The sequence below is a fragment of the Chiloscyllium plagiosum genome, unplaced genomic scaffold (assembly GCF_037043375.1).
Source record: "Chiloscyllium plagiosum isolate Xiang-an unplaced genomic scaffold, Cpla_swu_hap1 HiC_scaffold_30, whole genome shotgun sequence".
Classification (NCBI taxonomy): Eukaryota; Metazoa; Chordata; class Chondrichthyes; order Orectolobiformes; family Hemiscylliidae; genus Chiloscyllium; species Chiloscyllium plagiosum.
This window is the reverse complement of record NW_028270168.1, coordinates 1,876,412-1,948,500: the sequence shown is the minus strand read 5'-3', so window position 1 is coordinate 1,948,500 and position 72,089 is coordinate 1,876,412. Positions and strand designations below refer to the sequence as shown.

General features: G+C 45.2%; 1 long non-coding RNA gene across 3 annotated transcripts; it reads right to left on the bottom strand.

Annotated features, from left to right (window-relative positions):
• Positions 1 to 13,545: 13,545 nt before the first annotated feature.
• On the bottom strand, positions 13,546 to 56,374 carry LOC122563400 (uncharacterized). Of its 3 annotated transcripts, none has more exons than XR_006315577.2 (3): positions 56,249 to 56,374; positions 17,730 to 17,837; positions 13,546 to 13,876 (listed from the first exon to the last, which is right to left on the bottom strand). It is a non-coding gene; the product is annotated as an uncharacterized LOC122563400 (long non-coding RNA). The 3 variants fall into 3 exon arrangements; XR_015752194.1 differs by lacking the exon at positions 56,249 to 56,374 and adding an exon at positions 38,140 to 38,316; XR_015752195.1 differs by lacking the exons at positions 17,730 to 17,837; positions 56,249 to 56,374 and adding an exon at positions 38,140 to 38,316.
• Between the last annotated feature and the right edge of the window lie 15,715 nt (positions 56,375 to 72,089).

Here is a 72,089-nt window from a genome sequence, read left to right as displayed (position 1 = left end):
ATCACAAGCTTTGGGAGTGCTGCTCCTTGTCAGGTGTAGCCCACCTACTCCAACACCGGCATCTCCACATCATGCTCACCTGACAAGTTCAGGAACTCCACATGGAATATGCAAAACTGACTCTCTCTGAATTATCATTTTAATTGAGCCATACTGAATCTCAGTGAGGCATCAAGAAGCTCATTTCTCTTGTTTTATTCAGACTTGCAAGATAGATTTTCATTGTTGTGGTTCTGTTCACCGAGCTGTTTCCAGCACCCGAGCTACAAATCTTCACTCAAACTTTGAATAGGTTTTCATATTGAGGGATGAAAGGTTACCTCTGGAATTTTCAGTTTGCAAAAAACAATGAAGCTAGACTAGGAATAAACAAATGAGCCACATTTCAGTAGCTTTCCTGCACTGACAAAGGAAGAGAAAATGACATGGATTTATCCCAACGATGATACAGAAACCCCCTGTCTTTCTCTGTTTCTCTCTGTCTCTGTGTCTCTGTTTCTCTCTCTCTCTCACACACTCTCTCTCAATCTCAGCAAACAAAGTCTGGTAGAAATAAAGTTAAAAATCACACAACATCAGGTTGTAGTCCTACAGGTTTAATTGGAAGCACTAGCTTTCGGAGCACCGAACTTTCATCAGGTGGTTGATGAAGAAGCAGTGCTCTGAAAGCTAGTGCTTCCAATTAAACCTGTTGGACTGTAATCTGGTGTTGTGTGCTTTTTAACTTTGTACACCCCAGTCCAACACCAGCATCTCCAATTCATGGTAGGAATAAAGCAACTTGGACAAACCACTGTTTATTAAGAAATCTGGTATCTGCAAGTCTTACCATTCCTGAAGAAATCAGCTGCCAGCTAAGCAGCTGGAAGTCAGGTTTCACTTTGTGAACTCTAGTGACCTCTACCTTTCCATTTGTACTTGATAGTCCTGACCACCCCTTCCCCTCCCCTCCCGTCCCCCACCTCACCCCACCCTCCCCTACCCCACCACCCTGTCTCTGTCAGCTCATTGACTTTATTTTGGGTGTAGGCAAAAGTGAGGGATGCAGATGCTGGAAACCAAAGTCTAGATTAGAATGGTGCTGGAAAAGCACAGCAGGTCAGGCAGCATCGAGGAGCAGGATTTGTGTGTGTTCATTGTCATGTCTTTGTTTCTTCTGAAAATAACATTCCAGTCTCTTTCATACAAAAACAAATTTGGACTTGGTTTCTATTCTTTATTAGTCTGGTTAAAAAACTTTAAAGTGTGATCCTTACATGTTGAGAAAGGGATAGATTAAAAAGCTAAATGTTGTGACTGAATGAGACAGAGTTAAAAAGAAAAGCAGGAGGAGCTGTGTCCCCTCTTCGCCTGACTGTAAGACAATTTGAAATCATTTCCTTTTGTAAAGTAGGTTAAAAGGATAGAGCTGAGAAAAATACAAACACATTTTGGCCAAAACATGTTGTAGATATCAGAAGCTCGAACTCTGTAATTACTTGTTGTCACAGAGCCCTTTCTGTATAATCACCAGGCAATTATTGACTATGACTGCGTACAGGGTTGGATTTAATGTGATTCTCCTGAAGGAGAAAGGGCATACCTTCCTGACAGTACAACAATTCCACCAACAAATTCAATAAGTAATATTGTCATTTTGAAGTCTTTTTGGATTACGTCAAGTTGAAGGAATATCTTGAAACCTTAACTGACATGTTAAGCTGTGGGCCAACTGGGAAAGATCAGGTCACAATAAACACAAAGCAGTCAGGTCCCAATAAATTACTGCCCCCATAACAGTTGTAACTTAAAAATAAACGAGCATGAAGTTAGTAATTTTTGCAGATAGTCAGTGATGAGACAACCTCGGTACCTTTGCATGTAAAATGGCGCCGTAATGCATTGACTATACACTTTTCCTGGACTCATTAGAGCATGTGACAATAAAGCTAATTCAATTCAATTATCGCATCATTAATTATCTAATCATACAAGCTTCTTTCCACCAGTCAAAGTAAAGAAGACTTGATAATATTACCAACTGTTTAATGTTAAAAATCACACAACACCAGGTTATAGTCCAACAGGTTTAATTGGAAGCACTAGCTTTCGGAGCGACGCTCCTTCATCAGGTGATTCATCAGCGACGCTCCGAAAGCTAGTGCTTCCAATTAAACCTGTTGGACTATAACCTGGTGTTGTGTGATTTTTAACTTTGTACACCCCAGTCCAACACCGACATCTCCGAATCATAACTGTTTAATGATTGGGATTTACCAACAGCTAAAACAATTGATCTTTTACAATGACTGATTGAAAAAGAAAAGGAGTAAACAACTTATTTATAAATATCCACTTTTCACAAACACTAGACATCTCAGTTTCTGATCAATGAAGGACTTTAGAGTGGTTTCTTTTGAAGTGAATGCAGCAGCCAACACACAGAAAAAACTGCACAAGGAGCAGTGTGTTAATAACCAGCTACCTACCTGAATGATAGAGACCGATGGGGTAAACATTTGCCAGGACTTTGGGGTTAATTGCCCTCCTCATGCCTTGAGATGTTCTCAAGCCCATCAATGGGGGCCTATTAAGAGATCTCATCAGAAAAATGGTTCTTTCACCTATACTGAAGAGCAGCTTCCTGGTTGTGGGATTTGAACCCAGTGATTTCCACCAAAGAGAGCAGAGCATTAAAATCTGAGCCACAGTTGATACCTGCAACAGGAGAGTCAGCAACTGAAAGGATAGGGTCCAGTCAGTCAAAGAGTAGGAGTACTCAGCTCATCTGAGGTCATTTATTGAAGATTTTGAGAAGATTTGTAACTCAGGGTGAGGTTTTGGATGTAGGTTTGCTCGCTGAGCTGAAAGGTTCATTTCCAGACATATCGTTACCTTACTAGGTAACATCTTCAGTGGACCTCACGCAAAGCAATGCTGAACATTCCTGGTTTCTATGTTTGGGTTTCTTTGGGTTGGTGATGTTATTTCCTGTGTTAAGGTCACTGTTCCTTTTCTCAGGGGGTGGTAGATGGGGGTCTAACTTGATGTGTTTGTTGATAGAGTTATGGTTGGAATGTCATGCTTCTCGGAATTCTCATGCATGTCTTTGTTTGGCTTGTCCTAGGATGGATGTGTTGTCCCAGTCAAAGTGATGTCCTTCCTCCTCTGTATGTGAGGATACTATTGAGAGAGGGTCATGGTTTTTTGTGGCTAGTTGGTGTTCATGACCCTCTCTCACTAGTATCCTCACATACGAATGAGGAAAGACACCACTTCGACTGGGACAACATATCCATCCTAGGACAAGCCAAACAAAGACACGCATGAGAATTCCTAGAAGCATGGCATTCCAACCATAACTCTATCAACTAACACATCGAGTTAGACTCCATTTACCACCCCCTGAGAAAAGGAACAGGAAGTGACCTCAACACAGGAAATAATATCACCACAGGAAATGACATCACCAACCCAAAGAAACCCAAACATATAAATAGAAAGCAGGAATTTTTAGCTTTGCTTTGCATGCGGTCCACTTAAGATGTTATCTAGTAAGGTAATGAAACGTCTGGAAATGAACCTTTCAGCTCAGCGAGCGAACCTACATCCACTTACTGAAGATGAATCGGAATCCAATCTGAGATCAGTTGGGAGTATCCACCCAGCTGTGAAGGTCATGGGTTGAGAAATAGTTAATATTATCTGAATGGCAACTATTTTGTTTCTGAAAAGTCAACGTTTGTCCAATATTTTCTCATAATGTAGACCTTGCTGCCACAGATCAGCTCTGTTCCTCTTGCCCACATTGCCCTGTAATGGAATCTCTCCTGTCTCTCAGCAGCCTCTAGGGCAATTAGGGATGGGTATTAATTGCTGACCCAGCCAGTGATGCCCCCCATCCCAGGAATGAACAAAAAAGCCAAACTGGACAAAGTGACCAGGGTGGGCTCAAACCACAGCATTGTCTGACTTGACAAGAGCTTCCTCTGATTTATCATTTACTGTTTTAATTGCAGAGTTAAATCTTTGATTAGCTTTGGCGATTATTGCTGTGCATTAACTGAACACACTGAGCAGTGTTTCTATTAACAATACAGCTTTTATCAAATTCGTTCTGGAGCAAATTCATCATCATTTATGAAACCTGCATCTTTCTCGTTGCCCTTTTCAACAAGCAACGCCTTACACCTCTCTGTATTAAAACCATTGTTGGAGCCATTTGTATCTTTTGTTAAGTGCCTTTCAACTGTCTCTGTTTGATTGCATTGCTGTTGGTATTGTTAGTACAGCTAATCATTTTACACAGTTTCAAATTCGTTACTGAATCCAATATCGATTCCCTTTTGACTTCATCCTGTATCAGATTGTTGTGATGTGATTTAAGTTTATCCAACATGCATTTGTCAAACGTCAGGTTCTGGTGGCCAACTCCTGATCTCACATACAGGTTCCTGACAGTGGGATCGAACCTCTGTCAAAGGTACAGTCTTACTTGACCTTCAGCCTGTGGACAATGACCTTCCCTGTGTAGTTCAGCTTTACTGCTGTATCTCCAAGCAGCCTTTTTGATCTGCCAGCTCTCTCTCTCTCTCTCCTCCTACCCTGTTCCCTTTTCACAGCTGCCACTCAATCCCAGTGCATCAAAGCCCCATTGCCCTGCTCCTAAAACTCTGTACAATCTTGTGCAGGAAAAGCAGCTTAATCTGAATCACCTGCTGTGCACCACCTTCACCCGGTCCTGAAGCTAAAGGAATTTGTTGCAGACTTAATTCTGAAATGTTACAGCAAACAGAACTTCAACCTGCCAAATGAATGTATTATTTGGTGACTTGAATTCAAAGTTTCGGCTTGGAGCTGTGAAAAACAATCTTTAGAATCTGAAACTTGAATCTCCAGTTTCCAAATGTGATTCAATCAACATTTCCCTCCAGCAATTCAATTTCTTCAGAAAATTTGGTTCCATTCCATGAATGGAACACAGTCTATTTTAAAAACATTTTATAAACCTTATGCCATTGCTTTTTTTTGCCATGTGTGATTTGCACTAAAATATGTAATTTAGTTCAGAAAGAATTTTTACATTATTTACATAAGATGCAAATGTCAATGTTTCATGATCATCCAGCAGTTCTGAAGGAATATAGCTTAATTTTCAATTTATTTCCTGTGATCCTGCACTGGTTGAGAAATGTGACTTTCATTGGGAACCGGTGAGAAGGCAATATGTGACTCACTTAATGCTCCCCATCACCCCTCATTCAGTGGTCAGGTCCCACCTAACACAGGCTGCTTGGGAAGGGATCAGTCATCATGGACTGGCCCTCAGTTTGAGGCTGATATCTATCAATGTTATAATTTTCTGCTTTGGTTGTTGTGTGTCTGAACCAGATGGTTCTCAACCTGTGACTGGAACTGAACGTCTCCATGGCAACAGGATCTGGACAGCAAAATTTACTTCCTATACTTTCTCTCTGGGCTGCTGCTCTGTCTCATCACTGAGTTGTTTGGACCCATAATATGATACAGTTTGATGGACAAGACACTACCATTTTGAGTGGTTGGTAACAAGTTGCTCCCGATCATTAATGTCAATGTTGAGCTTTCAGTGTCTCGTCCATCAGGGTTGATGTTGCAGGAGATTTATCTGAATGTTTGTGGAGCTTACTTCAAGAATGAGATGAGTGTTTGCTTGACAGTTCTCCCATTGACTCCAGACAATGTGACCGAACCACTGAAGGAAGGTCGGTGCCCAGCCAACCAAGAGCTGCAGCTGGTGAATGGAGCCCCTCTGCCCATCCTCTGGACAAGGTCCTGGCAACGTCCGAGTTTGATCATGGGCAGTGCCAGGGCAAAAGGCAGCTCCACATTGTAAGTACCAGGGATTCTGGAGAAAGTTAGATCTAGAGCCCCTACCCCCACCCCGGAAATTGTGGCTAGTCTTTGCTGGACTAGACATGTAACCTCCCAACATTACATGCTGACCTCCTACTACCCCAAACACACCCTCCACAGGGGCAGGTAACATCCAGCTCCACAGCCAAGGTTCCTCTGGAAGCTGCAAATTCACCTTCCAGGATTGGGAGGTTTCTCCCTGTCATTGAGGACAATGTGGGTAACAGAGAAATACCATCATGGCACTGGGCACATAAACAGGATATGGGGCTGTGGTTCTGTTCGCCGAGCTGGAAGTTTTTGTTGCAAACGTTTCATCCCCTGTCTAGGTGACATCCTCAGGGCTTGGGAGCCTCCTGTGAAGCGCTTCTGTGGTGTTTCCTCCGGCATTTATAGTGGCCTGTCCCTGCCGCTTCCGGTTGTCAGTTCCAGCTGTCCGCTGTAGTGGCCGGTATATTGGGTCCAGGTCGATGTGTTTGTTGATGGAGTTTGTGGATGAGTGCCATGCTTCTAGGAATTCCCTGGCTGTTCTTTGTTTCGCTTGCCCTATAATGGTAGTGTTGTCCCAGTCAAATTCATGTTGCTTGTTGTCTGCGTGTGTGGCTACTAGGGATAGCTGGTCATGTCGTTTCGTGGCTAGTTGATGTTCGTGGATGCGGATCGTTAGCTGTCTTCCTGTTTGTACTATATAGTGTTTTGTGCAGTCCTTGCATAGGATTTTGTACACTACATTAGTTTTGCTCATGCTGGGTATCGGGTCCTTCGTTCTGGTGAGTTGTTGTCTGAGAGTGGCTGTTGGTTTGTGTGCTGTTATAAGTCCTAGTGGTCGCAGTAGACTGGCTGTCGTTTCAGAGATGTTCTTGATGTATGGTAGTGTAGCTAGTCCTTTGGGTTGTGGTATGTCCTCGTTCCGTGGTCTTTCTCTTAGGCATCTGTTGATGAAATTGCGAGGATATCCGTTTTTGGCGAATACCTTGTATAGGTGTTCCTCTTCCTCTTTTTGCAGTTCTGGTGTACTGCAGTGTGTTGTGGCCCTTTTGAATAGTGTCTTGATGCAACTTCGTTTGTGTGTATTGGGGTGGTTGCTTTCATAGTTCAGGACTTGGTCTGTGTGTGTGGCTTTCCTGTGTACCTTAGTGGTGAATTCTCCGTTTGGTGTTCTCTGTACCCTCACGTCTAGGAATGGGAGTTGGTTGTCCTTTTCTTCCTCTCTCGTGAATCGGATTCCTGTGAGTGTGGCGTTGATGATCCGGTGTGTTTTCTCTATTTCCGTGTTTTTAATGATTACAAAGGTGTCATCAACGTATCTGACCCAGAGTTTGGGTTGAATTTGTGGTAAGACTGTTTGTTCTAACCTTTACATTACTGCTTCTGCTATGAGTCCAATGAGGAACAGCCATGGAATTCCTAGAAGCATGGCACTCATCCACAAACTCCATCGACAAACACATAGACCTGGACCCAATATACCGGCCACTACAGCGGAGAGCTGAAACTGACAACCGGAAGCGGCAGGGACAGGCCACTATAAATGCCGGAGGAAACAACACAGAAGCGCTTCACAGGAGGCTCCCAAGCACTGAGGATGTCACCTAGACAGGGGACGAAATGTTTGCAACAACAACTTCCAGCTCGGCGAACAGAACCACAGCAACGAGCACCTGAGCTACAAATCTTCACCCAAACTTTGAGGATATGGGGGTTTGGGCATGAGAAATTATGGTTAGAATTCTTTAGCAAACAAGACGAAAAGAAGATTGTCGATGTTTTCCATGCCTACAGTGTGCACATTGTACCCAGAAACTAGGGTGATTGAATTCAGTCACTCCCTGCTTTGTCTTTCACCAAAAATATCCAACCCTCTCTCCAAATTCCAGGCTTTTTGGGGATGAGCTGACCGTCCTTGAGGGGATTAGCTCCATTCTGTCTCCAGTTCTTCTCTGATGACATTGGGCTACAGGAAAATGACATCATTGCCTACGGACAGAATCAGAAACATCAGTTCAGGCAGCATCCAAGGAGCTTCGAAATCGACGTTTCGGGCGAAATGTCAATTTCGAAGCTCCTTGGATGCTGCCTGAACTGCTGTGCTCTTCCAGCATCACTAATCCAGAATCTGGTTTCCAGCATCTGCAGTCATTGTTTTTACCTTGAATCATAAACATGCACAGGGAACGATCCAAAATTTGGTTTATTAGACCAGCTCTCGCCCCTCAACTCATCTTCTATCCAACTCATCAAGCCTTTCTGTTCTCACTGACCAACACTGCCTCCTGATTAGGCAACACTTGATTTTTCAAATTCACATTTTTCCAAATCCCTGTACAATCTCACTCCTTCTTATCACTGTCATCTCAACCAGTCCTTACATTCCTCCCTGTGTCAGCTCAACCCATCCCACAACACTCTGACATCTTGGTCCTCCTGTAAGTCTGACCTCTTGTACAATCCCGGTTGTAACTGCTCCACCATTGACAGTAGAATCTGCAGCTTCCTAGAACATATTCTGGAATTTCCGTCTTATCCATCTTTGCCTCATTTTTAAACACTTCCAAGATCTTTCAGCAAGCTTGAGGTTACCATTCCCAATCTCTCCTAATGTGGCTGAATGCCAAATTTTGCTTGGTAAAGCACCCTAGGATGTTTAACAATGTTAAAGGTGCTACATAAATTCAAGGTTTTTGTTGTTGCATGGATCAATCTGGTTAAGTGGAATTGCAATGCTCATTGATGTGGACAGTACCTGGTCAGTTCCAATATAGAAAGTAGAAGTTGGTTCCTTCCCTGCAGGAGTATTTCTGTGATCTCATGTCAAGTATATTTAAGGACCTATATCAGGGTCTAAGGGTAGCAGGCATGTTAACACAAACACTTCCAGCCCTGGGTCATTTACAAAGTCTCCACCAGCACAAGAGCCGCTGCTGAATCAACACATCGGGAAAAATGTTGTCCAGGTTCTGAGTGCTCCTTCTTCGAAGCTGGATGAATATTGTTCCTTGCTTTTAACCTTTTCACAAGTCAGAGAGAACAGCTGCTTGTTACCCTTCTCTTTAAATCTTTCCAAACTATCCATCGATGAGGTAGCATCTTGGTGACGCTCCGAATAAGGTGTGCAGGCTTGGTCTCCTTAACTAAGCAAAGATCCACTTGCTATTGAAGGATTGCACTGAGTGTTTGCTAAACCAATCCCGGGAATGGAGGGAATGTCTGAGCAGGAAAGATTAAATAAAGTGGGTTTGTATTCTCTAGAGTTTAGAAGAATTATTCATAGTTTCATAGTAGGCCATTTGGCCCTTTGACCCTGCTCCACCATTCATTAGGATCATGGCTGTTCTATCCATCGTCTCAGCTCCTCCGACCTGCATTATCCCCATGACCCTTAATTCCCCTACCGTGCAAAAACCTATCCAACTGTGTCTTGAATATATTTAATGAAGCTGCCTTGACTGCTTCCTTGGGTTAAGAATTCCATAGATTCACCACTCTCTGGGAAAAGCAGTTCCTTCTCATCTCTGTCCTAAATCTACTCCCCCTAATCTTGAGGCCATGTCCCCTAGTCCTAGTGTCACCCACCAGTGGAAACAACTTGCCTGGCTCTCTCTTATCTATCCCTTTCATAATTTTAAATGTTTCTTTCAGATCACCTCTCATTCTAGCAAGTACAGTCCCAAGTGGCTCAACCTCCCCTCACAGGGTAACCCCCTCATCTCTGGAATCAACCTGGTGAACTTCCTCCGCTCTGCCTCCAAAGCCAGTATATCCTTCCTCAAGTAAGGAGACCAGAACTGCGTACAATACTACAAGTGTGCCCTCAGCAACACCTTGTACAATTGCAGCAGAACCTCCCTGCTCTTAAATTCAATCCCTCTAGCAATGAAAGCCAATATTCTGTTGGCCTTCCTGATTACCTGTTACACCTGCAGATCAACTGTTAGCAATTCATGTGTGAACACTCCGAAGTCCCTCTGCACAATAGCATGCTGCAATCCTTCACCATTTAAATAATACTCTGACCTGCTATTTTTACTTCCAAAGTGGATAACCTCCCATTTACCAACATTGTGCTCCATCTGCCAGACCCTTGCCCACTCACTTCACCTATCTAAATCTCTCTGCAAACCCTCCACATCCCCTGCACAGTTTGCCTTTCCACTCAGTTTAGTGTCATCAGCAAACTTGGATATGCTACACTCGGTCTCCTCCTCCAAATCATTGATATATATCATGAACATTGCAGGCCCAACACTGACCCATGTGGCACCCCACTCACCACTGATCTCCAACCCGAGAAACACCCATTTATTCCAACTCTCTGCTTTCTATTGGTTAGCCAGTCCTCTATCCATGCTAGTATAATCCCCACAACTCCAATGCATTCTTATCTTAGGGATGAGACTTTTATGCGGTACCTTATCGAACACCTTCTGGAAATCCAAGTATACAACATCCACCTGTTCCCCTCCATCCACCGCGCTTGTTACATCCTCAAAGAACTCCGGTAAGTTTGTCAAACACAATCTTCCCTTCCTGAATCCATGCTGTGTCTGTCTGATGGAACGCTTTCCATCCAGGTGTCTCACCATTTCTTCTTCAACGATAGCCTCCAGCATTTACTCAATTACAGATGTTAACCTAACTGGCCTATAGTTACCTGCCTTTTGCCTACACCCTTTTTTAAACAGCGGTGTGACATTCGCTGCCTTCCAGTTTGCTGGGACCTGCCAGTGAATTTTGGTAAATTACCACAAACACATCTACTATAACTTCTGTCATTTCTTTCAGCACCCTGGGACCAGGGGACGTCTCTACCTTTAGACCATCAAGTTTGTTCACCACCATCCCTTTAGTGATAACAATTGAATTGAGGTCCTCACCTCCCATCGTATTCCTAACATCCTTCTTTGGCATGTTAGGCACATCTTCCACTGTGAAGACTGACACAAAGTAGTTATTCAAGTCCTCGGCTGTTTCAGCATTACCCAATATTAACTCCCCTTTCTCCTCCTGCAAGGGACCTACGTCCACTTTAGCCGACCTTTTCCGTTTAATATATTTATAAAAACTTTTCCTACCTGTTTTTATATTCTGTGCTGGTTTACATTCATAATCTCTCTTTCCTTTCTTTATTGCCTGCTTGCTGGTTCTTTGTTGCTTTTTACGGTTTTCCCAATCCTCCAGTTTCCCACTACACTTGGCTACTCTATAAGCCTAAGCTTTTAATTGGATGCCTTCCTTTATTTCCCTGGTTATCCAGGGTTGGCTCTTCCTCCCCTTGCTAGCCTCGTTTTTGACCAGAATATACTTTCCTTGAGCCCTGCGAAAAATCCCTTTGAAAGTCCTCTGCTGTTTCTCAACTGTTCCACCGTATAACTTGTGTTCTCAGTTTAATTTAGCCAATTCCTTCCTCATCTCATTGAATGAGAGGTGATGTTTTTTAGGAATCAACGGTGGAGGTGTTGGAGATACAGGAAGGATGTTTGTCCCTGGCTGAGGTACTGAGCTGTGGGGGGCAGTTGTGGTGGTGTGTTTAGAACTGGAGGCAATTGCCTAAGAATGTAGGGCAGGTCATTTAGGACTGAGATGAGGAGAATCTCTTTGTTCAAAGGGTAGTGAATGTTTGGCCAACTCTGCTCCACAGACTGTGGAAGCTCAGTCCTTGAAGATGTTCAAGACTCAGTTTGATAAATTTCTACTTATGAAAACACAGGGATAGTGCAGGAAAATAGTACTGAAATGGGATATCAGCCTTGATCTACTGAATGGCAAAGCGGGCTCAGACCCCTGCTCTGATTTCCCATGTCCTTAAACCTCGAAGTGCCTGATTAGGTGAAGGATCAGTATTGATCAATATTTCTGTGTACACGTGAATTGCATTCCTCCTCCAACAGACCACTTGTGTGTTTGGAAAATGGCAGAAAATGTAAGTTCCTTTTTAAGAATTCCCTGCTGCTATTCTCTTTAAAAATATTTTTGAGATAAATATCCAACTATTTATAATGTCCATGCTTACTTGCGTGAATTTCTGAATTCAAACCAGCATAACATTGATTGAATTGTGTCTGTTTCATGGATGCCCCTTTGTGAAAGAACATAAAAATGTGGAGCTGTAATTGAACAAAGAGCATAGCCTGAATTTTCAAAGCCTCCAGGATGACCAAGCCCAAAGGTAAAGCTCCAAGGTCCCGTCTAATTGCTGGTTTTACTTTACTGTTCTTTCAGGCAGACTGGATTAAGTTACCAGTGTAGTCATGGCACATCGCCAAGAATTGAGAGTACTTATTACTGTCGACATATGGTTTCTGTTTAAAGGTTACCCTGTAACAATAACCTGCAGATTTCTCTATGTGGGCAATAATTGAGTGCAGAAGGAGACAAGCAGCTCAGTGGAAAGGACATTTCAAGCAGCAAAACCCATACCTTTTTATTAACCCTCCCACTGGTCAATGTTTTAAAGGGATTTTTCAAAATGGAACACCAGTGATGTGTCAATAATATTTTAATAGTATTAAGGATAAAGAGATGAAAGACATTGTTTAATAAAGTACTTAGAGCATATACTATAGAAAAAGCACCTAGAGCCTTTATAGCATCCCTATCTCAAAGCCAGAAGGCCAGTTTTCAAATTCCATCTGCTTCAGACGTGTGTCATAACATCCCTAGGCAGGTTGATTTAAAATATCTCAAAGCGCTTATAAGGTCTCATATGGTGAGTTATAGTGTCCATCCTTCTGAGCCAGGACACCTGGGTTCAAGATCTCATTATATCTCAACAGGTTGAGTTGAAGATATCTTGAGCCTTTGTGATTCAGTGGTAGTGTTTGAGTCAGAAGGCTTTGACTCGAGTTCAGACCTGCTCCAGTGGTACATTGGAACAGGTCGATACAAAAAGCTTCGAGCACTTAGAAAGAGAGACTCCAGTGTCCATAGGAAGTTTTCAGTGACTGTTGCTCCCATAATGGCTGGAGTGCACTGTCACTCCAGAAAACCAAATTTGTCATTTGAAGGTTTTTTTGAGATGTTACCTGGAGGTACAGGGGCTCGCTCACGTGATTTGGCTGCATTTGTTTTGTGAGTTTTCTAAAACGATCTGAAGAAAGAGTCTACTATCTCTGGTATTCTTGAAGCTTAATGTGACTGGTGTAACCTGGAGAGACTGCAATGTGTCACAAGCCCCACAACCAAACTTTAATTTAAATTGTTGAGAGTGTGATGCTGGAAAAGCACAGCAGGTCAGGCAGTATCTGAGGAGCAGGAGAATCGATGTTTTGAGCGTAAGCCCGTCACCAGGAATGAGGCTTGTAGGCCAAGGGGGTGGAGAGGTAAATGGGAGGGGGATGAGGCTGTGGGGAAGGTAGCTGGGAATGCTATAGGTCGATGAAGCTGAGGGAGAGGGTGCTAGGTCAGACAAGGGGTTGGAGCAGATAGATTAGAAAGGTGATGGACAGGTCAGGAGGGTGGTGCCGAGTTGGAGGCCTGGGACTGGGATAAGTTAGGGGGAGGGGAAATGAGGAAATTGGTGAAATCCACATTGATCCTGTGTGGTTGTAGGGTCCCGAGGCGGAATGGTATGTTTCCATATGAAATTTTCTTTGATACAAGTGACCCTTTAAGGGACTGTCACTTGTGATTATGTGATTTGTATCCTCTTTGACAAATTAAAGTGAAAATTACTTCCTGGCATCATTTCTGTCTTTAATTCATGTTGATTTGGATTTTTACAAACATTATAAAGATTCAGCGCTGGGGCAATGGGTTTGTCAGTCGGATCGAGGTGTATTTGATGATGCTTGCTGTAATTAAATCCATTATCAAGAAAAGTGTTAATGTCCAGTCTGATTCTTCACCAGTTGGTTTGGGACTGGAGAAATATAACGACTATCCATCAGTCAGGAGGGGCTGTAGAATGTTTCAACCATTGTTCTCATGAGGAAGGGTTTGCGAGATCCCTGGAAACGTATTAGATTCTGAACCAATGATCCACTTCTTGAAAAAGCTTTGGTATCTGTAATAAATAATCAGAGATCTGGATCAAATACAGGGATAAGGAAACTTATAGAGGTTCCCTTCCTTTTTACTGAGAAAGTGCAGCATTCTGTCCAATAAAAAAAATACCCAGGAAAGTCTGGGAGCCTGACATCTGGGATTCCTGGTCTAACTTCTGAACTTAAAGCTGGAATGCAGATCTCAAGATGAGTCCAGAACTGGAGGGCAGAGATTTCGGGTGAGAGGGGAAAGATATAAAAGCAATTTAAGGGGCAACATTTTCACACAGAGGGTGGTACGTGTATGGAATGAGCTGCCAGAGGAAGTGGTGGAGGCTGGTACAATTGCAACATTTAAAAGGCATCTGGAACGGTATATGAATAGGAAGGGTTTGGAGGGATATGGGCCGGGTGCTGGCAAATGGGACTAGATTGGGTTGGGATATCTGGTCGGCATGGACGAGTTGGACCAAAGTTTCTGTGCTGTATATCTCTATGACTCTATATCAGGGTCTCTACCAAATGCAACATGGTAATTTCAGACAGTTATCACACTGAGGGTGAGGACATTTTTTCTGACATCAATATATTTTTGTTTTTTATGACTTTATACACATGACCTCCAGCTACATCTCCTAACTCAATTTAAAGTCATATTATGAGTTTATCCCATTCAAACATTTTTAGCATTTGAAATTTTAGCATTCCATTTCCTTAATGAGACCTTCTTTCACTGATCTCTCTTTGACTGAGAGATGGAGTTTTTTTAAAAATCCTTGCTCACCCCTTTTGAATCACTTCTGTAAATTTGTCCGAAGGATTGGAGAGATGTTGACCAGGCTTGTTCATCTTTAATTGCCCTGGAGCAGATGGTAGGCTGGTGCCTTGAACCGCTGCAGTGCATTCTGGTACAGATACACCCACAATGCTGCTGGTGTGGGTGCTCCAGGATTTTGAACCAATGACAATGAAGGAAGAGCCAATTATAGATGATGGTGTGACTTAGAGGGAAAGTGCTCCAGGTAGTGCTCTCAGGTATCTGCTGCCTTTGTCCTCCAAGGTGGTGGACATCATGGGTTTAGAAGGTGCTTTCAAAGGAGCCTTGACAAGCCATTCCTCCCTGCACCTTCTCCACCATTAGAACTTTGCTTTCTTTGAATAGCACCCAGAACAATGATACAGTGCCCCATGATTGAACAGGTAAATGAATCAGTCCATCTCAATGTATTCTTATTATTTTCAGCAATACATCTGACTGGTTTCAAGAAGCAAGGTTTCACAATACAGGTTGTCACCTCAAAGTTGAATATTTGACTGAGTTCATGAGTATTCTAACCTGGAGACCTGTACACTGGCCTAGTGGTATTATCACTATATTGTTAATCTAGAGACCAAGGTAACATCCTGGGTTCAAATCCTACCATGGTGGGTGGTGGAATTTGAGTTCCATAAACATCTGGAAAAAGATTCTAATGATGACCATGAATCAATTTTCAGAAAAATCCATCTTATTCCCGAATGTTGTTTATGGAATGAAGCTGCCATCCTTACCTGATCTGGCCTACATGTGACTCCAGGACCAAGGCAATGGAGTTGACCCTTAACTGGCCTCTGGGCAATAAGTGCTGACCAACCCAGCAATGTGATCATCCTATGACTGAATTATACAAAACTTTAAGGATTGGTTGGAAATTCTCCAACTTTTGTTAAGTGCAAGTGTTTTGGAATTGTCAGCCGATTACATCCCAAAGATGTTCTTGCTAGAATGTCACCCTGTTTTTAAAAATAACATGCTCAGCCTGATATGACAATGAAATACCAACTTCAGTGCCAAGATGTGCACCAGTAATTTCTACCGATTCTCCCAATCTCCTAAAATTTCCTCACAAAAGCTGCCAGTAGCCTTTCTCTACCCAGGCATTAATGTTCCTCAGAGGTTATAGCAGTGACAAAAAACCTGAAAGTAAACTCATACAGTCAATACCATTTATTTACAATAAGATAATCGAACTACTAAAAGAATGAGTTTAGACTTTGAAAAGAATAAATGGTCAGATAATTCAAATGAACAAGCTTGAATGTCATTAATTATTCAGACTGTCATATGAGCATTTATTTTGAGCATTACACCCCTCTCTTTCCCTCTCGTACCATTGTAAGCCTTCTGGCCAGCCAATGGTACCTGGGATCTTCTATGGATCATATTATCTGCTCATTAAACTGAGAATGAATTCTTCAGAATATTCCTGAGGATGTGTGATTGCAAGTCCCTTGCTATAGTCTGGAAATCCACTGTTGACTGATCCAGTCTGAATTCTGTGGCAGCTTAGATCCAAGAACCTTCAGCTTTGAAACTTCTGTTCACTTATTACGAAGTTCTGCTACATTGTAAAGATGCCTGTTCCCACCTTATCGACAAACTATTAGAGAATGTTTCATCAGGAAATTCTTTCTCTAATGCATCACACGTTATCTTCAAGGTCTTCAGTGTTATTCAGTGCTTAAATGGGAGGAAGAACAGATTCATTGTAACTGATGAAAGCACAAGACTAGCCTGGAAAGTGTTCTTGTAAATTTATTACCAAGATCTTTTGGTACCTGAAGATTATTTTATAAGTGCACATGGAAATCACGGAGTAAAACTAATTGATGAGATTTTTATCCTTCACTGACAATTTGTTTATGATCAGATTGTTACTGATTTTCTGGTAAAGTTTTATTCTTATTCCCTGAAGAGCTAAAAACAAGCTTACAATTTAGACAATGCTTACATCTCACAACGACGTTGTTTCATTTAATACCTCTCCAGCCAGTCCCAGCAGGGTAAAAGTGTAGATTGATTCCACTAACTGATTCAGTATACAGCCACACGTATCAAGCTCCAACATTCAAAGTGTAGGCTATGCTGCTTGTTCACCTCAATCAGGACAGTCTGACTGAGCCTGGAGAGCCATCTACTCAGTGAAAGGTACTCTTTATTCTTTCCAAAACCTGTTGGTCTTCCAGTGTAAAGAGTTAACCTTGACTGAGTGTTGCAGACAGCACATCCCAGGTTCCAGGACTATGTGCTGAGGGACGCACTGAAGCTTGGGGCAGCTGCCGCCAAGGCATAGTGGGAAAGACCACCATCTGAGGTCTGTTTCCCATAATTAAATGGGGGTCCATTCAGTACATGGTGCCTCATGTACAGGTTATCATAGAATCCCTATAGTCTGGAAACAGACCATTCAGCCCATCAAGTCCACACCAACCTTTCAAAGAGCATCCCACCCAGACCCATGCTGCCTATCCTATCCCTGTCATCCTGGATTTTCCCATGGCCAATCCACCAAACCTGCACATCTTTGGACTGTGGGAGGAAACCAGAGCACCCAGAGGAAACCCACACAGACACGGGGAGAATGTGCAAACTCCACACAGCCTGAGGGTGGAATCAAACCACACATCTCTGGAGCTGTGAGGCAGCAGTGCTAATCACTGAGCTACTGTGGTGCCCTATATACGTAAATATAGTCTTTTACCAAGAAGAAATGTCTTGGGTTTGTTTATTGGATAGAATCAAACTCCTATACTTTCACATGTTACTGTCCAGAACCGGACTGCATGAGGGAGTGTATATTCATATCAAGGTATTTTTGGGAATAAAGTATACTTTTGAAAATTAAGGAAAATTCAGGCAGTGGGTGGTGGAGAGTGGAGCATGTACGGTGGGTATTCAGTGGGGTCCCAGTTTGTGTGTGTTACCGGATTGGGGGGGGTGGGGGGGGGGGTAGGGGGCGTGGTGAAGTAGATATTAATGTTAGCCCTTTCTGGTGCTTGGTTCTGGAAGGTACACATAGGAGCTTTGATTGAGGATTAGATTAGATTACTTACAGTGTGGAGACCCTCAGGATGCAGCCAAGCGCTTGACTATGGTATTCACTGGACACCCACAGCAAGCGGGATCTCACTAACAGTTTTATTCTGCTTGTAGTTGACCATCTAGTCAAATGTGACAAAAGAGAGAAGACAAGAATTAGGAGCAGCAGCTCATTCCATATGTGTCCCACCCTCCGTGTAAAATAGTTGCCCCTCAGGTTCCCATTTGTTCTTTTCCCTCTAACCTTAAACTAATGCCCTCTAGTCCTCGATTCCCCACCCTGGGAAAAAGACTGAGTGCATTCACCCTACCCGTGCCCCTCATGCTTTTATACACCTCGATAAGATCCCTCCCCCCAGTCTCGTATGCTGTAAAGAAAAAAGTCCTAGCTTGTCCAACCTCACCCTATAACTCAGACCGTTGAGTCCTGGCAACATCTTTGTAAATTCCTTTGGCATTCTTTCCAGTTTACTAATATCCTTCCCATAGTATGGTGACCGAAACTGAACACAATACTCCAAGTGTGGCCTCACCAAGGTCCTGTATAACTGCAGCATAACTTCTCAGCTTGTATACTCAGTGCCTTGACTGATAAAGGCCAGGGTGTCAAAAGCCTTCTGCACTGCCCTGTCTACCAGGGATTCTACTTTCAGAGAACTGCTCAAGTTCCCACTGTTCCACTAGGCGTTTGGTATGCTTTCCTTTATTGGTCAGAGTATTGAGTACAGGAGTTGGGAGGTCATGTTGCGACTGTACAGGACATTGGTTAGGCCACTGTTGGAATATTGTGTGCAATTCTGGTCTCCTTCCTATCGGAAAGATGTTGTGACACTTGAAAGTGTTCAGAAAAGATTTACAAGGATGTTGCCAGGTTGGAGGATCTGAGCTACAGGGAGAGGCTGAACAGGTTGGGGCTGTTTTCCCTGGAGCGTCGGAGGCTGAGGGGTGACCTTATAGAGGTTTACAAAATTATGAGGGGCATGGATAGGATAAATAAGACAAAGTCCTTTTCCCAGGGGTCGGGGAGTTCAGAACTAGAGGGCATAGGTTTAGGGTGAGAGGGGAAAGATATAAAAGAGACCTAAAGGGCAACTTTTTAAAACAGAGGGTGGTATGTGTATGGAATGAGCTGCCAGAGGATGTGGTGGAGGCTGGTACAATTGCAACATTTAAGAGGCATTTGGATGGGTATATGAATAGGAAGGGTTTGGAGGGATATGGGCTGGGTGCTAGCAGGTGGGACTAGATTGGGTTGGGATATCTGGTCGGCATGGACAGGTTGGACCGAAGGGTCTGTTTCCAAGCTGTACATCTCTATGACTTTATGACTCTACTGTTCCTTAAATCCTACCATTCACAATGAGATTCCTACCTTGATCTGACTTTCCAAAATGCAAGACCTCATACTTATCTATATTAAACTCCATTTGCTATTTCTCAGCCCAGAAAGGTCAGGAAGAGGAGGAAGAAACATTATTTGAATTGCTTCCTGTATTTTGCATGTGACTTTAACTCCAACTATAAACGTTACATTGATCTTTGAGTACAGTGATCAATTAATGTATAAACGCAATGATCATATCAGAAACCTCCCACAGGGCTGGGCGCAAGGCCTCTTTAAAAACACATTAACTGCAAAGACTGTCAATTTTAATCACTGTTAAGTATAAATATTATTCAGACATTGAAAAAAACCTTTTAGTTACATAAGTCATCTGAATATTTTAAGCATTTGAGCAGACTCGTTTTTTCTACAGTTCTGACTCTCCTTTTCTCAGTTGAATGCTGAAGGTATACACTTTGCAATCCATCTAACATCCAACTATATACCGAGGAACGTGCATCTGTTCATTTAAATACCAACTTGTGGCATTCCACATCCGCAATGAGTAAAAATACCAGTGATTTAAACTTGGTCTTTCAGTGCCATAGACAGACGTGGTCTCTGGCGTTTGTGGCTGACCCTGGCATGACCAATGACCCAGTGACATCAGGTGGGATGGACCGTCAGGTAAATGCTTTAAGAGAAAATCCTTGTTCTTCCCACTTCTTCACTTACTTTGTCTGACTGATAGAAATTCAGAATTTCCTGTAGCAAAGACCTCAAAACAGTAGCATATAGTGAATACACGTGGCTTTATTGGTGAGATAGAGGCAGCTCCATACACCGCAGCTCCATACACCGCAGCTCCATACACCGCAGCAACTAATACTGATCTCATTCGATAAACCTGGCAGTGTACTTGCATGGCAATGTTGTAACAAGTGTTTCTTTTTTAATTTTCAGTATTTTTGATTGTAAGCTAAGTGTAAAAGGACTATTTATACAAAAAGACTGTTGAAGGAATGTCTGTGCTTTTGTTGAAAACATTTATAGTAAATTTTGTTGACACTGTATCCTAGCATCTTCAGGCAGTGGGACAGCTTACTGCAGGCAGACTGCTGCCAAGGGGCTGTGCACAATGTGAGATTTAGGCAGCACTAGATTGATCTGGGGGGGTGTAGTGACAAGTTGGGGATGAAAAAGGCCTACTGCCTGCCAATAACTGTGATTGGCTCCTGGGGAGCTGAACAGCTTGTGGGTTTGAACGATATAGCCTGATGTCTTTGGACGTCCAGTAGGACACACGGTGTTCTTTTTCTCTGCTGTGAAAAATGTCTAAAGCTCGGCAAAAGGTAATTCCATTTCCCTCAACAATTGCTGAAAGCTGTGACTTTTAATCAATAAGTCAGAGATCTTTTTTAAATTTGTGAACAAGTCTCTTTGCGCCTCTTGAAAGGAAGTGGAAGAACAGCTGGATAAGAGAGGTCAACAAGCAGCAAGTCCTGACAAACAGATGAATAACTTCAGCCAACACTGGATTGGGACCATTCAACTGCCCTTCTAGTTTATCCTTCACCCATAACACACGTGTGTGAGTGTGAGTGTGTGTGTGTGTGTGAGTGTGTGTGTGTGAGTGTGTGTGTGTGAGTGTGTGTGTGTGTGAGAGTGTGTGTGTGTGTGTGTGTGTGAGTGTGTGTGTGTGAGTGTGTGTGTGTGAGTGTGTGTGTGTGTGAGTGTGTGTGTGAGTGTGTGTGTGTATACATGTTGAAGGGACTGACAATTTTAAGTAGAGATTGACAATTTTATGTCAACAGCTCATAGTTGTTTACCTGTACAATAAAGAGTTTCTATCAAATTGTGAAGTGCAGAAACTGGGTTCAAGCTTTCTGTTAACCTGAGCCAGAAAGAAGAGGTAAATTAGGGAATTTTAAGTACATTTATAAAATCTTTAACTTTCGTGATGACTCTGGGAATAGTGGGGCTTGATTACGAGTGCACTACGCCAGCAAGGTCTGAGAACATATTTAAATTGTTTTAAATGTTGCCACCATAAAATCCAATCAAACATCCTCCAGTAACTTGGTTTCTTCAAAAATGATTCAGACTATCGTTGTAACCTGTCAATATTGCACCTAGTTAAATAATGGAAATTTGTATTTAGACATAGGACCAGAAGGGAGGGGGGAGCTTTCTGTTTGGTAACGGCTGTAAAATTATCCAGCTGGATAGGAAATGTTTACCTAAAAACAGCAGAGAACATCTTCTTCCTCTGTGTTCTACACCACATCAGATCCATTTGATGAGTGTATTCACTTCAGTCTAAATATGATGCACATTCACATGTCTTCACCACTTGTACAGCAAAAATATAATCTTTAAAAACCACAATGAGAAGATTCTGATCAATTTAGAAAAGTTACATAATACAGTGCACTGAAGTATCATGTACAGGGTGAATTATTTGCTGTTTTCCTTCTATCATTAATATTTTTATCTGTTATTCAATGACATTTAGAAACAGCTCCAAATTACAAAAGAATAGTGGAATAATTGGCTCGGTTACAGGTAAATTACATTAGGAGTTCTGTTCCAAAGCATTTGCCAGAAGTTGCACAGCTGTTGTTTGAGCATGTTGTTGGCTATTATATTTCATTGCAGATTTTTTTTCTTGCAGGATCTAGGGAGATCACATCACCTGCTTTTTCCCAATACAATGCCACGCAGAGCAACTCACACCTGGTGCAGGCAGTTTCCATCCTATATCTGACACCCATTAACATCCAATATCAAAGCTGGGTCACGGTTCCCCAAACAGGGCACCTTTCCACAATGTGTACAAATACACACTCCCAATGTCCATAAAATATAACCAACATTTCAATCATACCCAACTCTATCAACAGAGAGGGCCCCTGATTCAGGAGCTTCTGAACCAATCACATGCTGTATCTCACTTTGTTTCTTTTTTCATCTTCTTTCCTTCTTTAAGGAATAGGATCCTGTTTCTGACTGTTGGTGCTGTCTGTCCTGGAAATGTTGCCCTTGTGAGAAAGTGACCCCCTGTGTCCCACGGAGCATTTTATTCTGAGATGGAGCTGTGCCCTCAGCCCTCTGTGAGGATCCAGTCACTGAGGTTCTGTCAGCCATTGTTCCTCATCATATGATTGGACAATACCTCCGGTCAGGATTCCTGTGGTAAACCTTTAGCACTGATGCAAAAAAGCAAAACAAAATAAGCTCAGGAAGAACAGGGTGATTTGAACCATTGCTTTGCAATTTGTGGTTCAGTCAGTTTTCTCTCATTTCTTCAGACAAAGTTGTGGGTTCAAGGCCCACATTTAATGTGAACACAGATCAAGGCTAGTCATCCAGCTCACTGAAGAAATACTGCATTGTCAGTTGCAGGTACCGTGTTTCAGATGAGATATTAAAATGAGTTTGCAATCTCAGGGGCACTGCTCTGCAGCAGAGCCAACTTAGTGAGTTCTCCTGGTCAATACTGTGCATTAAACAACATTGCCAAAAAGAGAAGCAGATTCCCTAATCATTATCACGTTGCTGTTTTTCAGAGCTTGTTGTTAGCAAATTGGCTGCAAATATCTTTGAGACATGCGATGGTTGGGACAGGCATTATGTAAATGCAACACTTTCTGTTTTGTCTGTGACCATTTTCAGTGAGCAAGATTTTAAATGCCTTTTCCTTTTTTGGGAATCTCCTCCAGTCAGGGCTAAGCTAGTAGAAGGCCGTGTGAGGAAGTAAAGTATCTCACAATCCCCAACACCAACATTACATTGGGATAATGGCTAGCCAATTGTCTTTTGGTGTCAAAGATGGATTTAAGATCAGCGAATAACTGCTCACTAAATCTTTGCAGTTACTAATTCAGTTTCGTTCGTGTTCAGAGATGGTAATGACCGGCGGTGCCTCTGTGTCCTGTCCCAGGACGTTCATCTTCTTCAGGCTATAGTCAGCCCAGAATCCTTGTACGTGTGAGAGAGGCAGTCCATCAGTGTCTGGAGTTCCTGCTGGGTGTGTGTTATAACTGCAGCATCATCGGTAAACAGCATGTCCCTGATGAGTGCCGCATGGACTTTTGCCTTGCCTCTGAGGCAAGCCAAGTTGATCTAGTGGGTAGGTAAATCCCCTCCATTGTGGCGCTAAAGGCGTGTTTCAGGAGAACGGCAAAAAAAAAAATCCCAAAGAGTCTATAAATGATTTGGATGACAAGTTTGCAGATGACACCAAAATTGCAGGTGGAGTGGATAGCAAAGAGGGTTACCTCAGATTACAACAGGATCTTGACCAGATGGGCCAATGGGCTGAGAAGTGGCAGATGGAGTTTAATTCAGATAAATGCGAGGTGCTGCATTTTGGAAAAGCAAATCTTAGCAGGACTTATACACTTAATGGTAAGGTCCTAGGGAGTGTTGCTGAACAAAGAGACCTTGGAGTGCAGGTTCATAGCTCCTTGAAAGTAGAGTCGCAGGTAGATAGGATAGTGAAGAAGGCGTTTGGTATGCTTTCCTTTATTGGTCAGAGTATTGAGTACAGGAGTTGGGAGGTCATGTTGTGGCTGTACAGGACATTGGTTACGCTACTGTTGGAATATTGCGTGCAATTCTGGTCTCCTTCCTATTGGAAGGTGGTTGTGAAACTTGAAAGGGTTCAGAAAAGATTTACAAGGATGTTGTCAGGGTTGGAGGATTTTAACTATAGGGAGAGGTTGAATAGTCCAGGGGCTGTTTTCCCTGGAGCGTCAGAGGCGGAGGAGTGACCTTTATAGATGTTTATAAAATCATGATGGGCACGGATAGGATAAATAGGCAAAATCTTTTCCCTGGGGTCGGGGAGTTCAGACCTAGAGGGCATGATTTAGGGTGAGAGGGGAAAGATATAAAAGAGATCTAAGGGGCAACTTTTTCACACAGAGGGTAGTACAGGTATGAAATGAGCTGCCAGAGGAAGTGGTGGAGGCTGGTCCAATTGCAACATTTAAAAGGCACCTGGATGGGTATATGAATAGGAAGGGTTTGGAGGGATATGGGCCGGGTGCTGGCAGGTGGGACTAGATTGGGTTGGGATATCTGGTTGGCATGGATGGGTTGGACTGAAGGGTCTGTTTCCGTGCTGTACATCTCTATGACTCTATGAGTGTGGGAGCAAGGATGCCACTGCGGATGTTGAAGGGCTCAGAAGAGCTGCTGTTGAACTGCACTGTCTCCTTCATGTTACTGTGGAAGGATTCGATTATGCTCAGCAGTTTCAGAGGGCAGCTGATCATCAGGAGAAACTTTGAAAAGGCCATTTCTGCTGACCAGGTCGAATGCCTTGGTGAGGTCGATGAAGGCAACATACAGGAGCATTTTCTGTTCTCTACCCTTCTCCTGCAGTTGGTGAAGGTCTATTGTTGACCTTTTAACTCGGAAGCCGCACTGAATGTCATCCATCAGTTTATGTACCCTGGCTCCACCATCACTGACAACCTCTCCTTGGGCACACAGATTGACAAGAGGATTGAGAAAGCAGCCTCAACTCCTGCTCACCTCATGACTCAAGAATGGACAAATCCCAAGCTGACAGTGAAGACTAAAATGTCAGTCTACAATGCCTGCATCATAAGCACACTGCTGTATGGCAGTGAAACGTGGACTCCATTTGCCAGACAGGAGAGAAAACTGAACATCTTCCACTTGAGTATCCGCGTATCCTGGTAAGATAGAGTGTGCAATGCAGCGGTCCTATCTCGCGCTGGCCTTCCCAGCATGTACACCCTGCTCAGGCAGCAGAGACTGTGCTGGCTGGGCCACGTCCACCACATGGAGGATGGCTGCGTCCCAAAGGATATCCTCTAGGGAGAGCTCATATCCAGAAAGAGACCCACTGGGCGTCCCCAGCAGTGCTACAAGGATGTCTGCATACAGGACATGAAGGCGCTTTACTCCATTGTTATGGAGTCCTGGGAAAGGCTTGTAGCTGACCGCATGAGTTGGAGAAGCACCCTGAACCAATATCCCAAAACAGGGGAAAAAAAGCTGAAGAGCACTACAGCAGACAAGTGGGCACGCAGGGAGGAGGGCAGCAGCTCGAGCAGATCAATGACAACACACAGATGTGACCTCTGCGACCGGGACTGTCACTCCAGCATCGGGCTCTTCAGTCACAAGTGACATTGCTTCAGGGAAACAGAAAGCCAGAACAACGAGGCCAACCATGACCGAAAGGGGCTCACAATTCAGGTTAAAAACTTGTCTCGAGAATTGTAACAAAATATTGAAAGATGGGACTGCCTTTGCCTGCCCTTGGCAGTTCTTCCATCAGAGATGTACAACAATGGTAGAAAAACATGAGAGTCTAATTATTAAACCATACTTAACAAAGGATGGTTTGATCTAATTGCAAAAATCTATTTAGATTATGCAAAGACATTTAGAAAAATGTAATCTCTGATATAAGGAAAATAACATTAATCCACCAATGTGCAACAATGGGCTCAAATCAAGGCTCCCAGCTTCTGAGTTGTTTTTGACAGGAAGGGAGGAGCAGGAGGATGCCATTCAGCCCATTCAGCCTGCCCCACTTTTCTATACGGTCACAGCTGATCTGTTTGCAATCTCAGCTCCAGTTTCCTGTCAGCACCTGTTACCCTTAACCCCTTTGTCTATCGAACAGCCTTGATTAATTTAAAGACTCAGGCACTACTACCTTCGAGGGAAGAGAAATCCACACTCTGAGGACCTGCTGATGGAAAATATTTCTCCCTGACCATCTTAAAAGAGAGACCCCTTATTCTGAAAGGGAGTCCCCTAGTTTCAGTCTCCCCCACAGGAGGTAATTTATGCTGGATATCCACCATGTCCAGTCCCCTCAGGATCTTATGTTTCAATAAGATCACCTCTCATTCTTCCGAAGTCGAGAGGACATAGGACCTATCTGTCCAAGCTATCTTCATAAGATAAGCCCTGCATCCCAGGGATGAGGTGAATTATTTTGGTATCACTGAGGAGATCCCTGGGAAACAGGCTATGCTCCTGTCATCATTACATGAATGCCATGTCAGCCAGGCCCCTGCTGCAATGGAAACAGCTATTAATTATTTATCTAGCTGTTTTAGACACAGTTTGAGTATTGCATGAGAGGGTTGTCTTGTCTCAGTAATTTGGAATTCTTCCTGCTCCCTCTAACTTCAATGACTCTGGGGTTGTTCGATTGTTGAACTCTGTCTATTCTTAAGTGATGAATCTCTTGTTTATTCTGTATTCAAATCACAATGGCTGCATTGACTTACAGTTAAGGGAATGTCAGGAATCACATGCTACATCCAACAGACTGAGATTCACCCAGTCCATAATCACAGCAGAATTCATCTACTGGGGGAGAGAGAGAGAAAACGCAGTCCAAAGATGTGCACGTTAGGGTGGATTGGCCATGCTAAATTGCCCACAATGTTCAGGGATGTGTAGGTGAGATGCATTAGTCATGGGCAAATATAGGGTAGGGGGAATGGGTCTGGTGGATGACTCGTCAGAGGGTCGATATGGACTTGTTGGGCTGAAGGATGTGTTTCCATTCTATGAAGAATGAGTGAGTGTGTGTGAGAGAGAGTGTGAGAAAGAGAAAAGCAAGACCCCCAATGACAAACAAAACCAGAGACGGCTGGAGAAACTCAGCAAGTCTGGCAGCATCTGTGGAGAGAGAAATGTGTGTTGTGATGCCAACTACCACGAGCAGAAATGAGCTGGTACCAGCCTCTTCCCTTGTCTGGGTCTAAGGACAAATAGGATTTCCTGGAATAGAGGAGAGCTCCAAGCCTGTCGAAATGTGGAGAGATCCTTATCTTTAATAAGGTATAATTAATTGTAATTAAATTATAAGATGTATTTGAAAGTTGGATACTGTTCCTAAGACATTTGGGAGATGTGTGGATATGTATCTTAAACTACAAGGTCCCAAGATGTTCTGAGTTTCCTCCCTAAACTGTTATGATGACATTAGCAGAGTCTGTGACGTACAATACATTCTCCCAACATTAATCCTTTCAAGCCATTATCCAATACAAGATATTTAACAAGCCCACCCTCTCTCAAACCCAGCAGCAGGATTTTAAAATCCAGCCCAAGAATCTGACAAACACATTGTGGCAAGAATCTGGATCAGTGGCGCTGGAAGAGCACAGCAGTTCAGGCAGCATCCGAGGAGCAGCAAAATCGACGTTTCGGGCAAAAGCCTTCATCAGGAATAAAGGCAGAGAGCCTGAAGGGTGGAGGACGATTTTGCTGCTCCTTGGATGCTGCCTGAACTGCTGTGCTCTTCCAGCACCACTGATCTAGAATCTGGTTTCCAGCATCTGCAGTCATTGTTTTTACCTCATTGTGGCCAGAATCTGGTGTGAGACTTAATCAGCCCGCATTCGATCAGTCCCAACTCAATCAGCCCCCACTCGATCAGCCCCAACTCAATCAGCCCCCACTCGATCAGCCCCAACTCAATCAGCCCCCACTCGATCAGCCCCAACTCAATCAGCCCCAACTCAATCAGCCCCAACTCAATCAGACTCCACTCGATCAGCCCCAACTCAATCAGCCCCAACTCAATCAGCCCCAACTCAATCAGACTCCACTCGATCAGCCCCCACTCAATCAGCCCCCACTCAATCAGCCCCCACTCGATCAGCCCCCACTCGATCAGCCCCCACTCAATTAGACCCCCCTCAATCAGCCCCCATTCAATTAGACCCCACTCAATCAGCCCCCACTCAATCAGCCCCCACTCAATCAGCCCCCACTCAATCAGCCCCCACTCGATCAGCCCCCACTCGATCAGCCCCCACTCAATTAGACCCCCCTCAATCAGCCCCCATTCAATTAGACCCCACTCAATCAGCCCCCACTCAATCAGCCCCCACTCAATCAGCCCCCACTCAATCAGCCCCCACTCAATTAAACCCCCCTCAATCAGCCCCCATTCAATTAGACCCCCCTCAATCAGCCCCCACTCAATCAGCCCCCACTCAATCAGCCCCCACTCAATTAGACCCCACTCAATCAGACCCCCCTCAATCAGCCCCCACTCAATTAGACCCCCCTCAATCAGCCCCCACTCAATCAGCCCCCACTCAATCAGCCCCCACTCAATTAGACCCCACTCAATCAGACCCCACTCGATCAGACTCACACTCACACACACACACTCACACACACACACTTACACAGGCACACCCACCCACAGACACACTCACACACACACCCACACTCACACACTCACATTCCCACACACACACTCACACAAACAAAAACACTCACACATACACTCACACACACACCCACACTCACACATCCACACAAAATCACACACACTCACACACATACACTCACACACTCACACACACACATACACTCACATACACTCACACACACACACACGCTCACACACACTCACATACACACAGTCACATACACACACACACACACAAAATCACACACACTCACACACATACACACACACTCACACACATACACACTCACACACACACACCAACACTCACACACCCACACAAAATCACACACACTCACACACATACACTCACATACTCACACACACACTCACACACTCAGATTCCCATACACACACTCACACAAACAAACACACTCACACACACACACTCACAATCACACACCCACTCAAACTCACACACACACTTACACTCACACACACTCACACTCACACACACACTCACACACATACACTCACACACACCCGCATTCGCACACTCACACTCACTCTCACACACACACTCTCACACATTCACACACACACTCACACACACTCACACACACAACTCACATCCACACAAACACATACCCACATTACACACTCACACTCACACACTCACACGCACTCACACACACACTCACACACACACACTCACGCATACACACACTCACATACACTCACACACACACACACACACTCACACACACACACTCACATACACGCACACACACTCACATACACTCACACACACACAAAATCACACACACTCACACACATACACTCACACACTCACACTCACACACTCACACACACTCACACACACACCAACACTCACACACCCACACAAAACACACACACTCATACACTCACACACATACACTCACACACACTCACACACTCACATACACACACTCACACACACACACTTACACAGGCACACCCACCCACAGACACACTCACACACACACCCACACTCACACACTCACATTCCCACACACACACTCACACAAACAAACACACTCACACACACACTCACACACACACTCACACTCACACACATGCTCACACTCACACACACACTCACACTCACACACACTCACACACACCCGCATTCGCACACTCACACTCACTCTCACACACACACACTCACATTCACACACACACTCACACACACTTACACTCACACTCACACACACACACACACACTCACGCAGTCACATGCACACTCAGACAAACACATTCGCACACACACTCACAGTCACACACTCACACACATACATTCTCACACACACACAATCACACCCACACACTCAAACACACATTCACAAACACACACACTCACACACACATATGCACACACACTCACACACACACTCACACACACACGCTCACAGACACACTCACTCACACACGCAATCACACACACACTCACAATCACACACTCACACACACACACAAACACTCACACACACTCACACTCACACACACACCCACACTCACACACACACTCACACACACACACTCACACACCTACTCACACACAGACACACACATACTCACACACATACAAACACCCTCGCACACACACACACTCACACATGCTCACACACACACCCTCACAGACACTCACACACACATATGCACACACTCACACACACACTCACACACACACTCACACCCTCATACACACACACTCACACACACACACACACTCACACACACACACACTCACACACACACAAACTCACATACACACACATTCACACACACACTCCCACACACACACTCCCACACACACACTCACATACACACACACTCTCACACACACGCACACATGCGCGCTCACACACAGACACACACACTCTCACACACACACACACTATCACACACACGCACACACACACTCACACACACTCATACACACGCTCAGACACACACACACACACACACACACACTCACACCCACACTCTCACACACTCACACACACACCCACCCACAGACACACACACTCACACACACACACTCTCACACACACACACCCACACACACTCACACACACACACTCACACACACACTCACGCACACACACTCACACAGGCACACCCACCAACAGACACACACTCTCACACACACGCACACTCACACGCACACTCACACACACACTCACACACACACACACTCGCACAGGCACACCCACCCACGGACACACACACACAGACACACACACTCTCTCACACACACAGACACACACACTCTCTCACACACACACACTCACACACACACACACACTCACACAGGCACACACACCCACAGACACACACACTCTCACACACACACACACTCACACACACTCACACTCACACACATACACACACCTGGAGTATTGTGTACAGTTGTGGTCTCCATACTTACAAAGGAATATTCTTGCATTGTAGACAGTTCAGAGAAGGTTTGCTGAGCTTATCCTGGGATTAACTGGTTATTTTATGAGGATTGGGTCTGTACTCACTGGAGTTTAAACTAATGAGATGTAGGTGATATTACATCTTTCTTAGTTTCAGAGACTAACAGTTTTAACCACCACAATGTCAAACTAAACATAATGCCTGTACTAAGAATTTTAAAAAATAGTTTCAATTAAATCATGCCTTTATCTCTCATGTAGTCCATTTGAAATAACAGCTGGTCACTTACACTCATAGAATCACAGAGATGTACAGAGTGGAAACAGACCCTTTTATCCAACCCATCCATGCCGACCAGATATCCTACACTAATCAAGTCCCATTTGCCAGCATTTGGCCCATATCCCTCCAAACCCTTCCTGTTCATATACCCATCCACATGCCATTTAAATGTTGTAATTGTACCAGCCTCCACCACTTCCTCTGGCAGCTCATTCCATACACGCACCACCCTCTGCATGAAAAGATGCCCCTTACTTCCCTTTAAAATCTTTCCCCTCACCTTAAACCTCTGCCCTCTAGTTTTGGACTCCACTACCTTGGGGAAAAGACTTTGTCTATTTACCCGATCCATGCCCCTCATAATTTTATAAACCTCTATAAGGTCACCCCTCAGCCTCCGACGCTCCAGGGAAAACAGCCCCAGCCTGTTCAGCCTCTCCCTGTAGCTCAAATCCTCCAACCCTGGCAACATCCTTGTAAATCTTTTCTGAACCCTTTCAAGTTTCACAACATCCTTCCTATATCAGGGAGTTCAGAATTGCACTGCAACACTCTGACCCCCTGCTGCTGACCCCTGACCCCCTGCTGCTGACCCCTGACCCCCTTGGTGCTTACCCCTGACCACCTTGGTGCTTACCCTTGATCCCCTGCTGCTGACCCCTGACCCCCTTGGTGCTTACCCCTGACCCTCTTGGTGCTTACCCCTGATCCCCTGCTGCTGACCCCTTACCCCCTTGGTGCTTACCCCTGACCACCTTGGTGCTTACCCTTGATCCCCTGCTGCTGACCCCTGACCCCCTTGGTGCTTACCCCTGACCCTCTTGGTGCTTACCCCTGATCCCCTGCTGCTGACCCCTGACCCCCTTGGTGCTTACCCCTGACCACCTTGGTGCTTACCTTTGATCCCCTGCTGCTGACCCCTGACCCCCTTGGTGCTTACCCCTGACCACCTTGGTGCTTACCCTTGATCCCCTGCTGCTGACCCCTGACCCCCTTGGTGCTTACCCCTGACCCTCTTGGTGCTTACCCCTGATCCCCTGCTGCTTGCCCCTGACCCCCTTGGTGCTTACCCCTGACCCTCTTGGTGCTTACCCCTGATCCCCTGCTGCTGACCCCTGACCCCCTTGGTGTTTACCCCTGATCCCCTGCTGCTGACCCCTGACCCCCTTGGTGCTTACCCCTGACCCCCAGCTGCTGCCTGGTGCTGACTCCTGACCATCTCCTGATGCACTTATGTAAAGTATGATTTGCCTGGATAGCACATAAAATAATACTTTTCGCTGTATCTTAGTAAATGTGACATGATTAAATCAAAGACGAGTGTCAATTAGGTGACTTTGGGATAATAACATCTGAAAATACACTAGATCTCCCAGAGAGAAAATCTCCATGAAGCTGGAAGAAATCACAGCTAAAATATTGTAGGATTCAGCTGAAAACTTTCTCTTTTTTTACATATCCAGATGTGCTGCTACACAGAACCAAACATTTCGTTTTCATCAACAGATCACCCATGGTATTTTTTTCACTTATTAACCACCACAAGTAAATCACTTGTGTTTTCCAAGTGATTAATTTAAAAGTAAATGAAACAGAGAACTGTAGATGCTGGAAATCTGAAACACAAAGACTGGAGAAACTGGTAGCATCTGTGAAAAGAGAAATAGAATTAATGCTTCAAGACCAATGACCCATCTTTGGAATTGACATACAAAGCCCAAAAGGGCATTGCAGTCCTTCAAAGGTCAGGCAGAGTGTGAGGGACCTGAATTAAAATAGAATTGGAAAGTCAACTAAAGCACTCCACCCCCTGCAGTGTCCATCTCTCTCCAAGGACACCTGAGCACTGCTGTAACCATGGAGGAGGGGCAGACCTGTTCATGGTCAGCCTGGTCAGGCCCAGGAGCAGACCCATGGGGAGGTCCTCTCACTTGCCCACACCCCTCTGCACTGAGTGCCCTAAGATTAAGAGATTGGGGCTGAAGTGCAACCAAAAGCACAACAAAAGATTTTTCAAATAACTAAAAGACCCAAAGTTTTAATGAAGACCCACAAAATCACTGCCGGCTGGGGGTTGCAGTGAAATCCGTGGGATCTCTCTTTATTGCAGTTTTTATTCGATAAATTCTGAGGTGTTTGACCTTAATTTGTCTGTTACCCATATTTACCTCATGTAAATCCCAGATGTCACAGTATAAGCTTCTGAGCGTACAGTACACAGTGGATGGTTTACTTTTCAAAGTTATTTTGTAAAGTTTATTTTGTTTGTTCAAAACCAGGGAGATTGTGGGCCCAGAGAGGCTGTGGGCCCAGAGAGGCTGTGGGTCCAAAGACACTGTGGGCCCAGAGAGACTGTGGGTCCAGGGATACTGTGGGTCCAGGGAGACTGTGGATCCGGGGAGACTGTGGGTCCAGAGAGACTGTGGGCCCAGAGAAGCTGTGGGTCCAGAGAGGCTGTGGGTCCAGAGAGTCTGTGGGTCCAGGGAGACTGTGGGCCCAGAGAGACTGTGGGTCCAGGGAGACTGTGGGTCCAGGGAGACTGTGGGTCCAGGGAGACTGTGGGCCCAGAGAGGCTGTGGGTCCAGGGAGACTGTGGGCCCAGAGAGACTGTGGGTCCAGGGAGACTGTGGGTCCAGGGAGACTGTAGGTCCAGGGAGACTGTGGGTCCAGGGAGACTGTGGGTCCAGGGAGACTGTGGACCCAAAGAGACTGTGGGCCCAGAGAGACTGTGGGCCCAGAGAGGCTGTGGGTCCAAAGAGACTGTGGGCCCAGAGAGGCTGTGGGCCCAGAGAGGCTGTGGGTCCAGGGAGACTGTGGGTCCAGGGAGACTGTGGGTCCAGAGAGGCTGTGGGTCCAGGGAGACTGTGGGTCCAAAGAGACTGTGGGCCCAGAGAGACTGTGGGTCCAGGGAGACTGTGGGTCCAGGGAGACTGTGGGTCCAGAGAGGCTGTGGGTCCAGGGAGACTGTAGGTCCAGGGAGACTGTGGGCCCAGAGAGGCTGTGGGTCCAGGGAGACTGTGGGTCCAGAGAGGCTGTGGGTCCAGGGAGACTGTGGGTCCAGGGAGACTGTGGGTCCAGGGAGACTGTGGGCCCAGAGAGGCTGTGGGTCCAGGGAGACTGTGGGTCCAGAGAGGCTGTGGGTCCAGGGAGACTGTGGATCCAGGGAGACTGTGGGCCCAGAGAGACTGTGGGTCCAGGGAGACTGTGGGTCCAGAGAGGCTGTGGGTCCAGGGAGACTGTGGGCCCAGAGAGACTGTGGGTCCAGAGAGGCTGTGGGTCCAGGGAGACTGTGGGTCCAGGGAGACTGTGGGCCCAGAGAGTCTGTGGGTCCAGGGAGACTGTGGGTCCAGAGAGGCTGTGGGTCCAGGGAGACTGTGGGTCCAGGGAGACTGTGGGCCCAGAGAGGCTGTGGGTCCAGGGAGACTGTGGGTCCAGAGAGGCTGAGGGTCCAGGGAGACTGTGGGTCCAGGGAGACTGTGGGTCCAGGGAGACTGTGGGTCCAGAGAGGCTGTGGGTCCAGGGAGATTGTGGGTCCAGAGAGGCTGTGGGTCCAGGGAGACTGTGGGTCCAGGGAGACTGTGGGCCCAGAGAAGCTGTGGGTCCAGAGAGGCTGTGGGTCCAGAGAGACTATGGGTCCAGTGAGACTGTGGGTTCAGGGAGACTGTGGGTCCAGGGAGACTGTGGGTTCAGTGAGACTGTGGGTCCAGGGAGACTGTGGGTCCAGGGAGACTGTGGGTCCAGTGAGACTGTGGGTTCAGGGAGACTGTGGGTCCAGGGAGACTGTGGGTCCAGTGAGACTGTGGGTTCAGGGAGACTGTGGGTCCAGTGAGACTGTGGGTCCAGGGAGACTGTGGGTCCAGAGAGGCTGTGGGTCTAATTTCGCAGTGAGGAAGTGGAATCTCAAACCTTACCTACTTCAAGCAGAGAAACAGGTACTGCTTCCTGACCAGACAGGAATTTGGCACAATACTGACATATTCCTGGCCCTAAGGTGTAGACTCTGATCCCTCATTATAAAATTTCCAACTAAAGGAGATTGTTTTGCTCTACCAACCACCTACTGTTCCTTTTGCAATCTTTGTAGATATTATCTCTGAATTCTTTTAGTCATTGTTTTGAAATCCTGGTAATTCCTGAGGAAGAGTTTGGCAAACAGTTGGGAACCACACAAACCTGGAGTCTGATGTATCTCAGGAATTCCCACATGGGCTTTGTAAAAGCAGCATCTCTGCCCATTCCATGATGATGGCCAGTCCCATCGAAAGGGAAAGAAGTCCTTACACTGACTAGAACACTGCAGGTACATACACCCTGTGCCTTACAGAGAACAATACAATACAGGAAGAGGCTCTTCAGCCCTCTAATCCTGTGCCGGCACATTTTGCCCTTCCATATTAAAACTGTCTTCACTGACAGGATCTGTATCCCTCTATTCCCTTCCTATTCATGTCATTCTCCAGGTGTTTCTCGAATGCTGATATTGTATCTGCCTCCACCATCTCCTCTGGCAGCATGTTCCAGGCACTCACCACACTTTGTGCGAAAAACTTGCCTCACCCATCTTTTTTAAACTACCCCACCCCTGCAACTTGAACCTGTGTTCCCTAGTAACCGACCCCTCCACCCTGGGAAAAAGCCTCATTCTTCCCACTCTATCCATGCCATTCACAATCTTATGAACTTCTATCCGGTCGCCTCTCAACCTCCTGCATTCCAGTGAAAACAAACCCAGTCTATCCAATCTTCTTCATGGCTAAAATCCCCCAGACCATGCAACATCGTGGTAAACCTTTTCTGTACCCTCTCCAAAGCATCCACATCTTTCTGGTAGTGTTGTGACCAGAATTGTACACAATATTCTAATTGTGGCCGAACTAAAGTTTTATAAAGCTGCAGCATAACTTGTCTATCCTGATACTCAATGTCCCTTCCAATGAAGGTAAGCATCCCGTAGGCCTGTTTTACCAACTTATCTACCTGCGCTGCCACCTTCAGTGATCTGTGGACCTGTACACCCAGGTCCCTCTGCATATCAATACTCCAAAGGTTCCTGGCATCCACTGTGTAATTTCCACATGTACTTGACCTTCCAAAGTGCATCACCTCACATTTGTCTGGATTAAACTCCACCTGCTATTTTCCTGCCCTATCCTCCAACTAATCTGTATCCTGCTGTATTCTTTGACAATCCTCCTCACTATCTGCAACTCCACCAATCTTTGTAACATCTGCAAACTTACTAATTAGACCAGCTACACTTTCCTCCAAATCATTTTTGTAGATCACGAACAGCAGAGGTCCCAGAAGTGTCCCTGTGGAACACCACTAGTCACGGTCCTCCTTTCTGAAAAGCATCCTTCCACCACTACCCTCTGTCTCCTATGACTATGCCAGTTCTGTATCCATCTTGCCAACTCATCCCTGATGTCACGTGACTTCATCTCTTGTCTGCCATGAGGGACCTTGTCAAAGGCTTTACTGAAGTCCATGTGGACATCAATCGCTTTTCCATCATCAATCACCTTTGACACCTCCTCAGAAAACTTGATCATGTTAGTGGGGCACCATCTCCCCTGCACAAAACCATGCTGTCTATTGTTAATTGGTCCACTTGCTTCTAAATGCATATAGATCTTGCCCCTGAGAAGCTTTTCCAATAAATTCACCACCACCGAGAGGATTATCCCTGCTACCTTTCTTAAACAGTGGGACAACATTGGCTATTCTCCAGTTCTCTGGGACCATACCTGTGGCCAAATAGGATAAAAGGATGTCTATCAATGCTCCAGCAATTTATTCTCTTGCTTCCCTCGATATTCTGGGATAGATCCCATCAGGACCCAGGGACTTATCTACCTTGATATTTTTTAAGACTGACAACACCTCTTCTTTTTTAAAAGCAACTTGGCTTAGAAACTCAACACTCCCTTCCCTGAGGTCATCCTCCACCAATTTCTTTCTTTGGCGAAGACACAAAGTATTCGTTTAAGACTTCACCGACCTCTTCTGGCTCCACACACAGATTCCCTCCTTTGTCCTTGACTGGGCCAACCCTTTCCCTGGCTACCCTCTTGCTTTTTATATATGTATAAAAAACCTTGGGACTTTCCTTAATCCTGTTTTCTAGTCCACTTTTCATGACCCATTTTAGCCCTTCTAATTCCTTGTTTACGATCTTTCCTATTTTCCTTATATGCTTCAAGAGCTTTTTCAGTTCCCATCCTCCTAGACCTTATCTACGCTTCCTTTTACTTTCTGACCAAGGTCATATCATCCCTGGTCATCCAAGGTTCACGTAACTTGCCAGACCTATCCTTCACTCTCACAGAAACATGCTGCTCCTGAACGCTTATCAACTGCCATTTGAAATACTCCCACATGTCTGATGTAGATTTACTCTCAAGCAGCCACCTCCAATCAAAATTCTCCAGTTCCTGCCGAAAACTGTCATAGTTTGCCTTCCCCTAATTTAACACCTTCACCTGAGGATTGCTGTTATCCCGATCCATGAGAATTTTAAAACTCATAGTATTATGATCATTATTCCTGAAATGCTCCCCCACTGAAACTTCACTCACCTGGCCAGGCTCATTTTCCAAAACCAGGTCCATCATAACATCTTCGCTGGTTGGGCTATTTACATGCTTTGTCTAGAATCCCTCCTGAATGATCCTTACAAATTCTGTCCCATCCAAGCCCTTAGTACGAAGTGAATCCCAGTCAATACAGGGGGAGTTAAAGGCACGGATCACAACAATCCTCCACAGTGGGGGAATTGCCACAGGAGCTTCCTGCTCAGCCTGATGGTCACCCCATTCCCTTCCTGTCTGTGCAGTCTGAGTCTGCGGAGTCACCACTTGTCTATAGTGTTACCCAGGACACTCTCCGCCTCACGAATGCTTCCCAGTGTCCCCAGTAGCCACTCCTACTCTGAAACTCATGTTTCCAGGAGCTGCAGTGGAGACAGTGAAATGTGCTCGGCTTCCCACATCGAGTAGGAAGAGCAGGCTATGATTTGGAGCGTCCTCCCATGTCCTATGCGTTTGACTTTATTAATCCATACAATGTCAAATACATTTAATATTAATTGAAGTATCTGATGCTCTGTACTCCAATAACAATTTTGCAAAACTTTCCAGACCTCACTTTCAGCTCCTGCTCCTTTCCCTGCTGGACCTTCCCTCATGATGTTTCTGCCTCCTCTGAACCTTGCCTCTCTTTTGGGTTCGAGGTGGAAGGCGAGATGGAAATACTCCAGTCAGGTAGTGTTTGTGGGTAAGTGTTCCTTAACAGCAGGTTCTCCTGTGATACCCTTCACACAGACACTGAAAAAAAAATATTTTAATCATAAAAAATCTTTGTACATTGATACTAAAAATAGTTTGGTTCTGCACAGTTGTATATCAAGCAAAGAAAAAATAACATTGAACTTTAACTATCCAAAAAAACCCGAAGACATCTCTTACACAAAACTAATGTTTACACGTATTTGAGGAGCGAGGAGAGTCCAATAACTGAAGCCCACTCCCACAAATCAAATGACCAAAAACTCATCACCCCCAATTGGATGTTCTGCCACCCACTTATAACTGAGGAGGTTCTTCCAGAGTATCCTTCACACTCACGCTGACTGCAACGTCCACTCCCAGAATGTAAACAAGTGATGACTCAACTTCCTCTGGTTGAATATTGACCCTTGGTGGGTATTGGCAGCTACAAGGAATGCACAAGTTCCTCAGATCTGGGAAACAGCTACCATCCCAAAGATCAACAGCATGTCCAGAGGGACCTCGAATATCCGGCATTCAGTTATTCGAATATGGGATTATCCGGTAAGATCACAAGGTCCTGATGATTGGCTAAACTGTGTATTCCGGCATTTGAATATCCAGAATTTGATTAACCGAGCGAAATACTCCCTGTCCGTGTCCTTCAGACAATCGCGGTTCCTCTGTATTTTCTTTAACCGGATTCTATTGAACCGTGTCACAGAAGGGCAGATCGAGGGAATGTATGAGGTCTGAGCGATATAGACCCGGACAGTAAGCAGATCTCTGAACTTTCAGCGTGGATACTGGGTGGCTGTATATTCCTGCAGTTACATACATTCCTGGGGGCCTCATTCAAGTAAGCTGTCCTCTCAGTAACCCCACAGTCTCTGCCTGGAACATTGTCCTCTGCATCTTCCAGGTCAATATTTTTCTCTGACTTTCCTGTCTCAGATCCCTACTGACACAAAACTTTGATTCCAGATGTGTAACATTAGACAAGCATGAACAACTGTACTCACTGCTTAGCATGTGCTTTCCCAAATGACATGAAAAAATGCCTCATGATTTAACAAACAGAAAAGTTTGAGAAGTAGTTGCGCTCCTTGTTGTTACTGTGTGCAGAGGCTGTGTTTTCCCAAAGCCAGCAGAGAGAAACGAGGTGTGGATCCAAAGGGAATTGTCACATCGTCTGGTATGTGATGACATGATCTCTGCACAGTGCCCAGATCTCCTTGTCATTTGTAATAAGCCTGCAGAATCTAGCAATTTCTAAATCTTTCTTTGCTGAGACAGCCTTTCCTGTTTCCCAATTCTATTATTTTCTAAATTACAATAAGTATTTTTTTCTGTTTCTTTCTTTTCCAACCTTTATTTACCTTTTTGCAGCACATTCCCTCCTCTCCATTGGCACCAGCCCAAACTTTGGGATGATCTCTCCTGGTTCTATGCCAGGCTATTCATTGGGAAGCATGTCCAAGAGGCTTTCCTTTTGGATCGAGATTGACTCCTGTGACTTCAGTGTGTTTACGGATGTTGGTAAGTCCCATGACTCTGGCCAGTTGATGCTTGGACAGTCAGGGAGATGAGCTTCATTCTATCTGATATCCTGACTTCATACCTATGTTCTCCCAGTCAAATGTTTCTGTGTTCTCAGTGTTTTCCCAAATGTACCTTCTCCATTTTGGTCTATCACAGTAGAGAGTACCCCGTGAGTCAGTAAGGATGTTTAACTCTTCAGGAATATTTTGAAGACATCTCTGATGTTCTCCAGCTGAGATTATCCTGTGCAAACAAGTTCTGAGTACAACAAATAACCGAAAGAACTGCAGACATTGGAAATCAGAGGCAAAGCAGCTGTAAGTTCTGAAGAAGGGTCACTGGACCCAAAGGTGAACTCTGAATTCTTTCTCCCTGAATTCAGCAGTTGCTTGGACAATCTGGTGTCACACAGACAAACAAAATGTACCCAGCCAGCGGAGCTTGTTCCAACTGATGACTGCCTTAATGCTGGGGAGAGGGTGCTGCTGTGAGACCACCAGATCTGCAGATTTGGAGAATCCTGTAATGACATCACTGCTGGCTCATCTCCAGTGCTCTGGGGAAATGGTTCTACATCACTTAGACCTCTGTACTGTAGGTTGTTTAAGACTCTGAAGCCCGTTAGAGAATGGGGACCATTGCTATCCAAGACTCTGAAGCCCATTGGAGAATGGGGACCATTGCTATCCAAGACTCTGAAGCCCGTTGTGGTTCTGTTCGCCGAGCTGGAAGTTTTTGTTGCAAACATTTCGTCCCCTGGCTAGGCGACATCATCAGTGCTTGGGAGCCTCCTGCGAAGCGCTTCTTTGATGTTTCCTCCGGTGTTTATAGTGGTCTGTCCCTGCCGCATATATGAACATCAACTAGCCACGAAATGACACGACCAGCTATCCTTAGTAGCCACACACGCAGACAACAAGCAACATGAATTCGACTGGGACAACACTACTATCATAGGGCAAGCCAGACAGAGAACAGCCAGGGAATTCCTAGAGGCATGGCACTCATCCACAAACTCCATCAACAAACACATCGACCTGGACCCAATATACCAACCACTACAGCGGACAGCTGAAACTGACAACCGGAAGCGGCAGGGACAGACCACTATAAACACCAGAGGAAACATCAAAGAAGCGCTTCGCAGGAGGCTCCCTCTGAAGATTATCCCAGCCAGAACCACCCCCCAACCCTATCCTTGTAGCCCTGCATTTCCCCACCTAACCCATACATCCCCAAGCATTATGGGTAATTTAACATGGCCAATCTACCCTGGCCTGCACACCTTTGGACTATAACCTGGTGTTGTGTGATTTTTAACGACATACTTTTGATTTAGCTTTATTGTCACATGTTCTCAAATCCGTACAGTGAAAAGTTTACAAGTTCATAAAATCTCTATAATGTGGAAACAGGCAACTTGGCCCATTGACTCCACACCGACCCTCTGAAGATTATCCCAGCCAGAACCACCCCCCAACCCTATCCTTGTAGCCCTGCATTTCCCCACCTAACCCATACATCCCCAAGCATTATGGGTAATTTAACATGGCCAATCTACCCTGGCCTGCACACCTTTGGACTACAGGCGGAAACTGGAGCACCCGGAGGAAACCCACACAGACACGGGGAGAATGTGCAAACTCCACACAGACAGTTACCCATGGGTGGAATTGAACCCAGGTCTCTGGTGCTGAGAGGCAACAGTGCTAACCACTGAGTTACCATATTACAGCAACATTACATAATTTAGAAAATGTGACAGTCAATTTGCCACAAATGGCAAGAAATAAGCGAGTAGATAATCTGTTTTTGTTGAAATGGGAAGCAAAACGATGTTGGCCAGGACAGCTGGAGAAACACACTTTTTTGTCAAGTCGTGTTCTGGGATTCTGTGCATACAGCTGAGAGGACAGATGGATTAAGTCTAAAATCGCAACCAAATGACAGCTCCTCTCTCAGCGCAGCACTCCCTAAATAATACACTGAAGTGTCAACCTAGATTATAGGCTTAAATCTCCAGAGGATAACACTGACTGCAGTTCAGCAGTGATGAATTATAGACCTTCACACAACCACTCCTTCGATCATACATGGAGCCAGAAACATGCACCCACAAAATAAGAATGACATTTCCAGCTGCAGTTAACATTGACGTAACCATTCTACATCCAACTGATCGTTTATCTCAGCGACAACCTCTGTTCGAATAGTGAGACTATCTGCACACTGCTGCTCAGCCACAACCAACTAAATGCTGCATTCTCAGCTAATACCACCTGTGCTTTCAGAAAAACTACAGCTCCACCTCCCTCCCCCTTCCCCACCCCCCCCCCCCCCATCCCTCTAACACACACACACACAAACTGAAATTTCTATTAAATGGCACCGTTTGACTAAAGCATTCAAAGATTTTGGAATTTGACATGCAAACCGAATAATTGGTTTATGTAATTAACTCCATTCCCCATTAATTGGTCTGATTCATGATTCATTTACTCTAATAAATAATTTCTCAGGTTAATGAGATTCAGCAGATGGCAAACTAATTTTTTTTACAAAGTTGAGGATAAAACTCAAACTGGGAAGCACACATAATTATAACTAGAACTGAAATAGTATTAGTTTGCCTCCTATGAAGGCGATATACATCACAGATAGAAGTTGAAAATGATGATTAGTCAATATTTAGCACACTCACTGCTTTCCCATTCTCATGACAAAATTAAAACAAGGAGGTCCCAACACCAAATACAATCGCCTATCTCTTGCATTTCAGATGTTAAACGGTGGGAGTCAAATCAGAGATGAGGATTTGTATCAAGAAAAAAATTTGTTTTCAAAAAGATAACTGTAGGGATTGTAATGAGGTGAGCCAGGTGGACCTCATGGAATGAGTTCCCTGATTGGGGCTGTTAACCTGGTCCAATCAAGGAGCTCTGGCTGACAGATATAATGGTTCTGTTCACTCTGAGTGCTGGCTTTGAGGGAACCATACCAGGGTCAAGTACTGTGCACGTATAACTAACGAGTAACTTGGTGATGGGATACCGGCCTCTGTGGAGTCATTTCAATAATATTGGACATTAAAGCTAACTGTTTGCATTTCCAGCTTTAGTTCATTAAATATAAATAACAGGATGCTCCTTTTTACAATTCCATTTGACTATGAATTTAAATTTCAATTATTTTAACATGAAATTTTTAAAAGATTGCAGTAAAAATTCTTAGATCCAGCTGTAGTTTTGTGAGTCTAGGGGTTTAATTTTCATTAGGCTTAAAGTAATTCATTTTTTGCAATCTGTAGTCGAGAATTTGTTTAATAGTTTAAAAATATATCCTGTTTAAATGAACCTAATAGGGGCCAAATGAATGAAATTGTCTGATGTTCTTGGCATCTCTTTGGATTCCACAGAGTGAGGCGGGAGATTAACAGTGCTCCTTTTACTGTGTACGTCAGAGTCAGGGTGATTTCACTCTCACTCTCAACAATGAGCACAGGCTTGCTGCAACAACATGACAAGAAACTGATTCAGCTGGAACAGGAGATGGAAGATTGGCCTTTCAGTGTCTTTGTTCTTCAGTATACACTGGCTAAACACAGAGCATTGTCATCATTACACTTGCACCTGCAATTTGTTAAACGCAAGATATCTTAGAGATTGAGAAGGCAGCTTTAACAATAAAAATACAGAAAAAGTTCTTAACAGTTTATTATCCATGTGAAGATAAATTAACTGATTTTGATGGGTTTTGGTTTCAATCTATTCTCTCATTTGTTTGGAGAAAAATACTTGATTGAGGTTGGAAATGCATTAAGGCTAATTCTTTGTTAAAAATAATCCAGGCAGATGACTGTGCTGTTCTCAATGGTATGAAAGTAGTACAGGAGGACACTTGGGCTAAGGCCAAGAGACATTAAGTTGAGTCAGCAGTTATTGGAAATCTGTGCTGAGTTTTGCCTTCACGCTGACATTACACACCATGACATAAATGCTCCTCTTCAATCTTTCTACAGGTTTGGGTGAAAAGGAAAAGAGATTTGAAGACAAAGTTTTCCAAGATGTGGAGGTGCCAATGTTGGACTGGGGGGTGGACAAAGGCAAGAGTCAGGTTACAGTCCAACAGGTTTATTTGAAAACATAAGTTTTCGGAGCGTAGCTCCCTCATCGGGTAAAGTGAGAGAGAAGAGCACGCAAACAGAGAATTTATGGGCAGAGGGATCAATAGATCATACAAATGGTGTGAATGGAGCATTGAATAATAAATCTCTGGAGGTGATCGAAAGTGTCAGACAGGGTGAGTAAAGTGTTAACAGCTGAATAGCAAGTGAAGGGATGACTTGTAATCCGATTAAATGAAGCAGAGAGATAATTACAAAAAACTAAAAATAAGGTGGTGCTGGAGCCAAACCAAATGGCTGGAGTAACATGATAGGTATAACACCACTAATCCAGAATCTGGTTTCCAGCATCTGCAGTCATTGTTTTTACCTCGTTGATTTTAACCCTACTGCGAATCCTCTTACAAGGATGCCTGCCTTGAAGAAGTTTTCCTCCTCTCTCTACAAGAATCTCTTTAATCCGACTGCAACTTCCAGGTCATTTCCTCAGCCCTGAAGCTCTTCAACCATGTCCTGAAACAAACCCGCTACTACAGCCACATTTGCTTCCTCAGTGCCTGTCTCCGTAACCAACTCATCCCACACGGACTCCGGACCACCTTTAAACCAGCAGAGTTCGGACCCGAACAGGACAAACAGTACAGACTACAGATTCAAAAACAACAGTTCTCCTTCAAGATCCTCCGCTCCACACTTGCAGCAATGCGCCGGTACCTAACCTCTCTACAGTCTGCCCTGCCTCAGCTGAGGGCCACACTCTCTCAGAATTGCAAAGAACCCACTCTATACTACATCCTCAGGAGAATCCATACTCTCAACAAACAGTATTTCAACTCCATCTCAAACATCAAAAAATGTAAGTACAACAACCTTTTATCTACCCACCTCCATAACCAGCGCTCCTCAAACATTCCAGAAGATTCCCCCGGCCTCTGGAACTGTTCGGATGCTATTAGCCATGCGGCTGGTGCAGCTGCCACCCCCATGCTGATTGATGATGTCACTTCCGCCCCCATCATGGCCGCTCCCACAGCCACTTCTGCCCCTCACAATTCCTCATGCACCACACGTGACATCACTTCTACCCCACACATCATCACTGATGTCACATGCTCAGTGACGTCCACCTCCCCACTGCCGTGTCTGCCACCACTTCCACCCCCACCAACACCACTCACCTGCATTCTGCCGACACGCTCCTCCCCCCCACATATCCCACTGTCACCATCCCTGCCCCCCTGAACCCCGAGGGGAACACCACCCCTGCTCTTGACTCTACCCACATTCCCCCCACCACCACACCCACTCCAGTTACCAGCTCCGCCCCCACTCCCAGCTCCATACACACACCAGATCCCAGCTCCCAGCCCTGCCGAGTTTTCACCATCCCTCCAGACCTCCCCCTCACTGAGGACGAATGATCAGTCCTCAGCAAAGGACTCACCTTCGTCCCCCTCCGTCCACGCATCAATGAATTTAATACATGCCATGACGTCAAACAATTCTTCCGTCGCCTCCGCCTCCGAGCTTACTTTCACAATCAGGATTCCCGCCCACCTTCCGAGGACCCCTTCGCCCACCTCCAACACACTACATCCACCTGGACACCCCGCGCTGGCCTATTACCTGCCCTCGACCTCTTCATTTCCAACTGCCGCCGGGACATTAACCGCCTCAATCTGTCTACCCCCCTCCCCCACTCCAACCTCTCACCCTCACAACGCACAGCCCTCCAATCCCTCTGCTCTAATCCCAACCTCACCATCAACCAGCAGATAAAGGGGGCGCAGTGGTAGTCTGGCGCACTGACCTCTACACCGCTGAAGCCAAACGCCAACTCGAGGACACCTCTTCCTACCGCCCCCTTGACCATGACCCCACCCCCCATCACCAAACCATCATCTCCCAGACCATACAGAACCTTATCACCTCAGGAGATCTCCCACCCACAGCTTCCAACCTCATGGTCCGGGAACCCCGCGCTGCCCGGTTCTACCTCCTTCCCAAGATCCACAAGCCTGACCACCCTGGCTGACCCATTGTCTCAGCATGCTCCTGCCCCACTGAACTCATCTCTACCTACCTCGACACTGTCCTATTCCCCCCTAGTCCAGGAACTCCCCACATACGTTCGAGACACCACCCACACCCTCCATCTCCTCCAAGACTTCCGTTTCCCCGGTCCCCAACGCCTCATCTTCACCATGGATATCCAATCCCTCTAGACCTCCATCTGCCATGACAGGGCCTCCAAGCCCTCTGTTTCTTCCTCTCCCAACGTCCCCAACAGTACCCTTCCACCGACACCCTCATTCGTCTGGCCGAACTGGTCCTCACCCTTAACAATTTCTCCTTCGAATCCTCCCACTTCCTCCAGACCAAAAGGGTAGCCATGGGCACCCGTATGGACCCCAGCTATGCCTGACTCTTTGTTGGCTACATAGAACTGTCCATCTTCCGTAATTACACCGGCACCACTCCCCACCTCTTCCTCCACTACATTGATGACTGCATTGGCGCCACCTCGTGCTCCCGCGAGGAGGTTGAGCAATTCATCAACTTCACCAACACATTCCACCCTGACCTTAAATTTACCTGGTCCATCTCTGACACCTCCCTCCCCTTCCTGGACCTCTCCATCTCCATCAGTGACGACCGACTTGACACCAACATTTTTTACAAACCCACCGACTCCCACAGCTACCTGGATTACACCTCTTCCCACCCTACCTCCTGCAAAAATGCCATCCCATATTCCCAATTCCTCCGCCTCCGCCGTATCTGCTCCCAGGAGGACCAGTTCCCCCACAGAACACACCAGATGGCCTCCTTCTTTAGAGACCACAATTTCCCTTCCCACGTGGTTAAAGATGCCCTCCAACGCATCTCGTCCACGTCCCGCACCTCTGCCCTCAGAACCCACCCCTCCAACTGCAACAAGGACAGAACGCCCCTGGTGCTCACCTTCCACCCTACCAACCCTCACATAAACCAAATCATCCACCAACATTTCTGCCAGCTCCAAAAAGACTCCACCACCAGGGATATATTTCCCTCCCCACCCCTTTCCGCCTTCCACAAAGACCGTTCCCTCCGTGACTACCTGGTCAGGTCCACGCCCCCCCTACAACCCACCCTCCCATCCTGGCACCTTCCCCTGCCTCCTCTGCAAAACCTGTGCCCACACCTCCTCCCTCACCTCCATCCAAGGCCCTAAAGGAGCCTTCCACATCCATCAAAGTTTTACCTGCAAATCCACTAATATCATTTATTGTATCCGTTGCTCCCGATGTGGTCTCCTCTACATTGTGGAGACTGGGCGCCTCCTAGCAGAGCGCTTTAGGGAACATCTCCGGGACACCCGCACCAATCAACCACACCGCCCCGTGGCCCAACATTTCAACTCCCCCTCCCATTCTGCCGAGGACATGGAGGTCCTGGGCCTCCTTCACCACCGCTCCCTCACCACCAGACGCCTGGAGGAAGAACGCCTCATCTTCCACCTTGGAACACTTCAACCCCAGAGCAAGAATGTGGACTTCAACAGTTTCCTCATTTCCCCTTCCCCCACCTCACCCCAGTTCCAAACTTCCAGCTCAGCACTGTCCCCATGACTTGTCCTACCTGCCTATCTTCTTTACCACCTATCCACTCCACCCTCCTCCCTGACCTATCACCTTCATCTCCTCCCCCACTCACCTATTGTACTCTATGCTACTTTCTCCCCACCCCCACCCTCCTCTAGTTTATCTTTCCACGCTTCAGGCTCTGTGATGGGAAAGGATGCACATAGGAAGGGGGAGAGTGCTGCTTGGTACAGTGCCTGGATGGTAGGATTTGGTCAGTGTGACTGTGTCAGCTGATGCTTGACTAGTTTGTGGGACAGCTCTCCCAGCGATGGCACAACTCGCCATATGGTAGTGAGGAGATCTTTCCAGGGGTGAATTGGGCTAGGTGTCCCTTGGGCAATGCTGGGGATTCCATTTCTTTGCATTCTTATGTGGTTGAAATGACACTGTTGAGTGACTTGCTTGTTTAAAAATAGACTATAAATCATGGATTTGTGAGTTTTGCCCACAGATGTTAATTTTTGTTCCTACTGAGTTTTTGGAGTGGATAGGAGAATTTGGATGCATGATTTTGTGAATGCAGACAATTACTGTACAAAAATATTGATAAATAAGCAAGATTACTTATTGTCACATTTGATTATCACTAACTCATTTTCATATTTTAAAATAAATAATGTCTCCTGAAGGTTTTTTATATTTAATATTTCAGTGCTGAGTTGCTGAGTTAATACTTCCTTCTATCTGAGTGAATCGAACTAGCAATATGTTTATAAGACATCACAAGTAATGATTTGCAAACCACACCATTGATTTCTCTCATGATATTTTCGAAAGTATTAGTGAACAGGTCTACATGTTGGTAGATGGTTATTAAATTCACATTATATATATTAGAGGTCCTTCAAATGAGGAAATAACTGCTCATATCATATCTCTAACCTATAAATAGACAAAATTAATAAACAAATTAGAACCAATTAATCACTGGGAAATCACTGATTAACACTGTCAATTTTCCAGTGCACTTTGTGTCTGGATGTCCAGTGGATATCCTGTTAGTAGCGTGAACTAAAATATTCCCTTGAAATATTTCTTTATTCTGTGTTTCGTGGAAAAAAGGAAACTTGTTTATTGTCAGGGTTTGATACAACAGTGTTCTGCACACTGCTTACAGCAATCTGTGAAAGAAATATTAGGTGGAATTTAATTATTTCTAATTTGTTTATCAATTTTGTCTAGTTATAGGTTTGAATTTTTATGCAAACATTCATATTATCATCATTAGATTATATATTACACATAATGTCCTGAAATTACATTCAATGCTCCATTTTAATTAAGAAATAACCCCAAGGGAGGGATCATACACCAGCAAATAAACAGCTGAATAAACATTTATTCAGAATAAAGAACAGTTAAATATTGAACACTGTCGCTTTGATTTGAAGTATTTTTTTGGAAAAGAGATGGGGAGCTGAGCGATGCAGTGCTATTAGAGAATGTATTGTTTTCCCATAAGCAATCAGCATCCTCCAGGCGCTTGTCAGGAATCTCTTGAATGGGATTTGGTATTTGCCGTAGAATGGCATCACCAGCACTGACCAATTGTTTGACTCATTTGAACCACGGGTGGAAATTTCCCAGCCCCTGATGAGTGTGAGCTGTTGGGAAAATATGGCAAGATCAGGCAGAATTGAGAGTTCTCGCATCAAGCAAAGGTATTCTGCTTTTGCAGCAAGTCTTCAACAACGAGCCAGGAACCTCACATGTGAACGGTGAGAAGTCTGTATGAATTTCTTCATCATTAATATCTAATCTCACCTCATCGATATGCATTCTGCCATGTGTCAGAGGGAAAGTGACAACTTCCAGTTTGAAACTCAGTATGGATACGTAGTGGTCACCGCCTTGGACAGCAGTGACCAACATCTCATGACACGCCCCAGGGGCAGTGACTGCTTGGATTAACTGTCCATGGAGGATGGAATTGGACAGTCACCAGCCGTACCATCCTGGCACATTTTCAACCCACATACAAGGCAACTGTCCACTTCAATGTAGCAGTTTGGAGTGAATCACCTCATCTCTGATCATTGCCAACAGATCTTGGATGTTTGTACCAGGTATCCTTTTTTTATTCATTTATGGGAAGTGGGCATCACTCCCTGGGCCGACATTTTATTTCTCATCCATAGTTGCCCATGAGAAGGTGGGGTGAGCTGCCTTCTTGAACTGTTGCAGTCCATGAGCTGTAGGTTGACCCAGGATGCCTTTAGGGAGGGAATTTCAGGATTTTGACCCAGCGACACTGAAGGAACAGTGATATATTTCCAAGTCAGGATGTTGAGTGGCTAGGAGGGGAACTTGCAGGGACTGGTGTTCCCATGTATCCATTGCCTTGTCCTTCCAGATGGTTGTGTCTTTGGAAGGTGCTGTCAGGAAGGTGCTGAATTTCTGTAGTGCATCTTGTATGTGGTACATAATGTTGCTCCAGGGCATTGGTGGTGGAGTGAGTAGATGTTTGTGAATGCTTGCCAATCAAGTGGGCTGCTTTATCCTGGATGGTGTCAAGCTTCTTGAATGTTGTTGGAGCTGCACCCATCCAGGCAAATGGGGAGTATTCCAATATACTCCTGACTTGTGCCTTGTAAATGGTGGACAGGCTGTGGGGAGTCAGGAGGTGGGTTATTTGCAGCAGGATTCCCAGCCTCTGACCTGCTCTTGTAGTCATTGTTTGTGAGATGAGTCCAATTGAGTTTCTGGCCATTGGTAACCCTCAGAATGGAAATTCAATGATAGTAACACAACTGAATATCAAGGGGTGATCGTAGATTCTTATTGGTGATGGTCATTGCCTGGCATTTGAGTGGCACGAATGTTACTTATCATTTGTCAGCCTAAGCCTGGATATTGTCCAGATCTTGCTGCATTTAGAAACGGACTGCTTCAGTGTGTCAGGAGTTGTGAATGATGCTGAACGTTGTGCAATCATCAGTGAGCATCCCCACTTCTGATCTCATGATGGAGGGAAGGTCATTGATGAAGCAGCTGAAGATGGTTAAGCCTAGGACACCACTCTGAGGAACTCCTGCAGAGATGTCGTGGAGCTGAGATGACTGACCTCCAACAACCGCAACCATCTTCCTCTGTGTCAGGTATGATCCTAACCAGCAGTGAGTTGCCCCATGATGCCCATTTATTCCAGTTTGTGAGGGCTCTTGATGCCACACTTGGTCAAATGCAGCCTTGATGCCAAGGGCTGTCCCTCTCCCCTCCCCTCTGGAATTCAGCCCTTTTGTCCATGTTTGACCCAAGGCTGAAATGAGGTCAGGAGCTGAGTGACCCTGGGGGGACCCAATGCTGAGCAGAATTTCTGGATTAATAGTTTAGTGATAATACCACCAGGCGATAATACCACCAGGCGATAATACCACCAGGCGATAATACCACCAGGCGATTGCCTCCTGTAGGATTTATAGGATCTGCCGTGATGTCTATATCCTTGAGAATTCTGAAAAAAAACAGGAAAAGACAGCAAATCTCAGCAGGTCTGGCAGCTTCTGTGCAGAGAGAAACAGAGCTAACAATTTAAGTGCAGTCTGACCGTTCAGAAGAGAGCTGGCAGGTTCCTGGTTTGGTGTAAAGGCTAGATGCCTGCCAAGGATAGTTACTGGATCACAAGGGCACCTGTCACGAATGAAGCAATTACTCCGTCCCCTACCTGCAGCCGCGTGTAGGTACAATATGGTCCATTCCCTAACTAGGGCCATGCTGGAGCAGAAGATGGTCTCCCGAAATTTAAGGTTCCAATGTCTGGATCATTTTGAAGGGAGCATTGCAGTACTCTCCAGGCAGATCGTGCTGTATAATCCTTCATCGCTGTGCTGTACAGGAAAACAGCTGTTGTGATGGACTCTGCAAGAGCTGAGAGAATGACAACCATCTTCCGAGGCAGATGATGAGGACATTGAGCAGGAGGAATGATGGAGCAATGCAATATTGGCACAAGAGGCCAGACAGGATTGAACAGTTTCCCAGCTCCAGTAGGTGTGAGCTGGACAATGTGATCAATCACTGACTGGCAATCTGCTGGGGCTCAATAGGTAAGTGAGCCCTGGGTCGTCCCACACACAAATGCAGCTTTCTCGTTTCGGTTTTTGTTCTTCACTTGGGGTTATTGCTGAATAAAAATAAAAATTACCAACTTTTGAGGACTTTCCAGCATGTAATGCTGTGGGTACCCTGTATGGATGGGGAAAAGGGCTGTGGACAGGATGAGCCAGCTGACCACGACACCATGGGGCAGAAGGCCATTCAAGGGGGGGAGCAAAAAGACAAGTGGTTGTTATAGGAGATTCTATAATTAGGGGGACAGATAGTATCCATTGTGAGCTGGATTGGGAGTCCCACATAGTGTGTTGCCTGCCTGGTACCAGGGTGCAGGACATTTCCGAACAGCTTGGAAGGATATTGGAGCGGGAGGGGGAGGATCCAGTTGTTGTGGTCCACGTTGGGACTAACAACATAGGCAAAGCTAGGGTGGAGGACCTGTTTGGGGATTATCGAGCACTAGGAAGGAAATTGAAGAACAGACCCTCGAGAGTAATCTCTGGATTACTGCCCGAGCCACGGGCTGATTGGCATAGGGATAAGAAAATTAGGGAAGTAAACACGTGGCTAAGGGATTGGTGTGGGAAAGAGGGATTCCACTTCATGGGGCATTGGCATCAGTTTTAGTACCGGTGCGATCTATACAAATGGGACGGTCTCCACCTGAACCGATCTGGAACCAGTGATCTAGTGAAAAGGATAAATAGGGTGGTCCCTAGGACTTTAAACTTGTGAGTCGGCGGGGGGAAGGGAAAGGGAAAGTGACAGGGAGTATGAAGCCGAGTAGAAAGATAAGCAGCAGGTTAGCATGTGTGCAGGGTTTAAGTTCAAGGTAGACAAGGAATGAAGCAAAAAGGAAGGATAACTTAGGACATATTACGAGATGATGGAAATCATGAGGATAAGACAATTAGCATTAAGATGCTTTACCTGAATGCTTGTAGTATTCATAACAAAGTAGATGAATTAACGGCACAAATCATCGTGAATGATTATGATGTGGTAGGCATCACAGAAACATGGTTGCAGGGCGTTCAGGACTGGCAGTTAAACATCCAAGGATTTACAATTTATCGAAAAGACAGGGAGGTGGGCAGAAGGGAGGGGTTGCCTTAGTTAAGAATGAAATTAAATCTATGGCACTGAATGACATAGGGTCAGATGATGTGGAGCCTGCGTGGGTGGAGTTGAGAAGCCACAGGCAAAAAAAACCATAATGGGAGTTATGTACAGACGTCCCAGCAGTGGTCATGACCAGGGACGCAGGATGTACCAGGAAATAGATAGGCATGTCAGAAAGGCAAGGTCACGGTGATCATGGGGGACTTCAATATGCAGGTGGACTGGGTGAATAATGTTGCCAGTGGATCCAAAGAAAGGGAATTCATGGAATGCTTAGAGGATGGCTTTTTGGAACAGTTTGTGATGGAGCCCACAAGGAAGCAGGCAATTCTGGACTTAGTGCGATGTAATGAGCCAGACTTTATAAAAGATCTTAAGGTAAGGGATTTGATTATCTTATGATTGTTTCACCCCAGCTCTGGGTTAGTTTTAATGTGGAATGTGATTAGTACCCTCTCGCTAAGACAAAAAATCGATTCCTTTGACATCAAACATTTTCAAAAATATATTTAACAACTCTTGTGATGTTGAAAAATGTTGTTGAAGTGAATAAAGCAAAAAAGTAGATTGAGTGACCATTAGCTGATAGTCTTTTCTTTTGTTGTAATCTAGTCAATTTGTGATTGGAATTTATTTTGGTGGTTGCTCTTTTAACCTATTAGAACATACCCCATTCCAGGGAGAGTGACTGGAATGTATTTTGATTGGATTATTTTCTAATATGGTTATTCAATGTCAGTCTGGGCAAGGTGAGGCTGGCAATATTGAATGTAGTCTATCTGGATTGGATTCTTTTCTGCTGACAGTTGTTGATCACTGTCAAATTGTTAAGTGATAATCATATGAAATCATTAATTGGTATGAACATCAATGAGGATCGGAGCATCCAGTCCATGACAGTATACAATGGCGACAAGATCAGAGGAGTAACAAATATTCATGAGCTTCACAGAATTGATTACAAGACCATATCTTAATGTTGATGTTTATGAAATATTTGAGCTTCACTCTCGCAGTTTACAATTTCTGCTGGACTCCTTAATGAGATTACTGTTTGCTCTGTAATCACTCCTGGGTATCCAGTATCCACAATCGATTCCCAGCTGTATTATTTCCAGCACGATCATGTATTGTATACACCGTACAGAGATAGCACTGATTAATATCTGGCTACTTATTTTCAGCATTCATCTGTTTGTGTTTTGATATCATTAACTTACTCCAATTCATTTCAGTGTGAGAATGTAACTGCTATCAAAAGGATTTATCCACAGACTTTGACAAGTTAGTCTAAAATTGTGTGTATAATGCTCAGCATGAGATGATTTCTATTTTCCCACTAGTCTTGGAAAAAATTGTTTGCAACAAATGCTGATGACTTATTGAGTTACCGTGGTACCATTGAGATGGAGGTGAAGGCATCAACTGTGAAGGATTTCATCGTGAAGGATTAGAGGTTAGAAACTGAATGACATGTACAATTAACATTGCAGAATGAACTTAACATATTCCAAGTATCTTCATTTCTGTATTGTATGTTATTGGCATTTTAGAGAGTTTAAATGACCACCGTTAGGATTGAAATAATGGAATTAAGTTTAGTGTTGTTTAATCATCCTCAGCAAACAGTGAGGTACAATCCCATTTCATGGCAATGAAACATTTCTTCAAACTGAGAAGTCTCTGTGAAGTTTCAGGGCCCAGAATGCCACGATGTTCAAAAACAAGAAGAAGTCGAGACAATTAACAAATGTTCCTGTGTCTGGGTTCCATTGAAAGGTCACAGACTTGAAGCATTAAAACCAGCAGGAGCAGGATGGGACAAATGGCCTGATTCTCTATCATTCATCAAATGTAGTTCCCTCTGCACAGATGCTGCTAGTTTGAATTGAATAGTTTTGGCACTTTTATGTATTTTTTTGTTTCAAAGTTCCAGCATTTGCAGTATTTTGTTTTTATAATTAAACTGGTTTCCAATAGAAATACAAATAATTTCCTTTAACTTTGAGCCTATTCTTTGATCTGAAGATCATAATGCTACTTTCAAGTCTCCTCAGGCCCATGACCCCACATCCAAATGTCAAGCCATTGTTACCAGGACCTTTACCAATATCATTACCTCCGGAGATCTTCCACCCCATTGCCTCCAACCGAGTAATCTCCCAACCCCTGCTTCGACTTCCTTCTGAAAATCCACAGACTGTCCCACCAACCCATATCAGCCTGTTCCTATCCCACTGAGTTCATTTTCTCCTACCTTCACACCATCCTCTCTTCACTTGTCCAGACCCTGCCCAACAACATCCATGACTCCTCTGATGCCCTCTGCCATGTTGACAATTCCCAGTTCCATGGCCTTAGCTGCCTGCTGTTCACCATGGATGTCCAATCCCTCTATACCTGCATTCCCCAGCAGGACGGTCTGAGAGGTCTCGGCTTCTTCCTCAAGGATGGCCGATATAATCCCCATCCACCACCACCCTCCCCCTTCTCCTCCTCTCACTGAACAATTTCTCCTTTAATTCATCTCACTTCTGCCAGGTCAAAGGAGTAGCTGTGGGCATCCACGTGGGTCCTAGTTATTCCTGCCTCTTTATGGGATATGTGGAAGAATCCTTGTTCCAGTCCTACACTGGCTCTCTCCCGCAACATTTTCTCAACACATCAAATACTGCAGTACTGCTTCATGCTCCTGCCTGGACTGTTAAATTTTGTTCATTTTGCCTCCAATTTCCACTCCTCTATAATTTCCACATTGTCCATCTCTGACACTTCCCTTCCTTTCCTTGACCTCTCCGTTTTCATTTTGAGGAATAAACAGTCCACTTGCATCCGCTACAAAGCCACTGACTCCCATAGCTACCTTCACTCCGCTTGTCACACCCCCACATCCTGCAAGAACTCCATCCCATTCTCCCAGTTCCTTTGCCAACGTTGTATCTATTTGGATGATGCCACTTTCCAAAACAGCGTCACTGCCATGGCTTGCTTCTTCCATAACCATGGTTTCCTGCCCATTGTGGTTGGCAGGCCCCTCAAACACTCCTGACCTATCACCCATGCTTTTACCCTTGCCCCTTCCCATCGCTCACAACAGCGAGATCGGGTTTCCCTTGTCCTCACTTTTCATCCCACCAGCCTCCGCATTCAAAAGATCATTGTCCACCATTTCAGACAATTCCAGCAGAATGCCACCACCAAACACATCTTCCCCTCACTCCCCCTGTCTGCATTTCACAGGGATCGTTCCCTCTGGGACCCCCAGTCCATTCCACAACCACTAACATCATTCCTCATCCCCATGACACCATCCCATGAAACTGCAGAAGGTGCAATACCTGCCCCTTCACCTCCTCTCTGCTCTGCATTCAAAGACCTAAACAGTCTTTCCAGGTGAAGCAGCATTTCACCTGTACCTTGCCCACTCTTGTGTATTGTATTCACTACACCCAATGCAGCCTACTCTACATTGGAGAAACCAAATGCAGACTGGGTGACCACTTTGCAAAATACCTCCAGAATGTGAGCGAGCATGACCCTGACCTTCCCATAGCCGGTCACTTTAACACAGCGTCCTGCTCCGCCGTCCACATGTCTGTCCTCGGCATGCTGCAGTGTTCCAGTGAGTCCCAGCGCAAACTGGAGAAACAACATCTCATCTTCAGACTAGGCACTTTACTGCCTTCTGGACTTAATATTGAATTCAACACTTCAGATTGTACCAGGTCCTGTTTCTTGCATTTCATCTTATGTTACTTGTTACATTCTCTGTTACCATGTCCTGTCTCCCCTCCTCCATCCCAGTGGGACTGTCTGGCCTTTCCAGTCTGGCAGTTAGACATACCGTTCTCACATTCCAATATTTAATCGGAACTATCAACATCTTTTCTAAGTCAGCACTCTAAAATCCCCAAACACTTCCACCCCCCCCCCCCCCCCGCCCAACTGTAGCATAAATGCTGCCCCCTCCACACTTCATGTCAGCTCTGATGAACAGTTATCTCAACTCAAAACGTTAGCTTGCTCTCACTCCCTGGATGCTGTCGGACCCACTGTGATCTCCAGCATTTGTTGTTTTCAGAACACATTCCAGCCTCTGCTGCAATTTGATCCTCCTTTCAAACCTTCCTTGTTTACCCTGCAATCTTACTTTGATCTGAACATATTCAACATATTGTCTAGCTATCACCATTGTTAACAGCTAACCTGAGAATGCAACTTTTTTAAAAAAAGGTTTTGTGATTTACACATGAAAGAAGTGAAACTATCACGGTATTCTAACAGATGAAAGGCTTAACAGGCAAACAATTTTTCAATGTATAATTTCAGTTACATCACACTGTAAATTTTTGCTATAAATTCTGTGTGTTAGGATTGAGCCCTCCACTACCACCTGATGAAGGAGCAATGCTCCGAAAGCTCGTGCTTCCAATCAAACCTGTTGCACTATAACCTGGTGTTGTGTGATTTTTAACTTGTCCTCCCCACAATTCTTAGCATCGACATCATACTGAGAATAACCACATTAGCTGAATGACCAGTTCACTTACTTTTGGTGATCTTGGCAGCTTTGGACTCTGACTTACTTTCTGTTAAGTTTACATCAGATAAATTAAAGTTCCACCTCAAAGGCTCCACATGAGTGTTTTGAAATTTCTGTTGTATATTTGGAGAGATTAATGGAGCTCTCAAATTAACAGCCAAGGACTGGTCATCATGTGTCTCTATTGTTGCTATCAATTATTTTGTTGGCCAATCTTCACGGTAATGTATCCTTTAAAGGCCAGGCATGGGAATCTTTCTAAAAGGCCATAAAGATCTGCTGATCAGTGGTAACCAGTCCCTTGGAAAACCATGGTCACCATCTTGTGCAAAGGCACCAATGGCTCATATTGGTTTAGGTTAACACCCCAAACAGGCCAAGTCATTTAAAAGAAGATTATCTTGATCAGTCACCTTGATGGAATATTAACAATGTTAAAATGGAGATTGGGCAGCCAACTATCTGACCTATCAGCAGCTTTGTTTCTAAACTTATGAAGCTGATATGTTCTAAAGATTCAACTTTTGGACCTCATACTGTCCAACTCATCCACCAGCAATCTCAGCGGTGAACTTGATTGAGAATGCAGAAATAAAACAAGAATTGAATGCTGAGGAAGGGTCACTGGACCTGAAACGTTAACTTTGATTTCTCTTCACAGACCTGCTGAGCTTTTCCAGCACCTTCTGTTTTTGTTATTGTCTGTTTTATTCCATTGTTGTGGCTATTCTCTTGGACGAAGTTGAGATAAATATCCTGTACTGTGTGACACAGCACATTCTGAGCTGCTGACGTCTAATGATTGCTTATCTTCACTGCCATTAATTTTTTCATATCCATGGGACAGGGACAGGTGTATCATGGGACAGGGGGAGGTGTATCATGGGACAGGGGGAGGTGTATCATGGGACAGGGGGAGGTGTATCATCAGGGGACAGGGGGAGGTGTATCATGGGACAGGGGGAGGTGTATCATGGGACAGGGGGAGGTGTATCATCAGGGGACAGGGGGAGGTGTATCATGGGATGGGGGGGTGTATCATGGGACAAGGGGAGGTGTATCATGGGACAGGGGAGGTGTAGCATGGGACAGGGGGTGGTGTATCATGGACGGGAGAGGTGTATCATGGGACAGGGGGAGGTGGATCATGGGACAGGAGGTGGTGTATCATGGGATGGGGGAGGTGTATCATCATGGGACAGAGGGAGGTGTATCATGGGACAGGGGGAGGTGTATCATGGGACGGGGGAGGTGTATCATGGGACAGGGGGAGGTGTATCATGGGACAGGGGGAGGTGTATCATGATGGGACGGAGGAGGTGTATTATGGGGCAGGGGGTGGTGTATCATGGGACAGGGGGAGGTGTATCATGGGACAGGGGAGGTGTAGCATGGGACAGGGGGTGGTGTATCATGGACGGGAGAGGTGTATCATGGGACAGGGGGAGGTGGATCATGGGACAGGAGGTGGTGTATCATGGGACGGGGGAGGTGTATCATCATGGGACAGGGGGAGGTGTATCATGGGACGGGGGAGGTGTATCATCATGGGACAGAGGGAGGTGTATCATGGGACAGGGGGAGGTGTATCATGGGACGGGGGAGGTGTATCATGGGACAGGGGGTGGTGTATCATGGGACGGGGGAGGTGTATCATGGGACAGGGGGAGGTGTATCATCATGGGACAGGGGGAGGTGTATCATGGGACAGGGGGAGGTGTATCATCATGGGACAGGGGGAGGTGTATCATCATGGGACAGGGGGAGGTGTATCATGGGACAGGGGGAGGTGTATCATGGAACGGGGGAGGTGTATCATGGGACACGGGGAGGTGTATCATGGGACACGGGGAGGTGTAATGAGTACTGGGTGTCCTTGAAAGTGAAAGAAAGCCTGCAGGAGCAGCAAGCAGTGAAGAAGACAAATGGTATGTTGGTTACATAGCATGAGGCTTTGAGTGCAGGAACAGGGATGTCGTGCTGCAATTATACAGGGTTTCGGTAAGACCGCACCTGGAGTATTTTGTGCAGTTTTAGTTTCCTTATCTGAGGAAGGATGTTCTAGCAATGAAGGGAGTGCAGTGAAAGTCCACCAGACTGATTCCTGGGATGGCAGGACTGATGTATGTAGAGAGACTGATTGGTTGTCAATATATTCACTGGAGTTTAGAAGGATAGGGGGGGAATCTGACAGAAACCTAAAAAAAATGTAACAAGACGAGGCAGGGGTAAATGCAAAAAGGAAATTCCCAATGACCAGGGAGTCCAGAACCAGGCGTCACAGTCTAAGGATATGGGATGGGCCAGTCAGTTCTGAGATGGGAAGAGATTTCTTCAGCCAGAGATGGGGAGACTGGAGTTCTTTGTTACAGAAAGTGGTTGAGACCAAAACATTGAATGTTTTCAAGAAGGAGTTAGATATAGTTCTTAGGGCTAAAGGGATCAAAGGATGTGGGGAGAAAGTGGGCCAGGGGACTGAGCTGGATGATCAGTCAGGATCACAGCTGAATGGTGGAGCAGGATCAAAGAGCCAAATGGCCTATTCCTGTTCCAAGTTTCTGTGCTTCTATGTGACAGTCAGAATTAAAATGCATTTTGTTCTTTTCTGAAATACAACATGGCATATTAATGTTGAATATTCTACCAAGAAACTAATGTATCCCAAAACAAGACATCACTAAAAGTTTTTAAATCAAGATGGCATGATAGATTAGCCAGATTGAGCCTTTGCTGAATTGGTAACAATTTCAGAATCATATTTAAATTAACAGGACTCTGGAAGACAATTGTTCTGAATAGGGTTGATCTTTTTGCTCTAGGTCACTGATGAGAGGCTGCTGTAATTATATTTCTTAAAAATTGTAAAATTCTGGATTTCATATTGTTCACAAATGAAGCCAATTAAATTAAATCTCCAAATTATTACATTCTGTGCATGTACTGGGCAATTTCACAGAGTTTGAGCTGGCTGACAATCAGCTAAATGAGCCTTGCGTTTGATTGTTTGGCTCGTGGACAATGTTATCTGGATTGTTTCGAAGCTATTTCAAAGGAAATAAAATCAACATAACACTGCTTCATAACTCCAGGCTGTTTGGAATTCGAGATGATCAAGTTGAAAACTCATATCACAGCCAGATGTTACATGTACAATGGGAGGAATGGTAAGAACTTGAACAATATTGTGAGTGGAATGTTTTTTGGACTATTTTGCATCTTTAAAACTAGTCATAGAGTCATAGAGATGTACAGCACAAAAACAGACCCTTCAGTCAAACCCGTCCATGCCGACCAGATATCCCAACCCAATCTAGCCCCACCTGCCAGCACCCGGCCCATATCCCTCCAAACCCTTTCTATTCATATACCCATCCAGATGCCATTTAAATGTTGCAATTGTACCAGCCTCCACCACTTCCTCAGCCTCAGACACTCCAGGGAAGACAGCCCCAGCCTGTTCAGTCTCTCCCTGTAGCTCAAACCCTCCAACCCTGGCAACATCCTTGTAAATTTTTTCTGATCCCTTTCAAGTTTCACAACATCTTTCCGATAGGAAGGAGACCAGAATTGCACGCAATATTCCAATAGTGGCCTAACCAATGTCTTGTACAGCCACAACATGATCTCCCAAATCGTGTACTCAATACTCTGACCAATAAAGGAAAGCATACCAAACGCTTTCTTCACCATCCTATCTACCTGTGACTCCACTTTCAAGGAGCTATGAACCTGTACTCCAAGGTCTCTTTGTTCAGTAACTCTCCCTAGGACCTTACCATTAAGTGTATAAGTCCTGCTAAGATTTGCTTTCCCAAAATGCAGCACCTCGCATTGATCTGAATTAAACTCCATCTGCCACCTCTCAGCCCATTGGCCCATCTGGTCAAGACCCTGTTGTAATCTGAGGTAACCTTCTTAACTGTCCACAACACCCCCAAGTTTGGTGTCATTTTACAAATACATTAAGCACAAAAGGGTAACTAGGGAGAGAATAGGGCCCCTCAAAGATCAGCAAGGCGGCCTTTGTGTGAAGACGCAGAAAATGGGGGAGATACTAAATGAATAATTTGCATCAGTATTTACTGTGGAAGAGGATATGGAAGATATAGAAAGTAGCAAAATAGATGGTGACACCTTGCAAAATGTCCAGATTACAGAGGAGGAAGTGCTGGATGTCTTGAAATGGTTAAAAGTGGATAAATCCCCAGGACCTAATCAGGTGTACCTGAGAACTCTGTGGGAAGCTAGAGAAGTGATTGCTGGGCCACTTGCTGAGATATTTGTATCATCGATAGTCACAGGTGAGGTGCCGGAAGACTGGAGGTTGGCTAACGTGGTGCCACTGTTTAAGAAGGGTGGTAAAGACAAGCCAGGGAACTATAGACCAGTGAGCCTGACCTCGGTGGTAGGCAAGTTGTTGGAGGGAATCCTGAGGGACAGGATGTACATGTATTTGGAAAGGCAAGGACTGATTATGGATAATCAGCATGGCTTTGTGCATGGGAAATCATGTCTCACAAACTTGATTGAGTTTTTTGAAGAAGGAACAAAGAGGATTGATGAGGGCAGAGCAGTAGATGTGATCTATATGGACTTCAGTAAGGCATTCAACAAGGTTGGCCGTGGGAGATTGATTAGCAAGGTTAGATCTCATGGAATACAGGGGGAACTAGCCATTTGGATACAGATCTGGCTCAAAGGTAGAAGACAGAGGGTGGTGGTGGAGGGTTGTTTTTCAGGCTGGAGGCCTGTGACCAGTGGAGTGAGAACAAAGAAAATTTACAGCCCAGGAACAGGCCCTTCGGCCGTCCAAGCCTGAGCCGATTCAAATCTACTGTCTAAACCTGTCGGTCAATTACTAAGCATTTGATTCCCTCTGCTCCCCACCTACTCATGCATCTGTCCAGACGCATCTTAAATGAATCTACCGTGCCTGCCTCTACCACCTCTGCTGGCAACGCGTTCCAAACGCCCACCACCCTCTGTGTGAAGTGCTTGCTGCGTGTATCCCCCTTAAACTTTCCACCTCTCACCTTGAAAGCATGACCTCTCGTTATTGAATCCTTCACCCTGGGAAAAAGCTTGTCTCTATCCACCCTGTCTATACCCTTCCTGATTTTTTAAACCTCAATCAGGTCCCCCCTCAATCTCCTTTTTTCTAATGAAAACAAACCTAACCCACTCAACCTCTCTTCATAGCTAGCACCTTCCATACCAGACAACATCCTCGTCAACCTTCTCTGCACCCTCTCCAAAGCATCCACATCCTTTTGGTAACGTGGCGACCAGAATTGTACACAGTATTATAAATGTGGCCTAACCAATGTTCTGTACAATTTTAACAAGACTTGCTAATACCCTGTCCAATGAAGGCAAGCATACTATATGCCTTCTTGACCACTCTATCCATCTGTGCAGCAATCTTCAGGGTATAATGGACCTGCACTCCCAGATCTCTCTGCCCATCAACATTTCCATTCATTGTATAATTCGCTCTAGAATTAGACTTGCCTAAATGCATCACCTCACATTTGTCTGGATTGAATTCCATCTGCCACTTTTCCGCCCAACTCTCCAGTCTATCTATATCCTCCTGTATTCTCTGACAGTCCCTTATGCTTTCTGCTACTCCACCAATTTTTGTGTCATCTGCAAACTTGCTGATCAGACTAACTGTGCCCTCTTTCAGATCATTTATGTATATTACAAACAACAGTGGCCCCAGCACTGACCCCGGTGGAACACCACTGGTCACCTCTCTCCATTTCGAGAAACTCCCTTCAACTACTACTCTCTGTCTCCTGCTGCTCAACCAGTTCTTTATCCACCCAGCTAGAACACCCTGCACACCATGTAACTTCACTTTCTCCATTAGTCTACAATGGGGAACCTGATCAAACGCCTTACTAAAGTCCACGTATATGACATCAACAGCCCTTCCTTCATCTATCAACTTGGTCACTTCCTCAAAGAATTCTATTAAGTTGGTACGGCACGATCTCCCCCGGCACAAAACCATGTTGCCTATCACTGATAAGCCCATTCTTTTCCAAATATAAATAAATCCTATCCCTCAGTACCTTCTCCAGCAACTTTCCCACCACTGACGTCAGGCTCACAGGTTACCTGGAATATCTCTAGTACCCTTCTTGTACAGGGGAACAACATGAGCAACCCTCCAGTCCTCTGGTACCTCACCTGTGTTTAAGGATGCTACAAAGATATCTGTCAGGGCCCCAGCTATTTCCTCTCTCGCCTCCCTCAGCAACCTGGGATAGATCCCATCCGGTCCTGGGGATTTGTCCACCTTAATAACCTCTAGCCTACCCAACACATCTTCCCTACTTATGCCAACGTGATCCAGACTAATCAAACGTCTATCTCTAATCTCAACATTCATCATGTCCCTCTCCTCAGTGAACACTGATGCAAAGTAATCATTCAGAATCTCACCCATTCTCTCAGGTTCGGCACACAGCCTTCCTTCATTATCCTTTAGTGGACCAATCCTTTCTCTAGTTACTCGCTTGCTTCTTGTATAAGAATAAAATGCTTTAGGATTCTCCTTAATTCTGCTCGCTAAAGCTATTTCATTAACCTTTTTAGCCCACTTGATTCCTCATTTAAGACTTGTCCTATTCCTCCAGGGCCCGTTCTGTTCTTAGCTGCCTGGACCTTCTGTACGCTTTCCTTTTCCTCTTGGCTAGTTGTACAGTTTCTCCTGTCATCCACGGTTCACAAATCTTGCCCTTCCTACCCTTTGCCTTCAACGGGACATGCCTATCCTGCACTATCTTTGATCTATCTTTGAAAGCCTCCCACATCTCAAATGTGGACTTTACTTCAAATAGCTGTGTCCAATCCACATTTCCCAGCTCCTGCCTAATTTTGATATAATTGGCCTGGGCCCAGTTTAGTAATCTTCCCTCAGGACCACTCTCTTCTTTATTACGAGTATTCTAGTGCCACAAGGATCGGTGCTGGGTCCTCTACTTTTTGTCATTTACATAAATGATTTGAGTGTGAGCATAAGCGGTATAGTTAGTAGGTTTGCAGATAGAGTTATAGAGTCATAGAGATGTACCATCTATTCCCCTACAGTCTATATCTTCCATGTCCTTTTCCACAGTAAATACTGATGCAAAATACTTGTTAAGTATCTCCCCCATCTCCTGCAACTCCACACAAAGGCCGCCTTGCTGATCTTTGAGGGGCCCTATTCTCTCCCTAGTTACCCTTTTGTCCTTAATGTATTTGTAAAACCCCTTTGGATTCTCCTTACTTCTATCTGCCAAAGCTATCTCATGTCCCCGTTTTGCCCTCTTGATTTCCCTCTTAAGTATATCCTACTTCCTTTATACTCTTCTAAGGATTCACTCGATCTATCCTGTCTATGCCTGACATATGCTTCCTTCGTATTCTTAACCAAACCCTCAATTTCTTGAGTCATCCAGCATTCCCTATACCTACCAGCCTTCCCTTTCACCCTGACAGGAATATACTTTCTTAGATTCTTGTTATCTCATTTCTGAAGGCTTCCCATTTTCCAGCCATCCCTTTACCTGCGAACATCTGCCTCCAATCAGCTTTTGAAAGTTCTTGTCTAAAATACCATCAAAATTGGCCTTTCTCCAATTTAGAACTTCAACTTTTAGATCTGGTCTATCCTTTTCCATCATAGAACATAGAACATAGAAGAATACAGCGCAGTACAGGCCCTTCGGCCCTCGATGTTGCGCCGATCCAAGCCCACCTAACCTACACTAGCCCACTATCCTCCATATGCCTATCCAATGCCCGCTTAAATGCCCATAATGAGGGAGAGTCCACCACTGCTACTGGCAGGGCATTCCATGAACTCACGACTCGCTGAGTAAAGAACCTACCCCTAACATCTGTCCTATACCTACTACCCCTTAATTTAAAGCTATGCCCCCTTGTAATAGCTGACTCCATACGTGGAAAAAGATTCTCACTGTCAACCCTATCTAAACCCCTAATCATCTTGTACACCTCTATCAAGTCACCCCTAAACCTTCTTTTCTCCAATGAAAACAACCCCAAGTGCCTCAGCCTTTCCTCATACGATCTTCCTACCATACCAGGCAACATCCTGGTAAACCTCCTCTGCACCCGTTCCAGTGCCTCCACATCCTTCCTATAGTATGGCGACCAAAACTGAACATAATACTCCAGATGCGGCCGCACCAGAGTTTTATACAACTGCAACATGACCTCAGGGCTCCGGAACTCAATTCCTCTACCAATAAAAGCCAGTACGCCATATGCCTTCCTCACCGCACTATTTACCTGGGTGGCAACTTTCAAAGATCTGTGTACATGGACACCAAGATCCCTCTGCTCATCCACACTACCAAGTATCCGACCATTAGCCCAGTACCCCATCTTTTTGTTATTCTTCCCAAAGTGAATCACGTCACACTTAGCTACATTGAACTCCATTTGCCACCTTTCTGCCCAGTTCTGCAGCTTATCTATATCCCGCTGTAACCTGCCACATCCTTCCTCACTGTCTACAACTCCTCCAACTTTCGTATCATCCGCAAACTTGCTCACCCAACCTTCTAACCTCTCCTCCAGGTCATTTATAAAAATGACAAACAGCAATGGTCCCAAAACAGATCCTTGCGGAACACCGCTAGTAACGGCACTCCAAGATGAACCTTTACCATCAACTACTACCCTCTGTCTTCTTCCAGCCAGCCAACTCCTAATCCAAACCTCCAACTCACCCTCAATGCCATACCTCCGTATTTTTTGCAGTAGTCTACCATGGGGAACCTTATCAAACGCCTTACTAAAATCCATATACACCACATCTACCGCTTTCCCCTCGTCCACCTCCTTAGTCACCTTCTCAAAGAATTCAATAAGGTTTGTGAGGCACGAACTGCCCTTCACAAAACCATGCTGACTATCCTTGATCACATTATTCCTATCCAAATGTTCATAAATCCTATCCCTTACAATTCTCTCTAAGACTTTGCCCACAACAGAAGTGAGACTCACCGGCCTATAGTAACTAGGGTTATCCCTACTCCCCTTCTTGAACAAGGGAACCACATTTGCTATCCTCCAGTCTTCTGGCACTACTCCTGTAGACAAAGAGGACATAAAAATCAAGGCCAATGGCTCTGCAATCTCCTCCCTTGCTTCCCAGAGAATCCTAGGATAAATGCCATCAGGCCCAGGGGACTTATCTATTTTCACCCTTTCCAGAATTTCCAACACCTCTACTCTACATACTTCAAAGCCATCCATTCTAATTAATTGTGACTCAGTACTCACATCGACAACAATGTCCTGTTCCTGAGTGAATACTGACGAAAAGTATTCATTCAGTGTCTCCCCAATCTCTTCAGCCTCCACACGCAACTTCCCACTACTATCCTTGACTGGACCTATTCCTACCCTAGTCATTCTTTTATTCTTCACATACCTGTAGAAAGCCTTTGGGTTTTCCCTAATCCTACCAACTAAGGACCTTTCATGTCCCCTCCTTGCTGCTCTTAGCTCTCTCTTCAGGTCCTTCCTGGCTACCTTATAACTCTCAATCGCCCCAATTGAACCTTCACGCCTCATCTTTACATAGGCCGCCCTCTCCCATTTAACAAGGGATTCCAATTCCTGATTAAACCACGGCTCCCTCACACGACCCTTTCCTCCCTGCCTGACAGGTACATACTTATCAAGGACACTCAATAGTTGCTCCTTGAACAAGCTCCACATATCAATTACGCCCTTGCCTTGAAGCCTACTTTTCCAAGCCACGCATCCTAAGTCGTGCCTCACCGCCCCCAGCTATAACTCTTGCCCTGCAGTGCATACTTATCCGTCTCCATCACTAGAGTAAAAGTCTCCGAATTATGGTCACTATCCCCAAAGTGCTCACCTACCTCTAATTCTAACACCTGGCCTGGTTCGTTACCCAGAACCAAATCCGGTAGGGCCTCACCTCTTGTTGGCCTATCTACATATTGTGTCAGGAAACCCTCCTGCACACATTGGACAAACACTGACCCATCTAACGAACTTGAGCTATAGCTTTTCCAATCAATATCAGGAAAGTTAAAGCCCCCATAACAACCACCCTATTATTTTCACTCTTCTCCTGAATCATCCTCGCAATCCTTTCTTCTATGTTTTTAGGACTATTAGGAGGCCTGTAAAAAACTCCTAACAGGGTGACCTCACCTTTCCTATTCCTAACCTCAGCCCAAACTACCTCAGATGGCGAGTCTTCATCCATCGTCCTTTCTTCCACTGCTGTAATACTATCTTTGACAAGCAATGCCACACCTCCCCCTCTTTTACCCCCACCTCTGACCCTACTAAAACATTTAAACCCTGGGACCTGCAACAGCCAATCCTGTCCCTGTTCTACCCATGTCTCCGTAATAGCCACAACATCGAAGTCCCAGGTACCAACCCACGCTGCAAGTTCACCGACCTTATTTCGTATACTTCTTGCATTGAAGTATACACACTTCAAGCCACTTTCCTGTTAACAGGCACCCTCCTTTGAAATTGATGCCATGTTCCTAACCTCCCTACACTCCAGGTCCTGCACCCTAAAGCTACAATCTGGGTTCCCATGCCCCTGCAGAGTTAGTTTAAACCCCCCCCCAAGAGCACTAGCAAACCTCCCCCCAAGGATACTGGTGCCCCTCAGGTTCAGGTGTAGACCATCCTGTTTATAGAGGTCCCACCTTCCCCAGAAAGAACCCCAGTTATCCAAATATCGGAATCCCTCCCTCCTGCACCATCCCTGTAGCCACGCATTTAACTGTTCTCTCTCCCTATTCCTCGAATCTCTATCACGTGGCACCGGTAACAAACCAGAGACAACAACTCTGTTCGTTCTAACTCTGAGCTTCCAACCTAGCTCCCTGAAAGCCTGTCTAACATCCTCGGCACTCCTCCTACCTATGTCATTGGTGCCAATGTGGACCACGACTTCGGGCTGCTCCCCCTCCCCCTTAAGGACCCGGAAAACACGATCAGAGACATCACGTACCCTTGCACCTGGGAGGCAACATACCAAACGTGAGTCTCTCTCGTTCCCACAAAACCGCCTATCTGTGCCCCGAACTATCGAGTCCCCAATTACTATCGCTCTGCTCTTCTCCACCCTTCCCTTCTGAGTAACGGGGACAGGCTCCGTGCCAGAGACCTGAGCCCCGTTACTTGCCCCTGGTAAGTCGTCCCCCCCACAAGTATCCAAAACGGTATACTTGTTCTTGAGGGGAACGGCCGCAGGGGGTCCCTGCACTGGCTGCTTCCTCCCAGTCCCCCTCACTGTCACCCATCTGTCTGCAATCTTTGGAGTTACTACTTCCCTAAAGCTCCGATCTATGACCCCCTCTGCCTCCCGAATGATCCTAAGTTCATCCAACTCCAGCTCCAGTTCCCTAACACGGTCTTGGAGGAGCTGGAGATGGGTGCACTTCCTGCAAGTGTAATCAGCAGGGCATCCCTCACCTCAAACATGTTGCAAGAGGAACATTGCACTGCCTTCACTGCCATCCCTCTGAAAGTAACCTTTTATAAAAAAACTGGATCTAAAGAATACAACAAGCAAAATGCAGCACTTACCTACTTACTACAACGGGTCTTATTATTTAGGTTAGAGGAGGAGGGCGGGTGGGAGACACTACCTCTGTAGTGCCTCGGGTTCTTCTCCTGCATGCTTTTAAAGGGAAAAAACCTACCCAGGTAAGCTTACGCTCTACCTGCTTCAGGGTCCCCGCTGCCCCTCTGCCCCTCAAGGGGTGCGATTTAAAATTGCTATTTTAAATCTAATAGAATTATGGTCACTGGCCCCAAAGTACTCCCCAACTAACACCTCAGTCACCTGCCCTGCCTTATTTCCCAAGAGTAGGTCAGGTTTGCACCTTCTCTAGTAGGTACATCCACGTACTGAATCAGAAAATTATCTTGTACACACTTAACAAATTCCTCTTCATCTAAACCCTTAACACTATGGCAGTCCCAGTCGATATTTGGAAAGTTAAAATCCTCTACCATAATCACCCTAATATTCTTACAGACAGCTGATATCTCCTTACAAACTTGTTTCTCAACTTCCCTCTGACTATTGGGGGGTCAATAGTACAATCCCAATAAGGTGATCATCCCTTTCTTATTTCTCAGTTCCACCCAAATAACTTCCCTGGATGTATTTCTGAGAATATCCTCCCTCAGCACAGCTGCAATGCTATCCCTTATCAAAAATGCCACTCCCCCTCCTCTCTTGCCTCCCTTTCTATCCTTCTCCCCTTTCTAAAATGGTGTCCATTTTTCTCATTTTCAGTCCATTGCACAAAAATAAATATAAATGGTATGTTTTACCCAGTTCCTTCCCTGAGTCTGTGAGCCAATGTCACAATGCTGTCAGTAAAAGGCTGTTTACATTTTCCACACTTTAATGAATGTCATCTCACCATCCAGCATCCAATTTTTTTCCAGAGTGTTTGAATATAGTTCTGGACCAGTTTATTTATGCACCCATCCTAGGGTAGAACAGCATCCGTAAGGCTGTCGGGAATAACTGGCACTTTGGTGTACCTTGTCCTTGGCATGGATGGTCCCAAGGTGTCATGGTCCCAAATGAATAAACATTTTCTTCCTGTCGGTTTCCTGATCTCAAATTCCACATTTCTTTGGCCAATTTCTTGCAAACTTTTATCCATGAGCCTTCCTCATGAACGTCAATGTCGTCCTGTTTTGGAAATATCTCTTTCTGCAGAGTTTTGCAACTAAATATAAAAATTGGATTGAATTATTTTTCATCCTCCACACAGGTTGGAGCCAATGAGGGCTGAGACCTTCTTGTGGCACTTGTCTTTCTAACAATGGTTTCTATCTCCAACTTTTAATAGCCACCATGTTTACAGATACCTCAAAGATCATCAGAGTTTTATTCATATTCCCGTGGCCGACATTTCTCTCAATGTCACACAACAAAACAGTAGAATTTGAGGATTTTATTGCTGAGTTTAGGAGGCAGATGCTGTTGAAATTTTCATCTTCTAACGGAGTGCTAAATTTCTTCTTCTTGTGAATATTATGCACCACCCAGCTTTGTCCCTCAGGGTGTTTTCCTCACTTCTCTGGGGTATTTTGTGAAGATGTTGTGGTTCTGTTCGCCGAGCTGGAAGTTTTTGTTGCAAACGTTTCGTCCCCTGGCTAGGCGACATCATCAGTGCTTGGGAGCCTCCTGCGAAGCGCTTCTTTGATGTTTCCTCCGGTGTTTATAGTGGTCTGTCCCTGCCGCTTCCGGTTGTCAGTTTCAGCTGTCCGCTGTAGTGGTTGGTATATTGGGTCCAGGTCGATGTGTTTGTTGGAGTTTGTGGATGAATGCCATGCCTCTAGGAATTCCCTGGCTGTTCTCTGTCTGGCTTGCCCTATGATAGTAGTGTTGTCCCAGTCGAATTCATGTTGCTTGTTGTCTGCGTGTGTGGCTACTAAGGATAGCTGGTCATGTCGTTTCGTGGCTAGTTGATGTTCATGTATGCGGATTGTTAGCTGTCTTCCTGTTTGTCCTATATAGTGTTTTGTGCAGTCCTTGCATGGGATTTTGTACACTACATTCGTCTTGCTCATGTTGGGTATCGGGTCCTTCGTTCTGGTGAGTTGTTGTCTGAGTGTGGCTGTTGGTTTGTGTGCCGTTATGAGTCCTAGTGGTCGCAGTAGTCTGGCTGTCAGTTCTGAGATGCTCCTGATGTATGGTAGTGTGGCTAGTCCTTTTGGTTGTGGTATGTCCTCGTTCCGTGGTCTTTCCCTTAAGCATCTGTTGATGAAGTTGCGCGGGTGTCCGTTTTTGGCGAATACCTTGTATAGGTGTTCCTCTTCTTCTTTTTGCAGTTCTGGTGTACTGCAGTGTGTTGTGGCCCTTTTGAATAGTGTCCTGATGCAGCTTCGTTTGTGTGTGTTGGGGTGGTTACTTTCATAGTTTAGGACTTAGTCTGTGTGCGTGGCTTTCCTGTATACCCTTGTAGTGAATTCTCCGTTCGGTGTTCTCTGTACCATCACGTCTAGGAATGGGAGTTGGCTATCCTTTTCTTCATCTCTCGTGAGCCAACTCCCATTCCTAGACGTGATGGTACAGAGAACACCGAACGGAGAATTCACTACAAGGGTATACAGGAAAGCCACACACACAGACCAAGTCCTGAACTATGAAAGTAACCACCCCAACACACACAAACGAAGCTGCATCAGGACACTATTCAAAAGGGCCACAACACACTGCAGTACACCAGAACTGCAAAAAGAAGAAGAGGAACACCTATACAAGGTATTCGCCAAAAACGCATACCCGCGCAACTTCATCAACAGATGCCTAAGGGAAAGACCACGGAACGAGGACATACCACAACCAAAAGGACTAGCCACACTACCATACATCAGGAGCATCTCGGAACTGACAGCCAGACTACTGCGACCCCTAGGACTCATAACGGCACACAAACCAACAGCCACGCTCAGACAACAACTCACCAGAACGAAGGACCCGATACCCAACATGAGCAAGACGAATGTAGTGTATAAAATACCATGCGAGGACTGCACAAAACACTATATAGGACAAACAGGAAGACAGCTAACAATCCGCATACATGAACATCAACTAGCCACGAAACGACACGACCAGCTATCCTTAGTAGCCACACACGCAGACAACAAGCAACATGAATTCGACTGGGACAACACTACTATCATAGGGCAAGCCAGACAGAGAACAGCCAGGGAATTCCTAGAGGCATGGCATTCATCCACAAACTCCAA